Source organism: Xiphophorus maculatus, chromosome 6 (genome assembly GCF_002775205.1).
Source record: "Xiphophorus maculatus strain JP 163 A chromosome 6, X_maculatus-5.0-male, whole genome shotgun sequence".
Classification (NCBI taxonomy): Eukaryota; Metazoa; Chordata; class Actinopteri; order Cyprinodontiformes; family Poeciliidae; genus Xiphophorus; species Xiphophorus maculatus.
In genome coordinates, this window is record NC_036448.1 from 11,945,684 (window position 1) to 12,015,230 (window position 69,547).

The following is a 69,547-nucleotide window of genomic DNA, read 5'->3' on the forward strand; positions in this document are numbered from 1 at the left end:
GTCTTCTAAACCTAATTTCCACTGAGAAATACCAGAAAATGGAAACACCAGAGGGATGGTTTAGGGAGAAGTGACATCCATGGAGGCAACATCCTGTTCTCAACACCACGGCAGTCGACATGGCTGCAGTTAACAGTAGTGGTAGAAATCAGGCCAGTTTTGCCATCTATTCTCATTTTGTCTCATGAATTTTTTAACAGCTGTTTAGTTATTCATCTTGACAAAGAATCTGTGGTTTCGTCATCCCTGACAAGGGACAAAAATGGAGTTTGCATAAATCATCTTAAAGGAACAAGAGAGTTCTCTCTCCTGCAGCAAATTATACCCAGACCATGAATTTGTTCTAATAAAGAGAGCCTTTCTTTTGATCAGAGAGTTGAAACTTTTTCACTGAATGGCTTCCTTAAAACAGGAATATGAAAAAACTGATATTTTGTGCTCACCGGCCTGGTAAGAACCACTCCCTTGTACTGCACTTTGCTTCGTACAGATGGTCTGGACTCTGAGAGGTTCAGAAACGAATTTTTCCTGGAGGCGTGGACTGTGTTGAGGTTTTAAGTTTTACCCAATTGCTAGTGTTTGCTCGTGGCGTATGAGATGCTACGGTGGCCGACAGGTGCAAATGCGCAGCAAAAGAGAAAACATGCAAACAAAAAAGAAGACACCCCCGAATGAAATGCAGCAAATAAAAAGAGAGACGCAAACACCCCCGAATGAAATGCAGCAAATAAAAAGAGAGACGCAAACACCCCCGAATGAAATGCAGCAAATAAAAAGAGAGACGCAAACACCCCCGAATGAAATGCAGCAAACAAAAAGTGTTGAAAACGGAAGTGCTCCAGACCACTAGGGGGAGTCAAAGAAAATAGTATTCATTTCTATGGGACCAGATGCAAGATTCAGAGAAAGAAATTTGAAAGAAAGTAAAGGTATCTCTCTGAATCTTGCATCTGGAAAGTGTGATTATTGTGAGAAGTCTGAAACAATAGAGCATGTTATTTTAGAGTGTTGTAAGTATGAAGAAGAGAGAAGATGCATGCTGAGAGAGTGTGTAGGTATTAAAGAAAGGTTTAATTTAATAGAATTTTTGAGGAGAGATTTCGGGAGTAGACATATTCAAATAATTATTCGGTATCTTAAAAAAACAAAGCTATTTCATAGGATATGAGTAGAGCAAGTTGGGTGTGAATGTGTAAAGAATATCAAAGAGGGGTATATAAAGTTATAAGCAAGTTGGATAATATAAGCAGGTGTGTATGTGTGGGGGTATGTTTAATCAGGAGTTAATGGAGGGAAAAGGTAGAAAGTGAAAGTTTATAGACCATCTCGAACCACACTCCATACTGGTAAGTGGCGGTAATGCTACTGTAAGTTTGTTGCCAACCGCCAATAAATACCAAGAAGAAGAAGAAGAAGAATCTTGCATCTGGTCCCATAGAAATGAATACTATTTTCTTTGACTCCCCCTAGTGGTCTGGAGCACTTCCGTTTTCAACACTTTTTGTTTGCTGCATTTCATTCGGGGGTGTTTGCGTCTCTCTTTTTGTTTGCTGCATTTCATTCGGGGGTGTTTGCGTCTCTCTTTTTGTTTGCTGCATTTCATTCGGGGGTGTTTGCGTCTCTCTTTTTATTTGCTGCATTTCATTCGGGGGTGTCTTCTTTTTTGTTTGCATGTTTTCTCTTTTGCTGCGCATTTGCACCTGTCGGCCACCGTAAGATGCTCCAATTCGACGCTAACTAGCGGAAATGGACCTTACCACAGGGGCCGCTTTTCATTGGCTGATGCCCATTCTACGTGGTCACGTGCGTGGCCGTCTCATAAACACACTTAGCTTCCCGTTAGCTAAGTACAGCATAAAGGCAGAACTGATACAACTTCTACACCTTGAAGCCTGTCTGCTACACAGTCTTACATTAGCTAAACAGATCAATATGCAATGTGTCTGTATCTGACATACACTAAAGATTTTATTTGAGCAGAAAAGGCTTTGGACTAAACTGTTACTCGTGTTAGCCACGCTAGCACCAAATACAGCTAGTCAATCAACCATCGCTGTGTTCAGGGAAGCGCTGATTAATAATCGAGAAATAAATATCAAGCCTGGAAACTTGATATCGTTGTTATGAATGTTATGTTTTTAACGTAATCTTTGCTCGTCTTGCGGGGCGCAGGCGGTTGCCACGGTAACAGGTGTGCTTAAACTACAAAGAGAGAGAGATTAAAAAGGTAGCAGTGGTTTTGAGTTGATCACCTGTTCAGGTTATTTTACCTTTGTTTACCTTTGCTGTGGCGCGTTACAGCCGCTGTAGTTTCTAAACGGTGGACTAATTACCTCGTTCTGTTGTGAGTTTACGTCATTCACAACAAACATCAAATAGAACAAATATATTTCATAAAAATTTAACAAACAAATGGCTTCTACCGCAATAATTATGTGAAATTAAATTAATTATATCCCAACTTCAGCAGATTTGCCTTTACCTTTACAGAGCTCTTTGGTTCCTCCTGTCAGTCTGCAGCTTCTCATATTGACGTCATCAAACCAAATGTCAGATCTACCATAACTGACTGACACCTGCTGGCCTCAGGTTTGCAACCAGCTTGTGACTGAGAAACCAGTAACCTCCTCCCAGATGATGACATGAACTTGTTAGTTCCTCTGTCCATTTAGTAGCTGATATATTGTGAAAATCTGGTAGAAATGTTGCACTAATCGAGTCATGTTTACGTAGAAACAACGCGCTGCGAGGCTGTTTGTGAGACTTGGGGTCACGTGGGTCGGTTGTGGGCGGAGCTTGGTAAGGTCCATTGCCTGCACTGTAAACAACCATCCTCCACTGCAAAGAGAGAGAAGTTCACGATTCTCTTTCTGTTTGCTGATTGGCCAGTTCAAATATTCAATATTGGCCGGTTCAAATATTAACCGGAGACAATCTGAGTCAAGGGGAGAGAGCCCAGATTGTGCTAAACATGAGAACTTTTTTTTAAAGCTTGCACTCAGATTTTGATTCAAAAGCCTTTCATGTCTTTTTGTCACTAGAACACAATTTTCAATTGTCAGTGTATTTTTTCTGTTAACCACATTTAAAACCTTTTCTCAAAAAATATTCTGTCTTTTACTTAGGCAATTTGGATGCCATTTAACAAGCGAATCCTAGCAATACTATTCGACTTGGTTGCATCTATTAATTATTTACTGATCAAGTTTGATGGTTGTTGCAAAGAAAGTCACAGCAGTAGCATACACATGTTTGAAGCCAATATTACATCTATTGAAAGTGGCAAAAGTAAGGCACCATAGAAGATACGTAAATTATCCACCCATGAGACAAATGACCATTACTGCTAACTGGTAAAATAGGAGTGAAGTTAACTGCCTGTGGCAACTGTCACAGACACCTGAGCTCATTATCTTTGGTGCCTTTAATTTGTATTGGTTCAAGTTGAAAAAGTCCTAATGTTGTGACTAAGTTGAAGGGCCCCATCCATCCACTTGAGTTCAAGTCTGATATAAAAGGGAAACGGACTGGAATAAACTGCTCATTTACACTTAGAACATTTCTGTGTTTCATTAACCCAGTTGAAAATATTGAGAAATAGTTTGTTTTGGGCTTGTGATGTTAACAGCATTTAGTCTGTTAAACTAAAGGAAATGTTCCTGGTTTTCTGACTGATTATGTATGACACCATTCTGAGCTTTTAATTTTGGCATCTGTGGCTATAATCAAATCAGGACTAGCAAATCCCACCGGTTTTCAGATCTTCACCTAGAATGTGCTCAACTCAGGTGGTTTAATTTCTGATGAACATGGAATATAGCGTTAATGGTGATTGCATGAGATTGAACGATACGTATTAATGTATTTTGTTCAGTTTGAAAGAAAGTTCAGTGTTCACTGAGCTTTTCACCCGAACAAAACAATTTTGCTTGTTAAAAATAATGAACAATATAAACTTTATGGTTTACTTCCTGGGTGTTGGACTCCAGACCATCAGTACAGACATTCTGCAACTTTTGGATGTCTTCCTGGACCAACGCTCCTGAATTAAATGGCTGAATTGATGCAGTCAAGTTCTACAACATTTTACTATTGGCATAATTATTTGACTCAAATGTGTTGAAGCATAGACACATCTAAAACTTGCAAACAGACCCTTAGTGTCTTGAGTTTAACACCTCTTGCTCAGGTTATCAGAACTACAGTTTTTTTTTTTTTTGCCATCAACAAAAACCATCAGTTTATATTAAGTCAAGTTTCTGACTTGCTCCATTTAGTTCACATTATGAGGTGTTGAGAACAGAATAACGTCTCATGGTGGATGAGGTGCTTTAACACAGTGAACATTCAGAAGCTCACAGACAACAACAACTGAACAGAATAAAAATAAGGGACAAACAAATATGCAACGTAACACTTAAAAAAAAACAACATAACAAAACCTTTTTGTTATTTTTTTGCCATTAAGACCACAGTACTACTCTCCACTATACGATGCACATGGTGTGGGTAGGGTGAACACAACTTCATTTACATTTTAATCCTCAGTCTCCAGCCAGGGACCCCTCCCAAAGGAGGACCCAGTGGGGGTGTGTGGGGGTGGGGTGTGAGGGGGGGATGCACTGGGCTAGGGGGGCAGAGACATTCATGCACCGATCGTTTCAGAGACAGAAAGAGAAGTCAGCATCACAATTATAGACTTGTGTTGTGCTTGTGTGTGCCATGTTGGGTTTGTTTGCTCTTGTGCAACTATGACTGTTGCTCCTTTGTGTTTGTTTGTGTTATTCTGTGGAACGTACTGCAAACCCAGTGACACCGGATAGTCTTGTGAACACCAGGACAGCTTGTAAAATGGCAGTAGTGATAATTATATGACTAAATCATGCACACTCTATATAAAAATTCAACCTACACAAATTATGGCTTTGTTTCTTCAGCCACAAATTTCCAGTATTGGCTATATGGCTATACATACAGTATTGCTGGAATGTTACAATTAGCAAATAAATGTGTTCAATGAAATCTTTTTCTGTTGGTTTGTTACTTCGCTCTTCCTGAGAAAAGGTGCAATATGTTATCTACTGTGTGTCATCCCCAATTTGGAGAAGTGTTTGTCTTGTGAAACTACGTGTCCTGTCTCTGCCTCTGAATATGACCCAACTCTCCAGGCTGCTCCCCCCGGGCAGCACCGGGAAGGTTATGTGGCCACCAATGCAGCAGAGACCAGGGTTCAGGGGTTTGTGTAGAGGAGCGAAACACGGGTCAAAAAGACTTATGTATTCTCGCTCGTACTACTCAGTATACCCTCTGTTCCTGTCAACCTGGACCATTTGCTCTCTCTTGCATTGGTTTATTTGGTTCCTGTGGTGGCCTGTGTTTGGTGTTCATAATTTAATTGTCTGAGTCACAGGCAACCACAGCACCTCTTGACCGGTACACTCGTCCCAAACTCACACAGCTCATGTTTGGGCAGAATCTCACAAAGAAGTGAAGATCAAATGAACGCTTAAATCGATGGCCTCCATGACATTCTTTACCAATTACTAACTTTTTCTTTTTATTTGTTGAAATAACCAAGACAGTGCTGTTCATGTTGCAAATATAACTAATCATTGATGTCTATTTCACACCATTACTGTCAAGCATAACTGATCAATTAAACTCTACTGCTATTATGTACAGTAGCATTCAACACCACAATCTAAAGAAAACCATTGCAAAGTGGAGACATCAAAATAATAAAAATTTCAAGCATAAGTCAAGTTAAATTACAATTCTAGTTTTGAGGTGGGCACCCAATTTGGAGCAGAGCAATAGAGACTAGCTAATATTGTGCTCTCAAACTTCTTTGTGAGTTAGTGGCTGTGTGTGTTTGCGTGTGTCAAACACGTCTTTGGGACGTGCTCATGCCTCCCCTGAGGGACCCCTGGCTGCGTTGTTTCATATCATTTTCATGTTAAACTTCCTGGTCCCTCCTGTAGAGCTCCCTGTGGTGGGTTCAGATTTCCGGAACGAGTACTCCACTGTGAAGTTGTTCCTGCGCTGGCCGCGTCCACGGCTCCACACAAATAACAACAGGAAGCAGAAGAGAACAACTCCGAGAAACGTGATGCAACCCATGGCTGTTGAGACCAAAATGGTGGTCAGGTCCAAGGTGAACTTGAGGAAAACCCGTGTGCTGTTTAGATTTGTGTCGTTGAAGTACTCCCCGCTGTACAGAGAGCGGTTAAGAAAGAAGGCAGAGGCAGAGTCTAGTGGCTGGCCTCTTACTGTGAGAGTGGCAAAGTAGGTGTCATTGCCTCCAGCATTTGTGGCAATGCAGATGTACGTCCCGCTGTCAGTGAGCTGAGCGTAGCGGATCTCCAGAGTACCACTAGGGAGAACAGTGATGCGACCTGAACTCTTTGCTGTGATTCGTCTACGCTGTGGTGAGATCCAGATGATGGCAGGTGTAGGATCTCCGTCAGCTCGACATACAAAGCTCACTGGCTGGCCTTCCCGAGCAACCACCTAGGAAAGATGATGGAGCACACGATTGACTATACATAGAAAATTCAGCATATGCAGTATGAAACATTAACATCTCACAAACATTAGAGAACATTTTAGCTTCTTCAAAAGATTACCTGTTGCATCTTACGGTTGCGGATCTTAGGTTTCTGGCATGTAAAGTGATCGAAGAGGGCAGAGTCAGAGAAGGCGCTGAGGCTGACTCCTTGCACCTCCACCGGGCCTGCACACACTGGCACTCTGCCGTCAAAGTTGAGGGTCTTGCGTCTTTGCAGGATCCACAACAGACGGCAGTCACACAACAAGGGATTCCCGTCCACTCTGAGGGTCTCCAGACTGTTAACAGAGTGGAAGGACCCCTCTTCCAGAGTCTGCAGGTCGTTGGAGGAGAAGTTGAGTACTCGAATCTGTCTGAGACCTCCAAGGGCATGAGACTCCACTGTCAGCAACCCAGTGCTTACCATGATGAGCTCCTTTAGCCTCAGCAAGTCCTTGAAGGCCCAAGGCTCTAGTGTGGTGATGGGATTGTAGGACAAGTTGAGATGGGTGAGGTGCACCAGGTTCTTGAATGAATTTGAAGGGACAGTGGTGATGTTGGTGTTGGTGATGAAGAGCCAGTGAAGATCAAGGCCCTGAAAACTAAGTGGAGAGATATACTCAAGGTATGGCCAGTGATCGATATCCAGACCCCGCAAATTAGACAACTTGCGAAAGTTTTGATCCTCCAGGGCAGTGATGCTAAGGTGCCGAAGGCGAAGAGTGACCAGGCTGTGGAGGTAGGACAGCGTCTGGCCAGAGATGGAAGTGAGGTTACAACGCTCTATTGTGAGATCTTCTAGTCCCAGAAGTCCAGAGAATGCCTGTGGTGAGAAACATTGGGTTAGAGAATAATCATTTCAAAACATACACAAAGACAAGAATGTTTTTTTTGTACATAGGATAGTAGGAGAGCAAAACAAAAAAAAAAACAGAAAGGAGGCACTCAAGCAAATTTGTTAGCATTTTGTTGCACTGTCAGGAAAGCTTACCTTGTGGGAAATATAAACCAGATCATTGTCTCCAACTTCCAGCTGTTTAAGATTCCTCATATCTTGGAAGGTGTAGTCCAATAAAATCACCATCTTATTCTCACTTAGATCCAGGCTGGTGAGATTACCTAGCTTGGCAAATGCCCCCATAGGTACTAACTTCAGCTGATTCCCCCTTAACTTTAGGACTTTAAGATTCTGAAGAGCGGCAAAGGCATTTGGCTCTAATGTGGCGATGAGGTTTTCACTAAGGTCCACTTCCTCCAGCCGGGGGTACGGTGCCAGATCACCGGACTGTACCCAACGGAGCCGGTTCTTGCTGAGGTCCAAGACCCGTGTCTCAGTTGGAATGCCTTCTGGGACGTTTGTGAGCCGCCGCCGCTGACATGACACAGACCTCAGCTGAGCTGAACACTCGCATCGTGGAGGACAGGCCTTACTGCTCTCTGGCAAAGTCAAAGCTATGACAGAGACCAGCGAGGAAGCCAGAACCCATTTCCACACCCTCGGCCATGGCACTAAGGCACGACCACCAGGACCCGGAGAGTCAGTCATGGCGCTGGTCCTCTGACTCCTCGCCTGATACAGGCAGGGTCAGTGCACCAGACACCTGCAATACAGAAGAGAGACAGAAAAGTAGGGAAAATGTGTGAGAAGAAATCCATCAAGGGTAATTGTAAAAGAAAGACAAAGTAATGCACTACAGTGCCATAAAATAGTGCTTCAGCATTTTGGCTTGTGGTCACGTTACAAACACAAACATAAATGTTTTTTACTGCAACATTCTGTGACGTAGAGCACAAAGTAGTGCCTAATTGTGAAGTGAAAGAAAAAGATACATATGTTTTTCCATTTTGTTAATGTAAAAATGTGAATACTGTGGAAAAAAACATATATCCACACGGGGTGTTAATAATCTACTTTACAAGTAGAGCTACGAGCCACATAATGACCCAACAGTAAACTACATCCAGTGAGATCCCATCATAGTTACACTGATAGCTCTAGGATGTTTAAAATAATTTGTTTTTTCACTAATTTATCAGCGGTTCCTGCTTGGAAACTGGGACGCTGAGAGCCATGTGAGAGGGAGATTGTTGCTCCAGCTGAAATCGTGTGTCTTGGATCTACTCTGTCTTCCTTTCAGCACTGAGACCGTCTGCTCCATTTTTGACAAACACAATGCATTTATTATCACCCCACATATGCACATGATGAGATTCTCAACAGGCAAGTTGCACCTTCAAGCTCTGCACGCCAGCACTTTGAAATGAGGGGAGAAAGACATCAGTGTAAAATCATATAACGTGTTTGATAAGGCTGATGGATGGTTGCGTAGGTTTGGCAGTTTGCTGGCTAAGAATTAAATCATTTTAGTCCTCCCAGCACAAAGATAAGATGAATCACTTGTCCTCTAACACTCTTTTAGGCAACCGTTAATTACTCCCACTTACTGTTTTCAACATGGAAACTGTCAAAGAGCACCTGGCATCGGATCTTCAACATATCTCAGTTAGGCGTGCTAAGGCATAAGTACAGCGTGAAGGAGAAAAACCTGTTTCCTTCCAAACACAAACTGTCCTCCTGCAGGGCTACACATTAAACTCTCAACGATTAGCTTGTTAATTTATTTTTCAGAGAGGAAATGAGAAGGAATATTTCATCATAATGAATTAAGATCATGTGTAAAATGCTCTCTGATGCTGGCTTTTGAGGGAGAAAGAGCCAAGCAATGAATAATACATAGGTTAGTTTGTGCTGAATGGGCAGCGTCCAAGGGATAAGTCAGGCAGTTAAAAGAAGCAAAAGTTGCTAGCTTCTCCAGACACTGCAGGCTTTGCTTTGAGTTCCTTCTTCCCCCACATTAGCTACAGAAGAAAAGCTTATTGAATGCCTAATTATATCAAACTGGTTCATAGTGGTGGCATTAATGGCATCAATGTAGATAAAACAAGACTTAAACCAAATTTACGCAATGCCATATAAATTGTGTGTACGTGTGCACATTTCTCTCATATTTTTCATACTTGCTCACACAAAAATCTGGTCTCTGTGTGACAGGATAAGTCCCTCTGTTTTTTTTTTTAGAGGCCACTGAAAGAACCGCTTTCTTTTCACATCCCTATTCTGGAGAATCTGATAGAAATCTGGCACAAGCTTTTCTTTCATTTGGAGACAAAACTCAGACACAGCGAATCCTCTGTGCAGACTTGCACAAACTGACCCACTTCTCATCTGCAACTCAGGCTTGTGCTGTCAGTCGGCTGCAACTCACCATGACCACAACAACTAAGCAGCGAACCTCTTTGTCTCAGTGGGACGGGGCTCAGGAGACAAACAGACAGATCTGAAAAACTAACAACTGTGTACAAACAAAAGAGAAACTGAAAAGAAATAGGGCAAGTGTTTCACTGGTCACCGGCGTTAAGATATCAAGGCTTTAACAAGTTATGACTTTGAAGTTGCAGATGTTTTTTTGTTCTATTGTTCCCCCAGTTTAAAGTCCTTTAAATGAGTCAGTCAGCTTGTTATAGTCATCGTTGTTCAAAGAGTAGAAAGGCGAAGTGAGTGTTTGATCTGAACCCTTGTCTGTGTTCAGATTAAAATGACAATTAATGTTTTGAATAACATTAATATCACTGTACTAAATAATATGTTAGATTATTTAAGCAACTATTTGACTTCTTTGTGCAATGTCTTGAGACATTTGATGTAAAATGGCTGAATATAAATAAACTGAATTTAATCTCTAAGAATAATTATTGCATTTCTATTTCAAATAAAATCACTTTAATCATCTAAACACTGTTCAGTTTAATTAATATAGCCTAAGTTATTTTTGTATATATATATAGCATCAATCCACAACAACTGTCATGTAAAGGTAAGCATGAATCCAATGTACTTCAATTTCATGGATTCAAATTAAGTTATATACTGTATATTCAGGATGGGAATAGTTGTTTCCATGTTTATATATTTTATTATTTTTAGTCATTTGAATTGTAACTGTTCTTGTGCTATCACAGTTTTTTTGCACGTTTTTACTTTTATGTATCATTGTATTAATTAAATAACAGGTCTTTTTAAGTAACACAGGAGGTGTTGCTTTGCTGAAGGGGATGGAGTTGCCAGTTTGCAAAGAAAGTATATTTTTGATGTTGCTAAATATTACCAACAGTCTTGACTATAAATCAGGGTGGATGTTTCCTATGTTTTAGTTTTCGGTTTTGTTAGTAGATGTTAGATTTTGTGTTCATCTCTTGTGTTTGTCTGGCTTCCATTATCTCGAACACTGATTGCTTTATACTGCTAAAGGTTTCCATTTAATTTTCTGTCTCAGTATCATTTTGTTTCTGCCTTTCACTTGACTCACATTGATCAGTGAGTGAACCTGCCACGCATTTATCATTATCTGTTGTTTGTTCAGATTTTTTTTTTTTTTTTTGTTATTTACCCTGGAGTTCTTTGAGGTGCATTTCTAGTTTGTTTCTGTTTGTCCTAATGCAACAAGAGTCCTGCAATGACATCCTGCTTGCCAGCTGCCTTCTTGAATTTGCATCTCTTTCCTCCCATCCACTTTAATGCCTTCATCATGCCTTATTTGTTGTGGGGCTGAGTAGGCTCGAGACACAAATAGTGGCTAAGCAGTTATCTTGAAATATTTGCGAGTAAAATTAAATGTACTTGCTCTCACCGGCTTGGAGGAAATTCAGTAATTTAAATGATTCATTCAACAGGAGCAGGTAGAGACTATTTCAAAAGTCAAAGGGGGGAAAATGGAATATACTCACACGTCACTCAAAGATCTTAAAGATTTCATTTCACTTTTGTGGTCAACTTACAAAATCTTTGTTATCAGCTTTGTTATCAGTAGAGTGTGTTAGTGGACTTGATATGCCACTTTTTTGAAAATAAAGATGTGGAAAATCGTTTTGCACATTCCCATTGGTGTCTGTTCAATGCAGTTGAACTCAAAAATACTTGAGTCATTTCATTTTTTTTAATCCCCACTTTTTTTTTTGCTAGTTTCAAGTGTCAGTTCAAAGAGTTAACAACTGATAGAAAAGACAGATTGTTCTCAAAAACAGAGAAAAACTATCAGTTTAAGAAATTTTTTTCCGCAAAGTAAACCATTAGGGAAAATAAAAAGTGATGGTGTCACCGGTAGCTGCAAACTGAATAGTATTTGTGCATTTATTTTAATGTTCCACATGTTAATATGGGTTTTAAATGGTGTGTTATTACCATGGGCTCATTTTTGTGTTTATTTCCCCCCTTTTTTGAATTGCTACGATTGTAATTTATCATCCATCATGCATTGAAAAAACAAAAAAACAAAACCAAACAGAACAGAAACCTACCAAGGTCTACCATCCAGAGTGGGTGCTAGAAAAAAAAATCAATAGCACAGACTGTTGGGATAAAACATGACAAATATTGCTTTAATGTGTGAATCATTCACAACCTTGCATGAAGACCTCTCAAACAGCTTAATCAACAAATTAACATGCTGTGACAGCTCTGGTTTAAGGTTACCATGAGCATATTCTCTGTTGTTTTGCTAATTTTCAGCTTGTAAAATTATTGCTACAAGCCTGGTGCAAACACTTCCTGACCAGTGAGCATCACTGCAGTATTTAAACATTCTAAATACAGTTTTACTGACCCGTTTTACGCTAGATATGAAACTAAATCCTTCTTTTTAACTGCAGCTAAAGATGGCCCAGTGACATGCACAGCATTACATTGCGATGGGATAATCAATTTTGCACACTTTGCTTTTCAGAGACTTTAATCTAACAACCAATCTGAGTATAAAAGGTTTGTGTGTGCGTGTGTGGGGGCATGGGTGCGGGCGGGTGGGGGTGTGTGTGTGTTTGTGCGCATACACCCTCTTTGCTCTTTGGCCATTTGATGGATGCAACCTGTCTTCACACTCCACCCCCCCTGACAGTCATCCTACGGGTCAGCAGCAGAGCCACGGCATGAATCAGTGAGCTGACATTGTCAAGGCAGACAACGTCCTCAGTGCTTGACTCAAGAACAGGAAGTGATCCTGAACCTTCCTTTTTGCTTCCACACACACATATACACAAACTACTCCAAACACACAGAGCTGGGGGCGTCAGTGCATCATCTACTGAACAGACGCATAAAAAGATACACATTTACTCTTGTTCTCCAAACAAATAGTGACGTTTTTCTCCTATTTATCACACTATGTAGATTCTTGGTTTCTTTAAGAGTAAAACCTGTAATATTTTCATCTTCTGTTCTCATCACTTACCTTCCTTTCAAGTGACTATTTTGCAGGATTCTGGAACAGTCTTGTGTTTTTTATCATTTCAATTAGGTTTTAAACAAGACCTTCTTTCTGAGTGGTCTCTCAGAGTATTAAATGATCTTTTGTTGACTGACTGCAGAATCTACTGTCACTGTTTAGCTATCTTCTGTCTGCCTTTTACACCCAAAAATATAAAAAAATATTCAGCATATTTCATGAAATCCCTCAGAGCTCTGTTTTAAGAAGAATACTCTACCTGCTTCATGTTCGTCAACTGGGACTGATTGAAAATAAGTTTTATTTTTCAAAAATCTTCACGCAAAAGATAACCAGCTGGAATGATCATTTTTATTCTTTTCATAAATTATTCTTTGATAATTACCTTCAAACTAAACAATGCACAATATTTGGTCATTGCACATGGCAGCATGATGTTGCAAAATAGTCAAATGACCATCTTACTATATTTTAATCATTTAATTGGAAAGTACTTTCTAAACTTATCAGTGAAAATGCAATAAAAAAACATATTCTCATCCATCTTCAAAGCATTAACCTTTCATCTCTGGTCCTGCACCTGAGCAATAGACACACTAGAAACCTTCTTATCTGTGCTACAAGCTGCAAATTACCATGGGCCAGATGTTAAAGCTTCATCAGGGGCAAATCTAACAGCCATCCAGACAGAGATGAAGGCACAGTCTGCCATGAGTCAGCTGTGCAGGAGGAAAGCATAAGAAATGTAAGGGAAATCAGCCCAAAATCTAAAAATAACTCAATTTTAGTTAGCTGACCTAATGAGCAGATGTGTGCAGTAAGATTCCTGCCACTCCTTGTATACATCAGCAGCCTGCACAGGTGAAAACACTGACAGATGTTTTGCACAACAGCTGTTTCACCTGCTACCTCACCTGGATTAAAACATCCCATTGTTCAGAATGCACTATATGTCAGTCAAATAGTTGGAGAGCATTATATTTGGCCAACAAAGCAACTAAATACCTTTTTTCTGTTGGAACCACTTCCTGAGTTTTATCTGTCTGTCTTTGGCAGTCTCATACAAATGCTGTGTGATTCACACAGAGGCATAAGCGCAATATAAAGCTCTCCTGAAATCACGGACAGTTTTAAGCAGCCAACCAGTCAGCAGGTTATTACAGAATGCTTTACATTATTGCAAACCTGACAGGTTTTAACATTTCACAGAAAAGCTGACAGCTTGTACTTTCCATTGCTAAGTAGCTGTAAGTCCTATATTGAATATGTGCTTAGTCACTGCCTTTAAGCTCAAGTCAAGTGTGGAATATGGCTTAGCAGCACTATGGAGGTGCAAGGCAGGATGAAATGGACAAACATCTGTATTAAAAAACAAGGAGCAGATCTAAACCAGATATTTTCATACATTGTATAAAACCCCACAATGTTTTATCTTTCTGTTTGGCTTTAAATCAAAAGAAAGACTTTGTGTTTTAGATGTGTTGGGATTATCGAAGTCATTTCTACTTGCTAGAAGCCAGTCATTTTTTTCCCTTTGTATGCAGACAACTGTGTCTTTAAATAAATTGGGGAAGGCCAAATGAGGATGTCATGACTTTGTAAGCTTTTGATATAATAAATTACCTGACAGCATTTCAAATATACAGAGGCAAGTATAAACACTAAGGAAACATAAACCTATCTGACATGTTCTCCTAAATTACAATGTTTTGGTGCAAAATTTGTGAATCAACCCCGAGAACAACAGCACAAGATCTTGTGGTGTGAGTGTGTCATTATCCACAGTGAGTCCCAACACGGGCAAGTAAGAGGCCACTTCTATAAAATCAGAATAAAAAATTTAATCACAATGCAACCCTCATAAAACCAGATGGCATCACAGGATCATAAGGAAAAACGATTATTTGGAAACACTAAAACAACATCTCAAGATATGAGCTGAGAAGTTAAAACTTGGGAAAGAATGATGAATGGTTTGATATAACCTTAGTTACATCAAATTAGACACAAACTTTCTGAAAAACAACAAAGCCAATGCTTTTGGGTTTGTCTGTGTTCACCTCAATTCACTTACTGTGGCATGGCAGCTAAAATTCAGTCTTCAAGACTGAAGAAAACTCACCAAACACACATGGCCTGCCTTTAAAACCTTATTTGCTTTCATGGTGGAAGCCACTGCAGCAAACTCATGTGACAGACTACAACTGATGTGACCCTTATTTCAGTGGGTTGCATTTAGTGATGAGATGCTTTTCACAGAGAGAAGATGCCCATGTTGAAATCCTACTGTAGCAGCTCAGTCTTCCTAGTGTAAGTAATCTGAGTCACTGAAGCAGTAAGAGCAAAATGATTAAGACTGACATGCTGCTTTGTTTGACCTTCAGCTGATAGGAGCCAAAAAAAAAAAAAACCCACAAACCTTTTTCTTGAATACGGCAGTAATGTTCTACTGACAGCATAAGGCCAAATTTAAAGTCAAGCTGTGACTGCTGCAGGGAACAGCTTGTTTATTTTCAGGAATTTTTCAGAAAAAGTTTGAATAGTGTGTTGGGTATTTTAACCTGTTCATATAAAGAACCACACAGCTCGTCTCCATTCTTTCCAAAGGGGGAAAGTCTCAGTGGTGCCTCAGGACAACTCCAACTTGTTCCCCTGCAGCAGCCTGGTTTCATTGAAAGCGAGGTGGGGGTCGGTCATAAAACAGAAACTTAAAGATAAGGAGTAGAGGTGTCTCTCTGAACCAGCTGAAACCGGTTTCTCCAAGAACAGCTTGGTCCACCTTGTCTCCAGCTTAGAGTAGAGAGACAAACTTATTCATGAGAAAACTATTTGCAAAACTCTGACAAGTGTCCACAGAAAAAGCAAAATAATTAATAGGGAATTCATAACTTGGGATTAAACAGTCAACCGAGCAGTTTCCAATAATATGACAAATGTTAAAAGGATGATCTTCAATTTCAGTTCAATATAAGAGGAGTTTTACACAAAATAAAGGACTTATTTTAGCAGTGGTGGAAGCCCAATGTGATGTTGGACTCCTGTTGTAGTGCCCTGTAGCTGTACTTGATGAGCTTTTTCTAGTTTTGTCTTATTACAACCACAAACTGCAACATGTTTTAATAATATTTGATGTGAAATAGCAAAATAAAATAAAAAATTGGGAAATGGGTTTGTCTTTAGTTCCCTACCTTTATGTCTCAGTACTTTGCAGAACAACATTTCACAGCAAATGAAACTGTCTTTTCACTGTATGGACCCCCATTTTTTTTTTTTCAGATTCTTCTTGACAAAATAACTCAAGTTCTGTCAGACTGGATCGAGACTGTCTAGGCCGGGGCATCGTTTTTCAAGAGTTGCACCCGTAATACAAATTAAGTTAATGTGAACTGTATTTACAGAACAAAGGAAAAGTTAAAAGGCAAATGATACTATTTAGTGTCACACATGCTTTCATCTCGCATGTTTGGCTTCAGGGAAACGTAAAACAGGAAGTTAAATTAGAAGGGGGCTTAAGAGGATTGGTCAAAATTGCAAATATTGATCAGGAAAGAAGGAAATACAGAAAACATTAAGGTGATTGGTCAAATTTAAGGAAAAGTTGTGATTGCCACATCACAATACTACACATGTTTTGTGCAAGCCTCAACTTACTAGAGCACATTCTTCCATGTTTGTTGTGTTGCCTACATGGCTTATGGCAAACCACAACATAAAGGTCTTTATCTTGTTCCTACATAAAGACCTTGCAGTATTTCTGCAGTGCACCACTAATTGATCAAATGAGCAAGATAACAGGTGCTTCTAAAAACTGTAAAATTACTAATAAATCTATTAATGAAGTTTATTCAGACAAAATTAAAATTTTTGGCATGCCTATATATGGCCTCTAAGTCGCCTGGGGGTTGAGCGCTTCCTGTCTGTCAATACTAGTGACATTGTTGCTCCCGCACATGGTCACACACTTCAACTCTCACAGTTTGCATGTACACTTAGTAGACAGGCTGTTGAGCTGAGGATGCAAGCTACCACATCGACTTTGTCAGTTTCAAAGCTCACACACAGTGTCAACAACACGAAACTCCAGTACAGTGAGAGATGAGCGGCACACACTTTACTGAACACCTCTTACAGTCTCGTTGGGAAATACCTTTGCAACAGAGAGGATGCTTCACGAAACAAAAGAATCGTTCCAACTCAAAGCAAGCCACTGTTCTCCTTCCTTTACAACTAGCTGATCTCCAAAATGTCTCAGACTTCAAAGATTTAACAGTTCGTTTTTCTTACATGCCGTTTCCCACAAACTGCTGATGCCAAGATCTGGCCTCGGTTTTCAACCGGATCAAAGTCAGCCAAGAATCCAGCAGAAACCGAACAAACACGGTGCAACGAATACAGTTCCTGACAGTCACAGAGAAAGAACAACGCACGCAGCAGAGCTGAAACAAACAGTGATAAAAAAAAACCCCTAAGAGACAATAACATAAATAAGAACATATGTGCAGCTTATTTACCAAAGAATGTCCTCCAAGCCTCGCAGAACGTTTTAAACCAACCTTAAAACCATTTACTGCTACAATACTATAAATAATTTAAACGGTGAAAGAGGTTCACACTGTTGTGCCCACACTATAAATGTTCCTGGATTCAGACATGAGCTGTCTGGGTCAGTGTGTAGGCAGAAAGTAGACAATGGTAAGTGGGTTAGATGGGGAGATTAGTCCAAAAGGTCGTTTCTTCTCTGTGTGGGTGTGCGCATCCATGAATATGTGTCACTTCTTCACTTTGAACTTCGCTGACACTAGAACCTCAGTGAGGGGCTTCAGGCACAGCAGGGAGTCAGACTGGATAATCCTGCCACACTGATAGCTTTAATCTGTATCTGTTTCACCCAGCTCAGCAGAAGGTGCTCACACAGCTAATCCAGAAAATATTTTGCCATTAGAGTAATGAACAGCCACACCAGCGCACATGTGCCACGTGTGCTAAAAATCTTAATGCCAAAGTAAGCACTTGAATGAGCCCAAGTCCCCTCATGCAGAGTGCAGACTCAGGATAAGAAGAGATCAAAACAAATAAAGCACATGCACAAAATGAAACGTGACAGAGGATCTGACAAAGCATACACACACACATATACTGTATATAGAGGTGATTACAGATTGGAAACAGGTGAGGTGCACATGAAGCAGCTGATGAAACGCAGAGCAAAAAATGAGGTAACTAAGGAAATGTAATTTCTTTGTCAAAGGACAATTCGGTGGCAAGAAAGAGGAAAGAAGAACCCATAAAGAAGGATTCTGTTTTTACTTTCTTGTCAAACTTTCAGCTAAAAACCACTACACATTTCCTGGTTTGGGTCAGATAGGGTTTCCTGTGTTTTTCTGTTTGTGAAATGCCAGACTGTTAACACAAATGTATATTTTTTTTCTGTAATTCTTTAGATCCCAAAGTTTAAATACATGACGTGTGTTCTTCTGACCAAACAATTATGTATGTTTAAACAGAAGACGGTGAAAGAGAGGGTGAAATGACATGATTTATCACATATGGCGATTATTCTTCACAGACGGCCAAGTTGTTTTCAGTAACTTCATCCCCTCATTGAGTTAAATCATAACTTGAACAGTGCATTTGTATTTATACAGCTTAACTTGATAGACAGTATAAACAGAACAAATCTCCAAAAGTGCAAAAACATTTTCATCCAGCACTTTCCAAAGATCCATTGTTGTTTATTTTTTCAGAAATTTGCTTTCACTTCACCTTTTAATGGAACCTCAGAAGAGAAAAGACTCTGTGCAATAAAGCAAGGCAAGATAACTTTCTAACGGTTTTGAATGCCTTTAGCGTTTTGAGTTTGTCCTCTCTTGCTAAGATGGGATTTGTCGACGTTCTGTTAGTTTAGCTTACCCTGCACAAATATGTCCCTCTAAACATATCATTAAAGGAATACTGTTTTCTTCTGCTTCAAATCTTGGATGTTTTTTGTTACTCTGTTCAGAGTCTCGCTGTCTTCCAACGCAGCAGTGGCTTAGCTGTTTTCTTCTTCATCATAATGAGCAGCAGAGCAGCTCGCATCATCAAAATCATTACACACATCAATGAGGTGCATGTGTTTGTGAAGGTAGAAGAGACGATGAGTAGTGCTTCTGTCCTCTGAAGTATTTTCCTTAGTGCATCAGCGTTTTCTGCTGCTATGTTTCGCTCTTCGCATTCGCTGCAAATAAAATGTGAAAGAAAAACTCTGGTTTCTCTAGGTCTGTTTTTCATTTCCATCACGTTCCTTGAAAGAGCTAGGTTTCTGCCGTATCTGCCGGAACAAAAGTTAAAAGAACATTAAGCACGCCTTAATGCTTGTATCTAAAAACAAAGGCAAAACATGCTTGTTTTAGCTGAGAAATTTACTGAAGATTGTATCAGCAGTAGGCATATTTATGGTGAAAAGTTATTTTGTTATTTTGTTGCATGGTAAAGTTAATACATTTTTCAAACATCTACATGATGTTGGAAAATTACGGCTTGTGAGATTGTTGATGATGATCAGCTAGAGCATGTACTGAATGAGTCGAATTGGAAATGGTGAAAAAAAAGAAGGCTCCTATTGGTATAAAACACATCCTTAAACTGGTTTTAGTCATATCTCTATGACCACACTGATGGTCATAATCAAGTGCTTGCATTCAAAGCCATTTCCAGTTATATATAGTGAACCGCATGAGTCGTCTTGGGTTATATTTTATTTATAGTCTTAATGATCCTCTGCAAAGACAGTGCAAGATGACAGATGAATATTTGTGCCAAACTTTTCTCATTCTTTTTCACACTTCCCTTTGTAATGGATTATACAAAGCCAATTCCCGGTTTTCCACCAATTTCTTCCAAACTTAGCTGCAACAAAAAAGTCATTCTCATTGGCAGTGATTCATTCATTTTTAGCTTATTCAGAAATTTGCTGCTATACACTTTCAATATACTACAAATCCCTACATTTATCGCGTCACTCTTGCCGTCCAACATCTCCATTGGCTACCAGTTAAGTTTCATACTGATTTACAAAATTCATCTTGTCATTTTAAAGGATATTGTTTACATTGCTACTGTGTAACTTTGTGACTCCCTGCTCATCAGTGCACCCATCTGCACTCTTAAATCTTCTTTCTCAGATGATCACACTTCTCCTGTTTCCATCTGGTCACCATGAGGGCCGGAGCTTTCAGCCACTCTGCCATCTTAGATTCCCTTCCTCCTGATACTCAGTACTCTGACTCTCTTTCCACTTTAATCCACTTCAAATTTTACTTTGAACCACAAGTGGTTTTGAGTATATTTGTAATTGTTAATAACACTTTAATAAGGCAACTTATGCAATTACAATACAAATCATAATGCACTACAAGATTACATCATTACTTATCAATTTTTAACAATACAAAATGCTGAAAAAAAAAACTTAGAGCCTCAAAAATGCCTTTCAGTGTCAGCCTGGAGTGAAATCCTCCTCCCAAAATAGCTTATGCTGGAATCCTACATGTAAACCTATATACAGACACACACTCTGTTTCCATCTCCTTTTCTGCCTGTGTTTGTTTCCTCCTCTTCTCTGCGGCTGTGAGCTGACAGCTGAAGACAGTCCTGTCTGACAGTTCTGATAAATATACACAGAGGGATGATAGAATTAAAGAGAAAAATAAAAATAAAACGTAACGGCATGCGGTGACTCACTTCAGCTGCTGTTTGTTCCTTTCAGAAGTGGAACAAACGATGAATTCCTCTGTAAACCTGTTGTGTCCCATCTGTTGCATTTCTGAGTGCAAAAACAAAATATTTGGACCTGACCCACATTTATAGAACATTTGCAACATGCGAGGTATTTATTATTCAAGGACAAGTTTATAAGTAGACACCCAGATTTGAGCCCATCATGATGTTTATGTCATGTTAATCTATCTGGACACTTGTGTCCATTGTGAATCCCCTCCCAACATTTTAGTGACTAGCAAAGATTAAAACAACTTTGAATATTACTTTCCATTCATGGCGGCTACTTAAAGTCTGTTGCATGATTCTGGTACACCAGCTGGCCTGTGTTTCTTTTTAAATGAACACCAGATACCATATGAAGGCGGCCGGTCATTTGACCGCTGTAACGCCAATAAATATTTTTCAACTTATTGATGAGAATAGCATAAATCAATAAGAAGCTAAAATGTGAAAGCAGATACCAGAAACCTTTACATTGCCATCTTATCTTTTTAAAAAATGCCTGTTTAATTTTCTTCAAAAACAAACTACACTTCTCACGTTATCCATTTATATTTGACTTAATCCCACATTAAACTCTTTCTAATCTTTTTAAATAAATGAATGTGTTCATTTCTCACAGCAGAATCACATTATAGAAGACAATAGGAGGCAACTTGAGAGATAAATGAATGATATACAGTATTTGATCAAAAAAAAGAAAAAGGTAAGACGTTTATTTGTAAGCAAAATACAAATAAATTTGTATTTTCTCAAAGTAAAAAATGAATATTTTTTTTTGTTTGGATTACCTTTTTGTAAATGTAATATAAACTGTAATAAAAACAAAACAATAGATCGTTTTTTTTTCCTTTTTTGTGTTTGTCAGTAATTACAGATCATTCAGATGTGTTATACATCACACAGCCAGTCTTGTCCCTGCATGAAAAAAAACAACATATTTTAACAAATTCCCAAGTCAGTCTTCACTGAAAGCAGTTTATTAATTTTTAATGCTGAGAAGAGGATTTGATGCTCAGAATCTGTCTGAGACGAGTAAGTATTCATGCTCTGAGTCAGTCGCTGTCGGTAGAGTAGCCAGCTGGTCCCACTGCAGACATTATTGCCTTGAAAGGTTTAGAAAACGAAGCACATTTTTATCAGTACCCACTTTCGATGAACAAGTTTTTTTTTTTTTTTTTTCTTTTTCCTTAAAGCCACGACAGGTTTAATTAGTTGCAGCCATTTTGACGATTCTCGCACCCCACGGTGTTTTGACCTGCTTTTTTTCTGGCTCTGATACGAGCCCATAGTTCTGCATACTGAGCGCACAGACACATAAAATAACAGACACAGCATGCTCTCATGCACATGCAAACAGACACACCGGTGGATACGCTCTGTACCGTATTGTGTGGTAAACAAACAACAGAGGGCAGCCCGGGAGTCTGTCTGATTAGGTTGTAACCTTGCCCAGATCCACACAATCTCTACTCAGGTGCTGCATCTTCAGGTTTCCAGTCCATTCAAATTAAGTCAGACATGCTCTCACACTGTAGACTATTTTCATTGTATAACATCAGACTTCCCGCTGTTTCTAGTCCTAATGAAGTCACACAAAGTTCAGGGACCACAGCGCAATCAGAAGTCCTGAGGGCAGAGGCTATTTCATCTCTTTCAAGACGTTATTAGCAGCAGGTCAGAGCTATAAAGGGAGCAGATTGGTTTACATCCTAATCAGTCGCTGAAAAAAAATTGCTCAGCTCACTGCTTAAGCTCCTTATGTTCACGGCAAATATTGCTCATGTGCTCAGAGAATATATCCAAAAAACCTGCTGCACTTGTTCCAGTTTCACCTTGAAAGGGAGAACTAATGGAATAATTGACTGGTTAAATGATTGTTTTAAGAAAATGATGACTGCGAACTTCAGTAAATTTCACTGGAATCTTATAATATCGCAGAGACCTGAAACCCTGGAATACATGGTGGCTCCTGCTTTTGCTCCCCCAGTTTTTGACTCAAAAAAAATCTGATCACTTCCTGTAGTCTGAGAAGATTTATAACATTTCTGTTAATTCCTACTTGAAAACTGCAATAGAAAATTTCGTTTTTAGCCTTATTTAACTTTTGATGGAATTGATGATACTTTTTACCATTTATTTACTGATTATATCTGCTGTGTTTTTGTATTTCTGCAAGATGTGGGTTTTTTTTTCCATTAAAAAAGTTTCCAGATAATGTTTAGATGTTTTCCACAGCTGTGATAGCAGAAGAGACCTGAAGACATCTTGGGTAAAATGCTTCACCTGGAAATTGTCTTAAAGGACTGACATGTGTGGAGTGCAGTTTGTACCCTTGTTTGACCCTGCACCCATGAGTAACTAACAAAGAAGAATTAAAAGTTTCTCTTGGAATCCTTTTCGGTTCTCTGCCATAAAATCGTCCCGTCCAAGAGGTGAGGGATAGTTCATGAGGTGGGGGTAAGGATTGTCTCTGTGGTCCATCTGGCAGTAGAGCTAAGATCAGACTTTGGGTGGGATTTTTTCCTTGCTGTGACTATATAACGATGTGATGTGTGTTGTTCAGGGCTCTTCTCCTGACTGCGTTCAGTGAAACGGATCTTCGAACGCTTTTGCCTTTGAATAAAGAAACATAGAGACAAAGATGAATCTTTCTCTTATTATTGAAACAGCTTCTCATTCTTTGATAAATGAAATTTCCATAACAAAGCTAAAATACATAACTGTAAATTTTGCACCTATACACTCATCTCTGAATATGATAAATCTCATATTCTTTTTTCCACTTGGTTTCATCAAGATAAGACAATTAAAGCACCCATGGATATTGTGCATTTGTATTGAACCCATCTGGGAGGAACCATTGTACAGCTGTAAATTTTAGGAGTCTGTCTCTACCAATTTTGTGCATCTAGACACTTGTTTCTTTGTGCAAAAAAAAGCCAAAACCCAGTTGGATTAGATGGAAAGCATCAGTGAATTATATATACTATAAGTCTTTACACAGAATTTTATTTGGATTTTGATTAGGCCAATTTCAGATCATTCCGATGTTGTTTTAAGCATTTATTTATGGCCGGAAGGCGAATCTCCATTCATGTCTCCATCCTTTTTCGGTCTTTAGCGCCTATCTAACCGTCTTCATTTTCCGAACAACTTTGACTAACTTCCCTGTTCCCTCTGGAGAATAGTGTGATGTTGCTATGACTGTTTTCACAGTGAGTACAGTTTCCATTTAGTCCAAGAGCCTAAATTCTGGTCCCATCTGTCTATCGCAGATTCTTCTCCCTCAATAACGATAAATCTTGTTAGAATGAATGGAAACATATGAAATACAAATCGCGAAAAGTCTAATGAATTTAAATACTTTTTTCCCCTTTGCAGCAGATTTGTCACAAAAAAAGTTGTTTCCTCATTAGTGAGACAGTTCTAGCTCAGGCAGAGCTGACCTTCTGCTGACGGATGCATGAGTTCACCTGTTTCTTCTGTTATCGGACCCCAGCAGGATCGCTGTGATGTGCTGAAGAGGTGCATGTGCCAGTCTGCGACACTGAGCTGCATGTGAACCTCTGCAGTTTTTCTGTTGTTTTTTTTATGCAGGATAGATGAAGAGCTCGCTCTGCAGATCAGAGGTCTGGCCACATGCCAGACACAAGTCATTAAGTCTGGTATGTGCGCTGCGAAAGCTACAGCGAGCTGCACAATTTATGGCTGTTAAGCCAGTGTTTACTTAATTTTTTTTTTTTGTTGTTTGTTTAGTGTATTGCGAAAAAGGATTTAGTGAAGCAATTGTTTCTTCTTGGATGTAATTAATTAGCAAATTCAGAGATTAATGCACTGTTAGCAAAGCAGCCATTTGAAGATAAAATTTTAAGAATTGCAGCGAGATAAAATCATTTATTAAAACTTGACCTTACGTATATAGACACTGATCATTCTGAATGACACCCATTGTGACAACTGTCTACACTGCTTTGAATTAGCCATAGCCTCTGGGGATCTGTGGCCTTATTACTGCTGTGCATCGAAATGAGTCATTAATTATCTCAAACAAGCTCCAAAAGAGCTTTGTCACTACCATCAAGCTCGTTTGATGTTTTCCGTAGGTTTAAAGACAATGTTTGGTTTTGAAGGAAACTTAACAGTTCCTCAAAAAAGTATTCACACCCTTACTTTTTGCAGCTTGTTATGTTACAATCAAGAACTTCAGTGCATATTCCTTTTAGAAAAACAAGACAAAATGTTGTGTGTTTATGTTTTTAACCAAGTTCCTTCAGACGTCACTTAAATCATAACTAGAGTCTGTTTGATTTAATCTCAGTAAAATTCCAGTGGTTTTGTGAAGACTTCATAAAGAAAAGTTATCATCAAATAGCACCATGAGGGCCATTAGACATCAGACATTAGACAGGTCAGAGGTAGCGTTAGGTTATGAAGCAATGGTTTAAGCAATAAACACTTCCTGGGGGATTGCTGAATCAATTGTAAGAATGAGTAAAAATACGCCACCATTGCAACCTATGAGACATGGCCATTCGACAGAAGGGAGTTAATCAGAGGAACAGCCAAGAAGCGCATGGTAACTCTGGAGCAGCTGCAGAGGTCCACAGTTCAGGGGGGAAAATCTGGTAACAGGTCACTGTTATGAATCTTGTGGTTGCGTTGGATTTTTATCTCTCCTTTGCAACACTGATTATTCATTTGGGGAACCTGATTTTACCCATAATGCTCTCCTCCACTGGCTTGTCACTGCCTTTCGCTTTGTAGATCATTTTGAGAGCACGTAATATTTCCACATACAACCCTTCTCAGGCACAACAGACACCAGTGATTTCATTGACTTTCACACTTCATATTATAAAGTTTGACTTTACATTTGTGTTAAATAAATGTATATTTAGTAACTCGTATTCGTGTTGTGTCTCCCTGTTGGTGTGACCTTTGAGCTCTGTCGTAGCAGTCACCTATTAGACAACAGGATGAAGAAAGCCAGTCAAAATGTAGATAAACATGCATAGTTTTTCTTTCATTTTACACGTTTTGCAGTTTGTATGTTGGTTTATAACATAAGATGACCCCAAAAATACACTGAAGTTTGTGTTTCTAACATGTAAAAAAAAAAAATCCAGTTCACTATCTGAAACAGTGAACATCTTTCATTGTTTGCTAATGGAAACCTCTACCATGCAAACAGGAGACTCTATCATCAGAGCTCTGATTACTCCAGTCTAGATGGGATGTAAAGGGAGTTCATTTCTTCTGCCATTTCCTTTCAAAAGGCTAATTAGCTTCCTGATAAGAAACCGGTAAGGTTATCCTGTGGATTGGTCATTGGGAAATGAAATCACGTCTTTCTCTGTGCAACAGCGGAGCAGTTAGAGATTGAGATGATAACCAGGCGACTTAAAGCATTTCCCTGGAGACATTTCCCCTGAAATGCACAATACGGTGTGTGTGCAAGTGTGTGTGTTTTAGAGTGTCTGCGAGGTTTGTCATTAAATGCCTTTGGTCTAAAAAAAAAAAGAAAGAAAGAAAAAAAGAAATTAATTCAGTTCTCTAGCTTTTTAAATAGGCAGACAGAGAATTAAGAATTAAGGCAGCTAAAACCTTGAAATGCCTCTGCAAATGTGATAATTGCACAAAGAGCTGCGAACAGATTGGAGGAGACTGAAACGATGTAGTTAAGTAAAGAGCTGTGCAACCGGCGCACAATGAGAAGACAAGGCGGCAGAGTTGGGCATCAGAGGAAGGAGATGACAGACACTGAGAACAGGAAAGAGGCGAATGTGATGAATGAAAGAGAAGGTGGAAAAATTGGAGGGAGGGAGGTAAGAGGGATGCTGCCTCTGTGTCGCTGAGGATGAAGGAAGGTCAACAGCGAGAATCTAATGATGCAAATTAGGGCTGATGCTGCGCCGAATGCCACAAGAGAGGCCAAACATGAAGCATGTTACACCACAACATGAACGGCAATTTAGCATATTAAACATCTCAACGTCAAGAAAAATGGCTACAAATTCTGCTAGAGGAAGTGACCCAAAACGCCCGACTAACTGGTACGTGGTCAAAGTAGAAGCACGTCTACGTGGCAGGCAAATAAGCAAGTTAGAAGGAGAAAGATTGGGGAGAGGAGAGCAGTGTGACAGTTTTCCTTCTGCAGCCGTTGAACAGCAGCATGATGCTGGATTCATATGAGGAGAGAATCTAAGATGGAAATATTTGTGGCTTTGACATGCATGCATAAACCGATCGGAGAAGACTTCAATTTTATTCGATTGTTGACGCATCGTCTTGTTTTTAAAATGTGCAAAAAAATAAAAAATAAAGTTAAAGCATCATTGACTTGAGATCTTCCAACATAAAGAAAATGACCTTCCCCTTTTTCAGTCAAGGTGTGGTAAATAAACCATGCACCCAAAAAGGATGTTCATGCACTGTGCAAGTGTGCATGGATGTGGAAAGCATTGCATATGCATACATAGCAGGGATGCAGACAGCAGAGTAATTGCACGGCTTCATGGATAACAGTGACCCTGTTAGCCCAAAAGCTTATTGGCTGCCTGTTTCTCTGATTCGGCTGCTGCAACCAATGGGAGCTGTCACCACCGTTTCAGATGTGGGGATGAAAGAACAGAACGAAGCGGGCGAGAAGGACGGTGAAATAGAGGTGAAGGTTAAAAAAAAAGGAAGACATAGTTGGATGATGTTGGGAGGTGGGGAGGGAAGACAGAAAATGGAGAGTGACAAGGATGGAGACGTGGGATGAAAGAAAGCAGGCGATGTGGAGGAGAGAGCCGAACCCTCCGCTGTACGGAAACAAAGACAGCAATCCCTGAGCACTGGCAAAGCTGTTTGGCTTGTGGTTGCACACCAACAAAGCACGTGTGTGTTTTGTGCAGGAGAGTTGTCTGTGTGTGTGTGAAGGCAGTGCTTCGCAAAAACAGTAGGTGATCATCACACTTTCTGGCCCCTCTTCTCACCGGAGATCCCACAGGAAAATCTACAATAGTCCTGAGTGCACACATCTCTATACACACATCTGTGTGTGAGGGCTTTGTAAACGCTGCAGAGCAAGGTAGTGTAAAGAAACAGATCACTGCCAGGGAGAAGAAGGGAATTCGCAGGGGATGAAGCGTCTGGAAAGGTCAGAAAAGTGGCTGAGCAAATAAAAGACGCTGAAGGCACAAGTGCAAAGCAGGGCCTGAAGCTTGGGAAAGGTTTAAGGTATCACAGGGTCTGATTATGTGTATCTGTAAAGTCAAAAAATATATCTACGTGCAAAATTAAAAAGATTGTATGTATCCCATTTCTACAGGTTAGGCCAAGCATATAACTCCTGATAACAATGGTACAATGAACAATGAACAGAAAGAATCACTAAGTTTCAAAAAGGTTATCGAAGTGAAATATAAATTCACTCATTTCCTACACACTGTTTATACTCACACTGGAACATTTTAACCAAAACCAACCGTGCCATGTACTTAAACTATTGCAACTGTATTAGACCATTTTTCAACTTGTGTTGGTTCTGATCCCCATTTGAACCAATTTACTGTCAGAAAATATGTGTTCTTGTGACGCCCGATCCAGATAGCAAAACTCCAAGCAACTTAATTGTGGTAGATTTAAGTAATAAAACATTTATTAAGGATTAGAATATGCAGACTTATTTAAAAGTGTCTGTTATCTAAGTCACTAGTGTTTGTCAGTAAAAAAATTTTGATTTATGAAATTGATGCAAGCGATTCAAAAGGTCAATGCAATTCTGTCCACAGACAGTGATTTATCAACTTGGTAAAAGCTTTCTCAACTCATTAGCTGTGCTTCTGAAATATTTGAAGAAAAGCTCCTGCTGTATTCATAATCTGAAAACTAAAACTTTTGTTACAGAAAGTTTCATAAAAAGAAATCTCTCAGCACCAGAAGGTTGACGTTGTTGAAACCCAGATCACATTCCTGATAGGCGATAGTGACATTTACCCCGTGGAGAACTTAGTTCCTGCTGGAGGAAGAGTCATTATCCTTTGCTGAAAACAGATAACATAAATCATTTGCTGCTAATTAATCAAATGATTTCTCTCCAAAAAATAAAGAGAGACTCCTCCTGGACAGAATACTGAAGCCATCGGGGCCCTTGGGCTGCAAGAGGAAGCAAAGGAGACACAAAGAAATGTTTGGAGTCCTCCCCCTGGGAGCATCCAGTTAAAATTCAAGGACTCTCTTCATCTCTCACATTAGCTGCCACTAATGCTCATCTTGCTCCCTCCCCGGCTCTTACCGAGGTCACGGCTGAGATGTCTCAGTGATACCCTGGGAGGCTGGGACGTTTCCAAGCGCACGATTGACCTCGTGCGCATGTGAAGCCAATGTGTTTGTCAATGCACAGATCATCTTTGGACATGGAGAATCTTCACTGTCCTTGCAGGCAAATGACGGAGGTCGACAAAGCGGAGACTAGAGAGGGTCATTCTATCCCCTCGCCATGTGAAGTCCTCACATACAATGTCGTACAAGTGAAAGTGGAAGATAGAGGGACTCGTTTCTGGGTGTTCAAGAACTGCCACCTTAAACGCAGCACATCTCTTGCATTTCAAACTGCGCCGTGGCAAGTGCTTGGTAATGAGATCAGTGGTGCTCTCTGAGGGTGACAGCTGGGGGAATAAACTGTCTGTTGCATTTTACACCATCAAAGTAATGCAGCAGAAATCTGTAAAACAGCATGCATGATCATCATTATCATCGCAACAAACAGCCCTCAGGATCAACACTCGAGGACGCACAAGCTTTGTAAAACAGGAGAACAGAAACATTCCCATCCTTAAACCGTCCTTCCCAAGGACAAAGGAGACAGCGACAGATCTGCTCTCTCTCCATGAGATAGTGAGTGAAACGATGGGAGGACTGACAGGCGGCAAGAAGAGAAAGATAAGGAATCACAAGCACCAAAGAAGAGGTGCTGACAGCTCGCCGCTCCAAACCAACCTGAGAATACTTCAACTTCAATATATATATATATATTTATTTGTTTTTTGAAAACCCTTATCCTAATTTCAACCCCAATGCCTGAATTATTCATTCTAGAGCAATGGCAAGCAGAAAAAGGGATGAAAAGTCATTGCTCTATTTTCTATTCACATAATAAATTCATGACTGGATGTGCAAAAGTAGAAAGAAACAGTGGAGGTGTGGAGAACATCGCGAGAGCCATTTGGAGGAAAACACAACCAAGATGAAAACAAAGCAAAGAGGGAAATACAAGATAAGAAACTCTGCGTAAAATCAGCATCACAGATCATCAACCCGTCATCAGCTGAGTGTGAGGCTTTTACCCTGAGAGGATCCAAACAGAGGAGGCAAAATCTAATATCTGACTGGATTAAATGTTACAAACATCCCTGCTCTTAATTTTCCAAAGATATTCAATGATTGGATTTATACAGACTCTGCTGATACGTTTAAACACACATGTTAAAAATATATATTTGTATATATTTATGCAAAGTTCAGTTTTGTCATTTTGTCAACTTGACCTATTCACAAAAATTTTTTTACATATAGCTTACAGTTTTAGTTTTTAATGTAAAAGAAACAATCCAGATCCATTTCTTTTCACAGATATTAGCAGGTATGTTCATATTCCTCCAGTTTTAGCAGGATTGTACTGGCTGCATTTTCTTAAGGGTTCTTTTATCGTAACGTTGAAAAAAGTTTGAGAAGCAGGCATTTAACCAGGGTGCTCAACTTATATAGCTCCCAAAGGAGCACTTAGGTCATCCAGCCAAGACGTTTTTAGTGCAACTGAGGTCCAAATTAAATCATAGATGCAGTGGGAGTCTCTACGATGCAAACTACCACTCAGTATTGTCACCCTGGAGTCTACAGATTTTATGATCCTACCTCTTCTTTTTTTTTACACTGGCTTTCATTTAAAGTTCAATTTGAGTGTGTATAATTGTTTTATCTCGTTTTATGTTGTTATACTACTGTTTTCATTATATGAATGTAAAATTTTATGCTAACAGTTTAGCCTCTGGGGTCAACCTTTCCGTTTCAAAACTTTCACTCTGCAAGTAATTTCACAAAAGATTGCAATACAAAGGGCTTCACGGAGTAATATCGATGACACATCCAGCAGAAATATCCACATTCAAACATATAAATATACAAGTTACGTCACCGGGAGTACCTGGAATTTTCCCAGTGGATCGTTTTGACGTTTGGGCCAGGTTTCTCTCTCATTTTGTGTTTTTTTAAAATGTTTTTTAATTTGAAGCTGGTATCCTAGGCCGTGTATGACAGGCCATTTTACCATAAAATCAGTCTGTATCTGGAATTTTATTCCAGATATCTAAAATGACTTTTGACTTGACACTACATTTTGACCGTCCTGCATGGTAAAGTAAGATAACCATTGATTTTTAAACCAAGCTTGAAGGCAGCAGGTAGCCTCAGTAGAGCCTTGGTCCTTACGATATGAATCGGGAAATTGTTAACACATTTGCGTGTTTTGAGAAAGAGATTATTTGAGACTTGGGACAGTGGATTAATTGGGTTATAAAACTAAAGTGGTATGTAATTCCTTTTAACAAAAGTAGGAGTTTGAATTCCCAGACTTTGATTTACCCACACATTTCAGATTTCAGATGTCGCCGTGATGAATTCAAAAATAAACGAGGCTCAGAAGAGGAGAATGACAGATGCTTAAAGGTGCTCTGCTTCACTGCTGCATTGTTAATGTGTTCATTAAACAAGAAAAAGCTTTAGAAATATGAAAATCCACTCAGGGAATATTACTATTTTGCCACAAGAAGTTGGTTGAAAGAAAATTACAATGTAAAATCAAACATAGACATATACATCAAAATGAGCAGACAAGTAAAGAAATGTGACCATCTCTCTTGTGAGACATCTCTTCTGTCTGGACCTGATTGCTTTTTATTCAAGCAGTCCTTCTTGTCAGACATTTTCTGTTCAAAAGACCCTGGTTGCTTTGCCACAAGGCAACAAGTATCAGACCAATTTAAAGCTGGTGAAAAACACAAATAGTTCAACCTGCAATGGAGCGCATGATTCAAGGTGGTTTTTATTGTCTGATTGCGAGCAGAGGCCAAGCAGAGCCACGTTTCAACTTAAGGAGGCAGCTAACCTTTAGATCCAGAAGAAGAAAACACACAAACTGCATACAGATTTAGCCACTTCCTTAACTGCTGGCTTCTCTGTCATCTGTGACACATATTAAGGACAAAGCAACACATATGTGCTGGCATTCCCAACTGATTCCCACATGTCTCCATTCCTGCAGGGATGGACACTGCACAAATGTGTGTGTGGGCATGTGTGTGCGTGAGCATCCAATGGTGAAAAGGCCTCCAGCTTCTGCAGGCCTGTTTGTGTGGCAGTGAGGCAGAAGTAATGTCTGAATCTGTGCTTCCTCAGAGCAAAATGCACGCATGTGTGTGTCTGTGTGCAGGCGTCTATGCGGGCATGTGTGTGTGTGTTTGTGTAAAAAACAGGGGGTCACTGCTAAAGGACGGTACAAAGAGTCTGTCTGTCTGTCTATATTCACCCAGAACAAACAGCCCTTAGAGCAGTTTTTATTAATGAGAATGAGAAATTTGGACACCAATTAGAGAAATCTTTGTATTTTAACAATCCGCTTTGCCTGAGGAAATAAAAACATGACGAAACTACAGCTACTGCTAATGTTAAAGTAGAAGATATCAAATCAATAAAGATTTATCTTATGTTTTAAAAAATAGTTGCGTCTTTAACAACAACGAGGAACTAAATAATACAGTTAACCAAGTTTGGAAATCCAACATGCTCTTGTCCTATATGTGAACTCTGATATTGAGATAATGTGTCTCCCCATGAACAGCCAGAGACATTGTATGACACGAAGAGTATGGAAAACCTAAGGGCAGACATGAGCAAGCAGGCAGGGCCAGATTTAGTGGTTTATTAAAGTGCAAATTTTGCTCACAGGCAGGTAGACGGCAAACGGAAGCAGCCCAGAATCACACAACAGGAGCAGGACAACAGAAGGCATGAACCTTTAACGGGCTGACAGGAAGCAATGAAGGCTTGATGGCAGGTATAAGCACCCTGGGACGGCTGCAGGACAGGTGTGAGTCATGTGTGAGGGCCTGGGCAGTCAGTGTGACAGTAGACAGAATGAAAACCAAACAAAGTGGAGACAAGTGTGACACGTACGGAGGGATTGAAACTGCCCCGTCTCAAAATTTTCTAGGACCTGTCAGACATCTAAATGCATCTTACTTGAAGCTGGTGAGCTCTTTTAATGTTACACTGATTCCTACTGGGTGATGATGTTCTTTCAACAATGCTAAATATTTAATATTTGCCCTTACTTTGACCACTAGAAGCACGGTCCCTTTAAAGCCTCTAAAGGTCTCCTCCAATATTCTACACTATGACTGAATCTCATCTCAAAATTTTTGTTTTCATTTTACTAGATTTTGAGAATCCTCTTTATCTTCCTTTAATATCAATAGGTGTTAAATATATTTCAATGCAAAGTAAAACACAAACCCATTTAGGGGGACTATACAAAAATTGTCACAAATTTCTTTTGACCCAGGTGTGTGTTTGTGTTTCTGATGAAGTGTTATCTCAGCGTGCAACAAACCTCAGCATTAAGATGTTTTACTGTTGTGAGTATTAAAAGCTAAAAGATACTTATTTTTACTTACAAATGACTTGCTATGAAAATTCTGATTTTTTTAGCTCAAGGTTGGTTTACTACTTCACCTTTCTCCTGCATTTTAAAGGAAAAGCCCCAATTGGATTTAAATCCAAGGTTATAAATCTACAACTTTATAAAATAGGAAGTAAAATATATTCAGCAGCTGGTTCTATGCTGGCTGTTCTAGAAAATGTTCCCACAAATACAAGGTTGGACCAAAAGTTTCATCTTCGGTCACATCAATCACAGTTTAGCACTTAGATCAGTGAATACATGTGCATAAATCTCAATAGTATTTAACTCAAAGAAAATAAAAGATATTTCTCCAGACTGAGCAGAACACTTTTAACCTCTCTCTAAGCAATGCTTTACACGTTTTTCTCTAATCTCTGTTCTGCTTTGCTAAATAAGTGTAAGTAAGTATCCTCTGGACTTCTGGGATGCTAGATAAGTATAAGTACTTTCTGAGTGTGCTCTAAATTAATGAGTACTCCACAGTTTCTAAATAATAATAATAATAAAAACTAAATGTTCCTGTTCTGGAAGATTTTTTTCTGGATTCTAAGTTTGTTCTAATTCCTTTTCTGGGTTGCAATAATAGGAGTCTCTCTGCGTAGTAATCTAAAAATTAATCTAAGAAGTATAATCTAAATAGTGAGTACTCTACAGTTTCTGAAATATAAGCTAAAGAGTGACTAATAAACTTTAAGTGGACTTTGAGACATGCAATTTTGTGCTGTCCTACTATCTTGTAATCTGTGCATAAATAGTGATTTATATATTATGCTAGGGACGGACTCTGGAGAAAAATTGGCTGGGGAGTTCCTGACACCCTAGCCCACCATCAACTGCTTGATTAAAATTTTAACAAAAAAAGGAAGGAAATAAAAACATATATAGCTGTGCAAAGCTGGCAAAGGTACAGCAGAGACTTGCTTCTACAACTGAAGATAAATATAATATATTTAATGCCACTCTTTCCAGACTTGTATTTGTAAAACATTTTTAAATCACATTATTTTTTTCTTTCACTGATCTTTCATATGAATTCAAAATAAAACGCAATGAGGTTTGTGAAGGTCAAGTACAACATTCTGTGATGTGATTGATTTCATGAAAACAGTAAATGGTAAATGGAAGTGGGATGAAAAAGGGATAAAGAAAGTTTTATTTCTTTCTTGTAGAATGAAAAAAATGCCTTTTTTAAAATATATATCTTAAATGTCTTTATTGACCTCTGTCTTGTCTTTCTATCATAGAAATCATGAGCTTTCATATGACGACTGATATTGAAAACATCACAACACTTTCATCCATGTCTCATGGTGATGAGGACATTGTGTCCAGTTAAGGCTTCGTCTTCTGCCAGTTTGTGGCTAAATCTTCATTGGGTATGAATAATTATTCAAAGTGCTGTATGTAGAAGAATTGTCTCCAAGTAATTTAGTATTCTAGAATATTTAGTGCATACAGAATATGTTTTTATGAATATTAAAAAGCTCTGTATGTTTGAATTTTTAAATCTATGGATAGAGATGGGGTAAACTTTAAAAAAAGCCCCTCAGTATGCCGCCTAGCAGTTTGTGTAGTGAGCTTTGCACCGTGCTCAACCTGAGTCAAAAGAATCCAATTTTGTGAGAAAGTAGCCCAACACTCCATCACGGCTATCAGCCGAGTCCCTTTTCTAAGCAGCAAAATGTGGTTTGTGTTGTGCCAAGACAAACTGAGGGGATCAGGGCAGGAATCGATAGCAATACAACGTTCTTTAAGAGAGTTCTTATGGATCAGAGCGCCGCAGAGCCTCAGAAAATCACTGATGAAACAACAAATGGCATTAGAGAAGAAATAAGAAAACAGAAATGAGAAAAGCGACGTATACAAGTGAGACTCTTCAGCCTTCGGTATGGAACTTGAGTAAAGTACAAGCTCCATACCGGAGCACAAATGCACACACACAGGAGACATTTGTGCCCTGACATCAGAACTAACATTTAACACTGAAGCTAATAGTTTTCAATATACAAAAAAAGCACCAGTCAAACTACATAAAATTACTCCAAAGAGTACTAAATACAAATCTAAACAAAAATAGTCATTTATTGTCTCAATTGCTCTGTCCCTGCCCCTATTCTTCTCTCAGTCAGACACATTCCCAAACACATGAGAGAACGGAGATAGGTGAGAACACAGGGGACCTCCTACATCTTGCAGCTGCTCATTAACTGAGCTGCATAATTAAAAGGTAAAGTGATACTATTTAACCTGCATTAACATCAAATTAACCACAGTACAAATGGTGCACAGATGCCCTAAATAACTGAACTTACAGACATTCAGGAAGCACAGGTGAGCAGACGTCCAAACTCAATAACGCCTAATAAACATTTAATGAAGTGTGAGAAACACAGTGATCTCATTCATGCAGGGCCAATGACACCCTGTTAGTGTAAAATTCAAAATACTGAAAAAAAAAACAAACTTTCCATTGCTCACTCTGATGAATATTTTCAATTCTATATTGCAAGTCAAATTAAAATAAGATATAAAAAAATATATGTATAATTGGCCTTCTTGTTTCACCGCATGTATTTATTTCTGTCTTGGGTTGTTGATGTTCTGCTGTTTCTATTTTGTCTGAGTTTATTTTTCTTATTATTTTAGGGCTGACCCAAATGCCTCAAAGCACAAATGACTTAAAGTAAAAATGATTAGGCAAATAACTTACGTTTATGTACACAGTTCAGCACAAAATATTAGTAAAAATTTGTTTCTTTCAGTGATAACACTATGGACGTCTCTAACAGATAAATGTAAGCAAAGCAGCAATGATTAAGCCAGGAAACCTAATATTATTTTGAAGCTATAATTAGTTGTGTAATATAAATAAAGACATGGTGAACTAGTAATTAAATGGAGCCACGTAAGTCTATACTCCCAACTTTTTTTAAAAAAGATCCTGCAAGGTGATGTGTGAAAATGGGAAATATTAAGTCTGTGAAAGTTTGCCCATGTTTGAAATATGATAATCTATATTATAAATAAAATATATAATTATGTTTTGCTTATGAATTCATTTCTTCATAACCTCTTTTCAAGCAAAAGCATAAAACCAGAAGGAACCCTTCTGGAAACAAATTAGCTGTGAAGTCGGAACATGGAGTCAGAATGAACTGTACATTTAATGCTAATTAAAGTCTTGTTGTGAAGCTAATTGCTTTCTTAAGGGGTTGCTTAGAATCGTCCATTTTAGTCTTTCTTGTAATAACAGCTTTTGTTTCGTATGGTCACAAAAAACCCCAGAGTGTTTTCATATTTAGTGTGAAAACATTGACTGCTGGTGGAGTGTGACATTCATAACAGTGATGTAACCTTGTGGCAAATGGCTGTTGGAATCAAGCACTTTATTTTTCTGCTTTCTGCGTTCAAACAAATCTCCTGGGGAGGACAGAGAGAACGGGGTGCGACTGAAGCATGAAGCTGTCTCCTGAACGAGATACTGGATGTTACAGAAGCGTTGTGGAACACCTCCCAGGAGAAAAGCTTTCTGTAATTAGAAAAGGAAAGATTAAATGATCGCTAAATTCAATTTGAGCATTTCCTTTTAAATACATTAAAAATCACTTAGTGGATATTTGTCAGACCGAATAACGGCGCGGAGCTCAATGCTCGTAGCTCAATAAAAATTCATTAAAAGTGCAAGACAGCAGGTGACCTTAAAACTTTCCCCGGCTGAGATTGAAAGAGACAACGGTGAAGTGCAGCAGGCAGACAGACGGATAGAAACCCGAGTGCGGAGCGGAACAACAGAATTTGAAGCCCTGAGGTCACTTCCGAAAAAAAAAAAAAAAGACTGCAGCGGGAAAGTAAATTAAAGTAAGCGAAATAGAAAGCGGAAAAGGTTGCATGAGGGAAAGGCTGTTTGTGAGAGAATTATTTTTTCATAAAGGAGGCAATGAAAAACAGAGAAGCAGAAGGAGGAAGAGGAGGCGTCGAGGCCAGGAGGCTGTAATAGAGTGAAGGAGGCTGCGGCTGCAGGGAGGCACAGCTCCAAACTCCATGTTAGTTGACCCAAGGAAAAGGCCTGTTTCTTTATTACAGACTGAGATCATGCCCTTTATTTCACACCATATATTTTACACTAAAGCATTATAACCTCTATGGACTCACAAAATAACAGAGTCACAAGCACACTCCCACCCAAGGTGAGTAACACTGAAAACAGGACCATTAAAATCAGCAACACACAACTCTACACCTCAAGCCTCTCTTTAATAATGCCTTGTGCTTCAGCACATTTTCCTTGTTTTGTTGCGTGTGTGTGTGGATTAATACAAAGTGTGCGAGTGTGGTTATCCGCAGATCTCTGGAGTTAGGAGACTTTGTCCTTGTCTGTGAAATCACCTCAATCACACTCCAGTGCGCTAATGGGAGCAATCCTCCATGCAGGACATCTGAAGACCCACGATGCATTGCTCAAGGTTGGTTCATCATCCTTACTTACACACATAAAGCACTTGCTGAGATCAAAAGCACCTTCGACAACCACCTATTCACCTTTCCTTCAAATCTTCTCAGTAAAGCTCTGCTTAGATTGTTTCTTTCTTTTCTCACACCTCCCTACAGTAAAAAAAACGATTATTACTTTTTCATTCTTGGGCACCTGACCCGCTGTGTTCGCTTTATAATCTTCCCATGTTGGCTTCTAAGCCCTGCGCAGAGGTGGCGTACCACGTGAATATAATTTTCTTAGCTTTCCTAATGTGCCGTATTGCTACTGAAACATTGAAACTCCCAGGAGTTTTAATAAATGTGTAGCATACTTAATATATAATTTCATTGGACGAAAAAAGTCCAACATATTATAATGAGCCCCAGATATGATGCTGAGTGTTTAAGGCTTAACACCCCTTGTTCATATCGATCTGGTTGAGACTCTTATTTTGAAATAGAAAAGGAATTAGTGTTGGCTAATTTTGCAGCTCTTGTGTTGCTAACAAACTTTGTTATAGAAATGTTGAAAAAGCTTTCACTAAATCATTTGTGTGGCACCGTTTTAGATAAAAGGTTGGTAAAAACAATATCTGAAAACATCCAATCAGATTAACTATTTCAAAACTTTTTTTAAGAGTCTGTCTCCTATAAGCCAGCCCGAAGGCCCGATGAGTAAAAGCTCTTAGACATTTGTTTTAAATTTCAATTAGGTTAAACATCTAGTAGATCAGTTATAGTGCAAAGAGACCCTGAAAGTTTGTAAACCCAATAAAGACCTAATACTGGATTAGAAAAAGTTGACAAAACTGCACATTATCAGAAAGTCCTACATAGAAGCAGCATCCAGCTTCTATGCACCATAAATCTGGAACAAACTTCCAGAAAACTGTAAAGCAGCGGAAACACTGAGTGCCTTTAAATCTAGATAAGACTCCACCTGTTCAGAGTTGCTTTTGAAACATAATCAATGAAGCATTAATCAACAATCTGATGTGTAATGTTGTTGACTGTGTTCTATGACCTTGTTATTTTTGTGTTTGTATAATGTAAAGCACTTTGAGATGCCTTGTATTGTGCTATATACGAATAAAATTTGATTTGATGATTTTCTCACACATAGATGTTTAATATTAAATTTAATTCAATATTAATACTAAAAATGATGAAAAACATATTATAAACTGACAATAAATTTACTGTAAATTGCAGCAAATAAAATAAAACAAAATAGAAAATAAAAAGATTTTTTTTTTTAAAGTTGTGCTTTGTAGTTTCTGTTTAAAGTGGTTACAATTGAACATAATTACTGCATTTTGACAGTTTTGCTTTGTTTAAATCTCCAACACTGATCTTGTGGGCTCCTGACTCAAACTGAGCGTAATCTCCACGGTCCGTCTATGGATCTGAAACGGTCTGAGGAGGAATTTGAAAATGTCTCAAAGGAATCTGAAATCAGTCATCCCACAGTACGGAGAACAGTCTTCAAGGGGAGAAAATTCAAAGTCACACTGTATGTCAACATCCCCAGATCAGGTCATTTGAACAAGTTCACCCTGAAAGCAGACTGCAAGATGTTAACATAAGTCTGCAAATACCTGAAAACATCATCACCGGACCCACAAGAGCTTTGTTATGGATTCTGTCTTTTCCTCTATATCTTTTAGCCTCTTTTATCTGCTTACACGCTGCAGCTTACATAACCATGTTTATGTGTGACTGCTGACAGTCAGATGTAAACAGACTCCCCTTTAGGGAGGGCACACATGGCAGAGAAGAATAAAAACTAAACTCGCGCTACAATCTTTGCCTCACTTGGTTTCATCCATAAGGTTTGCTAAGTGTGGCCCCAGAGCTGGATGGTGAATGTAGCTCTGTATCTGTTCCATTTGTATGACATGTGTGGCTTGTAACATTTTATAATTTTTCAGCTTTAAAGCCTGTTTTTATATAACCAAATCCCATTATTTCTCAAGGTAATTTACAATGAGGGGTTCTGGTCGGGTTCGGAAACTGGTTAACAAACCTGGGTAGTACACAGAGACAAAAATGAATGAACTCCAACAGGTTCTTGCAACTGTTGATAAGAGGATGTTTGTCTGTACAATCAGACGTCTTCACCCAAAGGAGAGCTGCAGGTATAAAATATCTTCTCTTTAGAAAAAACATGAAGAGACGATAGACAAATATCCAGACTTTTGGAATCTTACTTTCTGAGTATTCTTTCGACTGAAAATGAAAAGTAATTGTTTTATTTTTAAACTAGTGTACGCACAAAACACTAAGCCTGAAACTGCAAGTGATGTAAGCCCAAAACTGGCTTACACCACTTCACTTTCCATGCAGAAGTTGTGATCTATAAAACACAAACTGGAGTGTGCGGTTTCTCACCCGTATATGGAGACAGGGGAAACTTGCAGAGCAGATGGTAAGGTGGGGAACTGAAGCCACACTGCATCATCATTTCTCTCAAACATGTAATTTCACTCCATATGAAACTTTAATAATAGACCAACTTTATCACAAGTATCCAAACAGCAGTGTTATTTATGCTTCCACTGTTGGGCCATAACTATGCATGAGAACCAATCTTAAATGGAAATCCACACAAACATTTCCTCAACGTTTTTTTCTTCTATGATCTCCAGGGTGATGGGTACCACATAGTAACACAAAATTTGACAAGGTGTAAGGTTCATGTCATAGATGTGCAGCCGACAAATCTGGAGCTCCGTGGAAAAGTGTGCAATGCCATCATGTAAGGAAGTACTGGAATCTCTGGGAAATGTTTCTGAAGCTACCAGTGAAAAATAAGACACGTCGAAAGGTAAGGAGGTACGATCACGTACTAGCAAAATGTACCTTACAAATGACTGGTGAAAGTATAATTATATATTGGTCTCTATTAGAACAGATGAAGAATTTAACAAGTTGTAAGTCAAAGGACATTTATGAAAACCTCTGTAGCAAACGATGTATAGAGAGTTGAAAGAATAAGGAGGTTTCAGCTCTGACAAGTCGTTTAGTCAGTGAAGGGAAGTTAGTTTTTTTCGGTTTGCAAACAGGAAGAGAACGCTGTGAACAAAGATAAAGTCAGAAACCCAAACAAGTTCATGATGAGCTGCAAAAAACATCATTACAGGTTCGTTTATTCTGAACCTTTAAATTTGCTGCAGATATTGGGTCATTTGCGGGGAACGAAAATGGTCAGTATTCCTTTTTCTGATAGTTTTTGTTAAAACAGATGGACCTCTAAAATATGACCATCACCTCATTTCTCATCATTTGCTTTCATTGTTGAAGAGGCAGAGAGGAAACTAGACGGGCCTGGTGTCCAAAGGGAAAGATTCAGGTGTAGGTAATTGCTTACAAAGATAATGCAACAGGAGATAGGATCAGAGGGGAGGTGACAGTCTGTAATTGGAAATGGTGAAAGAAGGAAGACTGTGAAAAAGGATTGGCGAAAGAGAGATAGTGGGACTCAGTCCAATGCTGAAACACCCAATGCAGCCTTCTTGGCTTTACAGGCCAGTATAGGTAAGCGGTCATTAGACACTATAAGTCACCTTAAACAGGGTTGTTCATGTCATGTTCCTCCATGTGGCGTCCCGCAGGGCAGAATGTAAGCCACGGCTTTCGTCCGTTTTCTATTTGCCACAGCCCAAAGCTGCACACTGAGTGCCAAACATATAACTCAAAGTTAATGTAATGAGCCAGAAAAAGATTTCTGCCCTGAGACATGAAACATAACAACAATTCCACCAGTGGAGGCTTATTTACATGCATCACTCGAAAACGGCTGAAAAATTCACCCTGGCTTCAAAATTAAGCATTTAGAAAAAAAAGGAACTTGACCATGAATGGACACACACACACACACACACACACACATACACGCAACCCCTCAGCCTCATCATCTTCTTTCCTTTGCTTTGCTGCTAGGACGAGTAAGGAAGTCTTGTCAGTGCTGGTAGTCGTCAGCGTAGAAGATCAGCAAACACGCAGTTTTGTTTCAAGTGTGTCTGAGCTGTATTTGTGAAAATACTCCAACCAATGAGGGTTAAATATTCATGCCCAACTGTGTGCATAGTGTGTGCTGGCATGTGTGTGTGAGTAAACATACCCAGGACGGAAGCGTGGTCCCTGGTGCCTCCTCATCTGTCCAGCTGTGTGTGTATGCAGATCTTATTTCCTCTCCTCTTGGCCCACAAGTGGCCGTCGCCGCTCGCGAAGCTCACCGGTGTGATCTTCTGATCTTTCCCTCAGTCGGTCTCACTCCTCGGCGTTCCAAACATGTCTCTGACTCCTCTCTTCTTCCCAGTTCTCCTTCCTGCCCTCCCTCCGGCCGACAGGCTTATGTGCACACTTCACACCTCCTTCTACTCCTTGTTGCTTAATGTGACCCCGGTAAAAATGAAAGCCTGTTACATTTAAGGAGGCTAACGTGAGACCCTCCTCTCCTTCAGCCAGTGCTGTTCAGGGATCCATCCGTCTCCCAACGACGTGGATGTGGAATTAAGGGAAAGGAGAGGAAGGATGGGGAAGGAGCGAGCTGTTGCTGTAGCTGTTGCCTCTGCCTCCTTCTGTATGAGCACCTCTCTCTCGCTTAGCATTCTTTTCATCTCTCTCTCTCTCTGCTCACTCACTCTTTATCTTGCGCCACCCCCTCTCTTGTTCCCTCAGTCACTGTCTATCTGCTCCCGCTCTGGATGCTGTTGACCGCTTGCTGGAGCGAGTCTCTCTTACGGGGAAAGAAATGAAGAAAACAGGAGCAGGAGAGACAGAAATTTAAAAAAAAAAAAGATGTAAAAAAAAATTCTTGACTAGGAAAAATAAAAACGTAAATGATTTACATTAAAACATTTAGACAGTGCCATAGAAATGATTTTATGTCCCTGAAACTTTTAATAATTTTGTCATATGTAGCCATACATTTTAATGCATTTCATTGGGATTGGGAAAACAACACAAAGCAGCAGATAGTTGTGAAATGGAGGGATAATGACCAATGAGCTTAAAACTCGTTTACATATATGCCCTTAAATACGTGCTGTGTGGAAGTCGATTCCACCCTTGCTGGATCACTGATTTGCAAAATTACCTTTTGCTGCAGCAAGTATTTATTCATGCTCCTTGCAGATAAGGATTGAATGTTATTTTTATTAAACCTAGATCTTTGCTTCTGATTGAAAACCACACAGATATCTTAAGGAAAAAGAGAAAAGTTTCCTTGAAAATATTGTAAAAAATAAAAGATTTCAAAAGGCTCTTACGATTTTGAAACATATTTGTAGTTTTAAGATTTATCTTTGGCAATGAGCTTCATGTCTTTGAGGTTGGAAGGCCTTCTTACCATCACCCTAATCTCTGGCTCCCCCTACAGATTTTTTATTTATTTTATTTTTTTAAATATTTTTATCAAATTCAGATCCGGACTCTAAAACAACAATATTCTCACTATGCGTCCAGTCAGAAGAAACAAGATAGAACAATGAAATTATAACTTTAAACTTAAAACTGACATGGAGTATGAATAATTCTGGTCTCATCTGTATAGAAAAAAGTTTTTTATATATATTTTAACAGAGGGACCAAAACACTAGAAAAATACTGTTTTGCATTTTTCTGCGTATTAAAGATAAAGAGAGGAAATGCTCCAAATGAAAGTCAAAAACGACATAAAGTTAAAGATTTCTCTTTGAAAAGAGAATATTCCAGCATTCTCATCTGCAATAGATTGAAAGAATTGCAAACAGGCTGAAGTACTTTCTCTGTCTATCAGAAAATAAAGTGTTTCAGTCAATAAATGGATTGTAGTTGGCACAGTGCTTTGCCAAAGGGCATCATTATGCAAGGAAAATCATGATTTATGCAGACTATAAATCCCAGACTGTTTTTTCCGCTAGTGAGAGGAACTAAAACAAAATCAATTGCATCATGCAATATTCTGTTAAGCAAAAATAGTAATTTGTGAAAATAATATTCTGGCCTCAGATTTATTGTCTCATCATTCTAAGAAGCTTTTACAGAGAAGGCGACGTATCTTAATGTGGTAACAACAATCTTTAGATGGATTATATCGTTTTAGATTTGATCAAAAATGACTTAGCTTCACAGTACACCTTGTGATTCAGTAGTTGCTTTTGACATGACCTTTCCATTCTCTCACAGCATTGTGGGGAAATGTTGACCCAGTCGTTGTAACAACATTATTAGAGGTCAGTGAAGTTTGTGGGTGTTTGGTTCTGTGCAGCTCTTTTCAGTCCCCAGCGCAGCATTTCAATCAGTTCAGGGTTTGGACTGTGACTCTTAACTATTTTCCTGTGGAGCAATCTGCTGAAGATTTACAATTGTCTATTGATCTTTACATTTTCTATGAGCTTTCATCCATGTGGCCTCAGACTGTACTTCGGTTCACCTACAGCACAGGTGTCAAACTCCAGTCCTCGAGGGCCGCAGTCCTGCAGTTTTTAGATGTGCCACAGCTACAAAACACTGAAATGAAATGTCTTAATCACTTCCTCCTTGTGTAGATCAGTTCTCCCAGTCTTGCTAATGACCTAATTATTCTATTCAGGTGTGGTGCAGCAGAGGCACATCTAAAAGTTGCAGGACAGTGGCCCTCGAGGACTGGAGTTTGACACCCCTGACCTACAGGAACAGCTGGGGCACTATGTTGTCAAGTTTGCATCAGATGAACTTCAAAGTGATTTAAGCATTTTTTTTAATTCTTAATTATGGATGTACCCTTATTTAGACATTTTAAAAAAAACATCCATGTACTGCCTATGCCTGCTTATAATACTTTATTAATCACTGGAAAAATATCCAACCAAATCTCCAGTCAGTTCCATACTTTCAATTTCTTTAAGTTTTTGAACATAATAAAATCATATAAATTTCAGCAATTTATATGATTATATCATTTACTGAACTGATATAATTCAATAATTGGATTATAACATATAACTGAATTATTATTTTTATTTTTTACTAGTTTTTCTTAATTAAAGCATAATGGAAACATGCCGAAACTTCTTTGTACAATTATAACCATACTATTAAGGTGTAATAATTTAACCTGAGCTTAATTTTACTACTCAATTTCATTGGATGCATTTGACGTTTGTATGAGCAAACTTCAAAATATTGTCTAAATATTTATAGTATGACAGAGGGCATTATTTATTACATGTAGAGATTAATAAGTCTCAACTTCTTTTTCCTGATAGGAGGAAAGTGTATTTTTTGCAGCCAGCTTTTGCTTTGGCAGCTTATATTTGGTGTCACAGCTCACAGGCAGACCTCTAAATCTATCTAAACAGTGTTTGGTAATTAATCCAATCTGCAGAATCTGGTTGTTACATATTAATCATTTCCTTTAAGTTTCCTGTTGAGCTCAATTTAAAAATTGGAAATTTACCAACAGTTGTGGTTTAATATGTTTTTTTTATCTTGTTTTGTACAATCAACCTGCCGGTCCCTGAAGATAGAAGTGAGTCTTCAGGTCAAATCTGGCACATTTGCACAATGGACTAATTCACTCATGTTGACTAATGATGAACTGTAAGTAAAGCAGAGAGAAGTCCAGACCATAATACTTGATTATGGATTGGAAAATGTTTGTACTCGACCTCTTTACCAAATGTCTCTGTCCTCTCTACTTTGGTTTTTCTCTTTTTGCTATTTCTCTGAGTTTTGAGGATTTTGAATTTGGGAGGATTTTACTTAGATATCCATTCTAGGATAACTAGACTTTAACTGGAGTGGCCTTATAACCCTTCCTGGATTGACTGGTGGCAACAATTGGCTCCCTGAGACCATTGTGGTAATGAGCTGAAAATAAAATTAACAAAAACTTTAACAAACATCTTCTTGTAGGCTACACGGATTTGTAAGAAAAATAGCTATAAAGTCTGCAACTTTAGATCTCCTTGGAAATATTCTTCTGTAGCAGGATTGTCTAAAGGGTCACAATTGAAGTAATAAAAAGTTAATTAGTAGAATATCTGCAGCTGAAAGACATATTTTTTTCAATGAGCCAAACAACTGTCCCATTCTGAGAAGTTCTGACCCAAACGGATACTTTGGGATCCCTGTAGTTCGCTAATTTTCCACATATTTGTTCACAACTTTGAAGGAAACATATTCTCTTATTACCTGTTAAATGCTGCCATGTTGGCAAGGACTTCAGTACATTTTTTATGAGATATCAGAGATATTTATCCATAGTGAATATCAGAATTAATTTTATTGGCTTCCTTTTTTATCAAACCTCTAAATATTCATAAACCCAGTTGTAAATTTCTTTACACAGTGGTAATTAATAGTTGCTCCTTCATCTGAATATGCATTATTTTTGGCCTATTAGATTATAGTAAATTTATATCCCTCAAATACATCAAGAGTTTCAAAGAGTAAAACGTTGAAATTCAGACTCCTAATCTCATTTGTCCTTTCTTTATGTGAATGGAGAAAAATACAATTCAGCTTGTCAAACATCAAGACCTTTAAAAATAACCTTTAAGTCTTGAAACCCAGTCTTGTGTTTAAAGGTAACCAGTCCATGGACAATACATTTTAAGGTTAAAGCTCTTTCAGTTGCAGTCTTTTGAGACAAACAATATTAAACTTTCATTGATCACAAATGTAAGAAAAACACGTCAAAAGAAAATATAAGGTTCACAAATCTAGCTTTTGATCATTTTAATCCTCCTGTGTTTTTTTTTTCTTTCTGTTTAACCATCTAAACCGTTTTGCCCAAAGCATCCAGAGAGAGAAGGAACGGAGGAGCATGAAGGAAAATAGACATTTTTATTGTTCGGTCCTGTTGCCTTGTCAGAGTAGATCAGATCACAGGCTACTGAGGTTTAATCACACACACGCACACACTGAAAAGCACTGAAAAACTCTGGCCTGACTGGCTGGCCCTAAGGTCAGAAACAGATCATTGCAGGAGAGGAGAAGTCTGTCCTGTGACCCTAAGGCCACGAGGCAAAACCGCCAAGGCAGCTCGTCCAACAAACACCTGCCATGCCAACCTCTTAGCCACTCTGAGCCGGCCGTCGGACACCACTCACCAAATCACATGCTCTGCTCCTAATGCCTGAATGTAGTTTATGCTCAATGGTCAGGTCAGCTGATTTCTTGTTGTTTTAGTCAATGAAATCTTCTTTTTTACATCCGTTATGTGTAACATAATCGCGTTATCTACCTTGCTTTTTAAAAAGTGCCATCTCAGTCAAACATAAGAGCTGCTTATTATGACACTCAATGAGAAGATGCTGGTTTTATCCTGATGTGACTGTTGCTGATGGAGCACTGTGACTATCAAAGAAAGTGGCATTGCCGTTTTATCTCCAAACTCAGCTTTGACTCACTGGATCAAATTTAGAAATAACCAAATGTGCACACGAGCAACTGAGCTGTCAATTAGAGGCAGTTCATCAAAGGAGGATACACCGCAGAGGCAAGTGACGGATTAAAGTCGCTCTTATCTGATGACAGTTAAAAATTGGGGTTTTAATTAAGGCTGGGTGCTCTTCTCATTTAACACGGTGCTCGGGATTCATTGGGTGTCTAATCATTATGTTAAATTAAAGATATATTTAGCAACAGATGAGGTAATTTATAACCTGCATGTATTTATGGTTTGCTAAATATTAACTAACATCTACCAGATGACACAGTGTCCAGTTTATAGAAGCATTTCCTGATATTGTAAAGAAAAAAAAATACTACTTAACCTTCATTTTGAGCAGATTTATTCAAACAAAATCACCAGCTGCACTATTTTTGGTGGCGTAAACACTCACTTTAAATGGGGGGACTTCAAAACCAATTCTTGATGGCTGGTGTTTCCCAACTTTCCGACTGCTTCGACAGGGAAATAGCAGGACTACGTCTTCACTTCAAGCTAATGGCTAATTCAATCATTCGATAGAGGTGTGGTGGACCATGGAAATATCAAAAAGTTGTAGGAAAAAGTAAAAATGACTCAAACTGTTTTAAAAGCTTTTTATTATGTTAACCAGATTCTTCACTTGCTGTTTTGGTAACGCTTTATTTGTAGGGGTGTAGATAAGACTGACATAATACTGTCATAAGAATGATATAACACTTGTTATGAATATGAAGGAGTTTTCTTGAACGGTTATGACTGTTGTCATGAAGTGCCATTCGGTAAATAATGACACTTTTAATGCTTAGTTAACTCTTTCAATTAGAGTTAACTTTTAGTGCAACTTTGCATTAAAAGTGTTGTTATTTACCGAATGGCACTTCATGACAACAGTCATAAACATTCATAAAAACTCTTTCATGTTTATAACAGGTGTTATGTTTATGACAGTGTCATGTCAGTCTCATGCACACCCCTTTAAATAATCCAGTGATTATCTTGCCAACATTTTAAGCTGACTTTGGTAAGGAGAGTAAAAACATGACTCCAAATGTCATTGTTGGAGAACTACTGCAAAGAGCGGTGTCTTGGGGTCACCAAGTCTCTAACAACCATGCTATCTAAAGGCCAGGAAAAGAGATTTTTCTCCTCTCCCACCACAACCTTAAACATGTGGAGCTAAATGCTACTGCATGAGACTAACACTGAGCTTTTCAGCCACGGACGCTCCAGGAGGGTTTGATATGAAAAGACTGAATATGTTGGAAAGCACTTCAGGATCTGTCATGCTGTGGGCCCGTTTCTCTTCTAAGAGCTGTAAGTAACATTGTTTGAGTGCATGGCATTATGAAATACCAGGATATCTTAAATGAAAATCTGGTGAACTGTCAGAAAGCCTGAATAACTGGACAATGGGTCAATAGGACTGAAACCTGTGATGACGTGGATTTAGAAACTGTCATGTTCCGTGTTTTTCCTGTGTATTTATTTCGAGTTTCTGAGTTTCCATGTTGCCCTGTCTTCCCCTTGATTGTCCCCAGGTGTTTCTCGTCCCCGTAATTATCTCCTGTGTATTTAGTGTCACCTGTGTGTCTGTGTCTTTGTCGGGTCCTCGTCTCATTTGGTGCCTAATGTGCTCTTAGTCCTTCGTGTGTCCATTAGTTAAACCAGTTGCTACCGGCGTTTAGCCCTGGCTTTCGCTCAGTCGTGCTGCCTGTGTTTTTGGACTGTTTTTGACATTTACTTATTATTAAAACAACTATCTATCATCTCCCCTGGGTCTCCTGCGTCTGCCTCACCACCTCTCACCACCGCATTACATGACAGAAACGATTCACCAAGCAAAACATGTTTCTTCATCCATGACCATTTGAGTCCTGATATACCTTATTTTTTACAAAGCGTAAAAACAAATTGGTCAGGTTCTGCATTCATGTGTGTATGTAAACATTTGACTGTGAAAAAGTATTTAGACTTCTTCGAAATGAACATATTTTCTCTTAATTGTTAACTGTTTTCATTTCCTCGTAGCCACATCGTCACATCAGCAATGCGGTACTCGATTTTGAAATTGGTTTTGACTCCACGAGATCTTGCATATAAATTGTTGAAAACATTTTACTCCTGATGGGCTTCTTTGTTTTACTTAAAAGATGCCAAGAATAGTTTGGCTGAAACTCCTGAAATGCTTCCTTTTTACACCATGAGCCAAATTTCACAGAAGAAAAAGAAATAAACAGTATTTCATTTTCATAAATAAGTTAAAAACAACATTAATTTTCCTTGTATATTGTTTAATCAGACCTTACCAGCACATTCCTACTGCTAATTCATGCAGAAGGTGGCAGAAATGTCACATTTTTAAAAAAATATTTCATGTCAGTGTCATGAAAAGTTTGTGTAACGCCTCCTGAAAGTATGTAGGTGCATTTATGTAGGCGTAGAGTGACTAAGGATGCATTTTCACAGCAGGTGGAGAGTCTCGGGATTATGTATTCAAATGTAAGAACTGCAGGTCACTAAAAATGACAGGCACCTTTTTTCAGCCAATACTTTTAGTCCGAGGCAGGGGGGACTTTCAATGGAAGTGACATTTAGGACAGAATGGGGTGGCATTTAAGTTCTGAGCGTATGTGGAGTGTCAGACATTCGTGGATGACGTGGATGAGTCTTAGACATGATTTCAATTGTCGCAAAACATAAAATAGAGTCAGATTAAATAGCAATGCCACGTTTTTCAGTCCTTATTAACATTTCTATTAGTTTGGTGTTTTCAAAACATTTGCAGATGATTTCACTCGTGTTTTCTCTGACATGGGTTAGCCTTTGTTTTGTGGTTGCATCACAAAATGTCTGCAGCTTGATCATTGTTATTTATAGAAAACACAATTAAAATGTCATTAATTATTCCTGGTCGCCAACAACGACCATAAGATCATCTGAGTCTCACAGTCACATTCGCCCAGTGTTACTGGTAATTGATGGAGTCATCTTTTATGTGCCTGAGCCAAACAGTTTATCTGTGCCTGACCACAATAACCTGTCCGACCCGACAAACAGCCCGTTTCGGAGAGAGCAGCTTGTCCTGCACTCTCTAAATGAAGCCGGTCAAAACATGTCAGGTAACAGCTCTGTTTTCTGTGCAGACCAAACGAAAGAGACTAACTAATAAGGGGAACTTTTTGTCCTTTCTGTTTCATCCTCCTCTCTCTTTCTTGTGGCTTTGCCACTGTTTCACTGTGTGAGACAGATTGCTGATGACACATTCATTAGCAACAATAAGACAGAAGAGAGAGAACGCAGTTAACTGTGATGATAACTACAGTAGGATGGCAGTGCAACAATGTGTGCGTGTGTGTTTGTGTGTGTGTCGGCGGGTGTGTGTGTGTGCGTGTAAGTGCAGTTCTTATCAGCGAAAACAGACCTGGACGTGAGCAGGATGGCGAACAGAGGGAGGCTGCTGGGGAAGGAAGGCAGCAGCAAAAATGGAGGATAAGAAAACAAAAAAATAAATAGGAGATTTTAAGCAGGCTGAGCTAGCAAGTTGGAAAGATATTCAAAGGGATAATGTGATAAGAATGTGTGGAGAAGAAGACAAGAATGGGGAGAAACTTTGAGTAGAAAATGGAAACAGTTGGGTTTTGTTTAACAAAAAAAAATGACTGTTTGGGTGAAGAGATTTGCTGAGAGGCTCAAAATATGCTAATAATAACAAGTGAGACAGAAATGAGGATGTATGCTGTCAAAGGATCAGCTGCCCCCAGCTCTCCCTGTTGGTACTGCTGTGCAGTGTAATTTCAGATTGGATGGCTATTTCTTAAAAAAAATTGCATATGCAAATCATACTTTGAAATGCCTGTAAATGTATATCACGTTATGAAGAATCATTAATATAAATCCCTTCTGGGTTCTTCTGTTGTTTTAGAAGCACAATGTTCTTCAAATGAATATTTCTGAAAATGGTCTTGATATGATCACATTCATGGCAACTTTTTTCACTTCTTACAAAACTGTGACGTTTTCAAAATTCATAAACTGCCATTAAAAGACCTGGAAATCAGAGTTAAATAAGTCAGTGCAGATTTATGTGGCAAATATATTGGGGTTTTTAGGATTTTTGTAAATAAAGGTTTTGCTAATGCCCAGATAGATCATTAAAAAACATCCCATTTGTGTTTTCACCAGCAGAATAAAAGTTTTGAAAACCTTAAACACAGGAACTAAAGGCTACCTAGTTACACTCTTGGGAATAAGTAATGAGTTTGGTCACTAGGGGCAACTGCAGTTACGTTCCTTTATTACATGTTAACAAACTTGTATATGTAAAATTGGTATTCAATGATGAGAACTTCACTCCAAATTGGCAGCTTTTTACCAGCTGTTTGTGTACACACCTTTGTGTTGGTGACACTAAATTTACTTGGTTCTATAAATTAATGTTTTTATCATCATGCTTGTTACTGTGTCTGTTGTGGTCTGAGTAGCATCATTTTTTATGTGCAATTTACTGTACCGTCTGTGGTAAAAACTGACATATTGAGCAAAAAATAAATAAATAAATAATTATGAAAAGCATACACAACCAAACCTTATAATCATTTGTTCTAATTAAGAGATAATTGCAAAAGTATTATTTGCGAAGTGTTTTGATGAATAAAGTGTCTGTGCAAAACGTTTGATGCATGCAGTGAAAGAATACAAAAATCACTGATCTGCTCTTACATTGAAGCAGATTGAAAAGGTTGCTCTGTTTTCACCACTGTTGTAAATGTCATCTGTTGCTTCTTGGAGATCAGAGACCAGCCAGTCAACTCTGATTATTGATTCTGATAATTAGTCTTCTGTAATCTCTGCTGCGTTGTTTGTATTTCTTCAACGTTTTGTATTTACTAAATGATATTTCAGTGTCTGCCTCACTAATGCCTATGGAACTCTTTCTATGTCACATTTATTCAAAACCGTGCTGTACAAAATAATATTTTATCCATTCTTATTTTCAGATTGAGGAACTGATTAACGCTTTCTGTATTACTTCATTTTTTTTGCCCCAAGTAATGTCGAAGGAAGAGATGAGGACTCGTATGAAACACCTTTCCATTCTACAGATGATGAGTTTCACACAGCTTCTGAAAATCGCACAGTCAATAAAAAGCTGTACCCTTCACTCCCTTTTGTTTTAATGTTATAAATATTTGACAAGCAATGTATTCTGTCATTGTATTTATGCATCCTGCTTGACAGTGACCACAGACATTTGCACCTGTTTTTCAAGGATGCTAAATATTGACACAAAAACACTACGTACAATCCAGTTCTGGTAAGTAGTTACATTTGCATATCCTCTTCCCAGTATTTTGTGCTTTCTAATGATCAACATGTTTTTTTTTTTCACATTCATGAAGGCAGACATGCTAATTTTGTCACCTGCTATTCTCCTAATTTTTTGATGCAATCCTGTAAGTTGTTTGTAGAAAAGGTTGCTATCAAGTTTGCGCCTATGTTTGTATTGGAACCAATTTGAAGATCAGGCCCCTAATGTTGTCAAATTTTGCCCACTCTTAACCACTGGCACCATTACAAAGTCATACTCATGCTGCGTCTGTCTGCCCAGTCTGCTCGGTTACCAGGGTGATGGACTCTGCATAAGGTGTTGGTGACACCACCACCTCTTCCTGGCAAAGCTCACAGGTTCAGTCTGTCTGAGAAGAAGAGGAATTCACCTCTATTGATATTTTCATCTCTTCCCAACAATCCATATATTACTCTCAAACCTGAAGGAAAATAAAATAAATATATTTAAGATATTTTTTTAAATATTTTTTCCTCTATTCAAAATTTAAATAAGAACTAAACTGGACATAACCAGAAACATAAAAAATAACCAACAGAGACCTAGTTGTACTCAAACATTTATTTATATGCCACATCTATTATATTTAAAGACCCTTGCTCCACTCTGAGCTGCAAACTTACAGTAAGTGCTGTTGTTCAGACAAAGACTATATATCAGAGTTGGCCATTGGAGGTAGCCTTCGCAGTGCTATTTTTTCCCTAGACGCTGGCAAAGTGAGAAGACTCAGCAGGGGGCCTGTCACCACTGCCGGCACTTGACTTCAGTTCAGTGTATGAAAACCCATAAAGAGTGGGAGCTGGAACTCAACATTTCAGCACAGAATGAAAAACTGTGGTATCTTTATGTGATGAACACACAGATTTCTGTTGTAGTTTTATATCTTTTAATTTAATTACTTTATTACAGAATATAGGTCCTTTATGCATTAACTGCCTAACTGAGCTGCTGGGATCTGATTGTGTCTGTGTGGATGCCGATGGTTGAATGTGTCCCACACTCTGTCTTATAGGAATAAACCGACGCAGATCCTGATTCCAGTGTGACGTTATTGACCCCTTTTACAACTGTTACATTTACATAAAATTCCCAGCCTGCAAATTACTATCTGTCAGGATGTTTTTATGCTCTGCAATGCGGCAGTGTCACCTGTCATTACGCAGACCCATAAATGTCAGCATAGAAAATTATGAAATGTAGCCTAAAAATTACCCGCTACCATGTTTCACATGGGGTCCCAGTATCGCCTCTTAGCCCTTCAGTCACTTAACGGTATCACACAAACCAGTACAGAAAACTGAGGTTGTGGAACTGAGGCTCCTCTGGAAATAGTTTTCAGTAAGTATATATATTTTTATCTATAGCTTCTGAACTTTGCTGATATTCAAAAATGCTAACATAAATTTACTTTTCAGACTCTGGTTCACCTGAGCGTCAGTGCAGACACAATTATGGTCTGAAGTTTTTCGGCTAGAATATTTACACAATCAAGCAAATCAAAAGGTGCAAATTAAAATTATGGTGAATTTTCTGTGAATTCATTCCTGGTCGAAATTATTCATATCACGTTGTGCTTCGTTCACAGGCTCTGTAATTTTCCTCTCTGGCTATTTGACCACACTCCCTGGCAGAATTAGCAGGGCATATTTAAACTACTTGGCACAGAAGGGGTTTTTAAACATAATTCACCAAAAATTTCAATCATATTGGGAATCAAGACCTTTGTGGAAGCCAATCCACAAAACTGAAAGATGTTGAAAGCCAGAGGTGGTAAATTCAGCTCTTTTTAATAACCCTGTCACTGTATTGTTTATCAGCATTTTGTTCCAAGGGAGTTGGAGGATTTGATTCCATTTGAAAAAGTTTTTATGCTTGTGCTACTTTGGCATCTGACAACTGATCACCAGATATACCAGCCGCAGCTCTTTTATATGATGCAAATGTGCAGCACTGAACAGAAATGAAGCGGTGTGAGTAGTGACTCAGCAATAACATTAACTACTACTTCAATGTACTTTACAGAGGACTTACTGACTTGCAGAACCTGGGATGGAGAAAGCAAAAGTGAAACCTGTGCCACCACATGCTGTATTGTTGACTCAATTAATTATTTAACCTCTTGGAGGCTCTTACTGTAATTTAATTCTCAGCTGATCCTTATCATGAGAAAAAAAAAACAAGATCAGATCAATAATCTGTGGAAAAGAAACTTACACAGCAATGGCTGAGCGGGACACTGTAAGTTTCACCCAAATTGATCTTCATGTAAAATAAGTTTTCACATACTTCAAAGACATCACAGGACTTGATGTTCCAGAAAATCTCCTCAATTTCCTCATGTTTAGACCTACATATCAGAGATTTATTAAACACCAGCATAAGTTGCAAGACAGGACAGAAGGATTAAAATACAGGTGATTCTTCGCTGGTTTAAAAAGTCGTCTACCTGGAAGATGAGATGAACAGACGATCTGAAAAGAAAAGATAAATAGATTTATTCAGCAAATCAGTACAATTTTTGCTTTCCTATTGAGATAAATTATTCAGATGTGAAAACAGAAAAAATCTCCACACTTTGTTTTTTGACAAACAGCCATCATTGCTAAATTCCTTATTCTCTGCGGTTTTCTTTATTTTCTGTGTGTTTGGTGCCACTATTTAACTGAGGGTTTGTATTGTTACTGTTGGCACACACAATCAATGAGAGAGAAAACATTTAACTGAATCATCTAAGTCTAAAATAGAAAAAAATAAAAAGGAAATCATGAAATGATGTTGAGAAACCAAGTTTATGTCAGAGGAATTTTGAAATGAGGCCAGATTGGCTCCAAGATAAATACTATCAGCTTAGATTAACTCAGCAGTGCAGAGCAGACGTGAAAAGAAAACATCTTGAGAAAGTAATGTTTTATAAATGTGCTGAATTGAAAGTCAATAACCTTTTGGACAATTGATTCTATATCTACTGACTGAGGACAGAGATGGATATAATTAAATTTTTTGGGACTCACAGGATGGCTGCTTAAGCAAACTTAAAGAAGAAAGATTTTACTGTTTTAGACAAACACTTTATCTTAAGCTAGCATATAACTAACCAGACACAACTTCTTAACAGTTTTTGCTTTGATGGGAAAGCAAAAACTGCTAGCTCACGTTAGCAGCAAGCAGAGTGAGTGTGGCTAGCACGTTAGCTCGAAACGTGGGCCGTCCTCATCTCTGATCTTAGGCTCAGCACACATCTGCAATACAGCAAAGATCTCAGACAGATTAAAAAAGTTTTTTATTGATAAAATACCCTAAGTACCACCTCAACCCTGACGATGTGCACGTTGTTTTGGCGTGGAGGAACAAAATAAACAGGTTGCAGTTGTAACTTTTTAAGCTCTAACCAAAGCAGGAGTTTCAACTGTGTACTTTACCACTAAGTTTGTTGTAGATCTGTGTTAAACTGACAACCCACATATGTGCCTCTACGCAACTAGACTTCTGACATTACTATACTGATATAGATAGTGTAAAGGAAAATGATTATTTGTTAGTTAAACCATAACTGCATAACTATAGATGCACATGTGGCCTCTGTGTCGTCCCGATGTATTTTTCCTCCACAGTAATTACTCCGTCATACCAGGAAACAGTGTGCATATAAATCTGAACTGCATACAAAATACACATAAAGTGTTTCTTACTGATACTATCGGAAAGAAAAGGGACATTTTCAGCGATTTGCTCTACAATCACTCTGCAGCTATGAAGTGCCCTGAAGGCAGTGCAAACACACATTGCCTCGCTCAGGAGACACAGCAGGCAGTCAAAGACAGAGAGTGTGACTTCAAAAGGAAAGTCATAGCAAAAAGCAGCTCAGATAGATGTAAAAAAAAAAACAAGACAAAAAAGGGTGTCAAATAAATTTCAGGTGTGAGTGGGACAACAGCTTAGTAGGGTGGAGATGCTATTTGTTTTAGAGGACGAGAGGGTTGAAAGAAAGATTTTTAATAATCATGTCATTATCTGGATATACAAGGAGTGCATGAGCTATAATCTGAGATTCCTGGAGACAGGAAAATAATAGAGCATGGAGAATGGAAAAGAAAGCTTTGCAAGGTGTGAGAGAGATGGGACTGCAAGTGAATTACGAGATATGGAGATATGACAATTGAAGCTTTGTGAGAATCAATACGACTCTGACTGGTGGGAGATAAAGTGGATCGAGGAGAACTGGGCCAGGGGAGGAGAGCGGTGACAATAAACCTGGGAGAAGGGCGAAGGAGGGAAAGGGTCGACACAGAGGAGGAGAGAGTGATAAGAAGAGGAGGGCGTGATGAATATACAGTGAGAGATGATGTGAGAAGAGCTGTTGTTTGTCCTTAGGCTGCTCTCTTCGAGGAAGGACAGGAACGTGGGGGTGGTTAGCAACATTTACTGACACAAACTGTGAGCGAACGTGAGCGCGCGCGTGCTTGTGCTCGTTCCTCACAGCAACCAGTCACCAATAACATTATATAAGAATGATCAAAACACATGAAACCATGGCAACTAGGACTCTCAAGTAGCAGTCAGTCACTGCTCATACCTGGGAAGAACAGAGGACATCAGGTGTGGTGGTGAGATTGCAGATATGTTTTTTCAAATGGTAATAATTTACAAAAAAGAAAGAATCTGCACTCAGTGATCCACGCCAATGTTATTTTTACCATTCGCAGGGAGAAAAAGCTTGCAGCCTTGAGCAGAGATGTTTGTTATCGTGCCACAGCAGCCCGCGAGGCTCTTAGTCAGAAAATTCCTGACGGGAGCACAGACAGCGAGGGTGTAGCTTTCGGGCGATGAGCGTATTTTGAGGCCCGAAACGCAGCCGTGACGGACAGAAGATCAGAGCATGTGGGTCACTGTTCTAGATGACTCCCTCACTTCCAAATAACAGGCACGAGCCACCGATGACTGTCTGGATTTTCAGCTTAGATTGAGATGAGAGGGAGTTAGAGAGGAAGCAGTCTCATTTGCTGTTTCACCCCCACAAAGGACTAAACTGGGCCCAAACGACACCTGTTTTTTGGTTTTTTTTTAACCAGTCAGATTCTTGGACTTAGTTTCTTCTAAAATAGATGTGTAGTTATCCACTACAGGATTATCTATACTTTAAAGCTCTGTGCTCATCCCCACCTTGTCTGTGGGCATCAACCAAGTGACTAAATATTTAATCTTCATTTAACAGACTCTTCAGCATTAGCATGCGGAGTCTTGGAGGAACCCACAAGAGGTTGGTAATGAAAGTTTTCCAAGTATACTGACAGATACAGTTTGAGTGGGCTTTGCATGCTGAGGCAGATCTGAGAACGGCTTCTTCATTAAATCTGCATTTAAATAAAACACACCACATAGTAAAGGATGCTTAAATGAAATTTTGAGAACATTAGCTTAATGCGAAGCAATGAATGCATCAACGAAATATAGACCATAAAAGTGATACATGCAGAGAGACAGTGGCAGGACAAAGTATTCACTCCTCCAAATTTGGAGGGGTTTTTTTCTGTTTGGTTGCACTTAAATGTTTCAGATCATCAAACAAATGTTAATATCATACAAAGGTAACTAGAGTACATACAAAAATCTGTTTCAGTTTTTAAAAAATATGCATTTATTCTAAAAAGTTTAAGATGGCAGGTATTTCAATAAAGACTGGATGAGTACCCTGACATGACTCTCCACCAGACAAACGTGGGAGGTAAAAAAGAGGTAAAATATTACTGTTGGATTTCTGAAGGAATTATTTTCAATTAAAAATGACTGCAACAAAATAAATTTGGTTTTAGGTTATTTCACTATCATTAGGGTGCCAGTAATTGTGGAGGGTACTGATGCTTGAAATTTAATGCAACTAAGAGTTACAAGATTATGACTGGACTTCACTTTTACCAAGGAATATTTTTTTTCCCCACAATTAATTCTCAGGTCAAGTACTAAACACCCTGTCTCTGATCAGTTTAGAGCTTGTGGTTCAGATACTAATTTGATCAGTGAGTGTATGTTAGTCCTTGCTGAGGTGTGTCTGGAGGTGTTACTTGCTCGACTGCCTGCTCTGATTTGACTGACAAGCAATTTGAACGAGGCAGACTAGACTGCATTTCACTGGGGCTTAATTTGCATGCACATTTTGTTCAGCTTTTTGTCATGTAATGGCTTCAATCTTCCATACATAAATTTTCTACAGATGGGTTTACTGTGCTGGCTTTTTTTTTTTTTTAGTTCATTTAATGTTCACTGTAATAAGGAAATTCTACTTTGGTTGTGCATAATCTGCAAACTGATGCTTATTCAGCTCCAGTATCAAAGTACCAGCTAGAAGAATGATGACATCCCCAATCCAACTTGACTTGCATTTACCAGCCACTCAGCCAGACCTGCTTATTACTAAGTTTGACCCCTTTTGTCTTCAAAAATGCCTTAATTGTTCCTTTTATATACCCAGTTAGTAGTCAGAAACATTCTTCAAAGATTTTGGTCTACATTAACATGACTGCATAACATGTCGGTGCAGATTTGTTGCCTGGACATTTTTGAAAAGCAGTTTGAGATGATTTGAGCTCTGTGACGTGTTTTATTATGCTGCTTGTAGTCGCTGTCAAAAGATGGATACACTGCTGTCATAAAGAGCATAAATACTCGGCTAGGATATGGTGTTTAGTCTGCTGATCAAGTATCCAGCAAACCGTTGCACCACCAACCCCAGCCTGGATCACTGATACATGGCAGGATGAAGCCATGTCTTGTTTCAGACAAATTAGGACGCAACCATCTGAGCTGGTTGCTGAAGTCAAGACTCATCAGATCAGCCAATGTTTTTCAAATCTGGGATTGTTCAGTTTGGTGAGTCTCTGCCTCTGTTTTTTGTTCTTACCTGGAAAGGGTTTCACCCGTTGAACTTTCAAAGATGTTACTTTGCTTTTCATAGTTATATTGGAGGTGTTATTTATTCATCACAAATCTGGAACAAAGAAAGATGCAAAGCAGCTGAGACAGTGAGTTCGTTTAAGTCCAGAGTGAAAACCCACCTGTTTGCTTTTGAACCAAATAAATGAAACACTAACATTTTGATGTGTAATGATGGCACTTGGCAAAATGCAATGTTTCTTTGATTTCTCAATTGTTGATTGTGACTTCTATGGCTTTGTATTTTTATGACGTAAAACGCCTTGAACTGCTTTGCTGCTTAAATGTGACATACAAATAAACTTGACTGATTGATTTGTGCTTGTATTGACTTCTAATTGTACATATTCTCCTTGATTTCTTAGATCAAGAAGGCATTTTTATTCATACAACTGCAACTCTTGGGGTATTTTCTCTTTTTCCAAACGTCCTCTGTGAGCAAATGATGGTGTTGTCAATAAGTGTATTTAAATGTCACTTGTCTCTCACTTCTCAAATGATTCTCTTTATTTTGTCTTTGTCTTCTTCATTTAACTTTCTTTAATTTTACATCTGTTTGGGTCGTCCACAACAGGTGGCTGTGACCGTCTACTATCCAACATGTGCTGCGGTATTTTAGCAGTTCTGGGCCAGGTTAACTAATGAGCTGGAATTATGGCATCCAAAAAGGGGCCAGGGTAAACTATCTATGACACTGAGTGGAATGCAAGAAGCTGAAACTGACCATTGTTACAGCCACAAATAAGAAATATTTGGATTATGTGATTATTTAGATTATTTGTGCAATGCTTTTTGCCTTTACTTTTTGTCATTTTTAGCAAGTAAGGTTAATATTAGTTCATGTCAGCTTTATTATGAAACTTGGCTTTATTTTGAAAAGCTTACTTCCTGTTGAGCCTTATGTTACTTAGAAAAAAAAGCAAAACAATCCAGTTTTTGACCATGTATATCTTGTATATTTTGGAGGGAAAGAAAATAAACTGTAATGACTGATTTTGGATCGTCATTTTTTGTATTTGCATTTTTTCTAGATTCTAGATTTTTTTTTTTTTTAATTCACAGTTTTGCAGTACGTTCTTTACTTTTAAATGCGTTCTTATCGAATGAGACAGATATCGGTTCTTCAGCCAGAACAACCACTTTAACATTCATTGGAGAACGTGTTTAGCGGTGAGCGAAAGGTTCATTTTTATCTTGCACCTTGCTGGAAAACCATTAAACAGGTTTATGTCAGTGTGGATTTGAAGTGCCGAACAGGAAGCTGTGTCTAAGAATATTTAGACCAAAATGGTGTCAAACATTCAACTCCAGTCCTCCAGGACCGCTGTCCTGCAACATTTAGACATCTTTCTGCTTCAACACACCTGACTCAAACAATGAGGTCATTAACAGGACTTTGCAGAACTTGTCCGAACATAGGAGGCTATTCAGATGTGAAAGTTGCAGAAAATATGAATAATATACTTGTTTACTTATCTTGACAGGGCGGAGGATGCTGGAGAATTTAGTTTCTGAAGGAGGAATTTTGTTATTGTGTAAATCTGGACTGAGTGTGATTAATTGCTGATCATTTAAGTAGAACATTAAATACCACAAGAGCATGTAAGGAGCTTTAAACAATCTGTGGCTCCACTCCTGTCATGAATAATTGCACACAGGAGGGAAGAGCTTTCTGGATTAAACATTTTTATGCAGAAAATGCACAGATTTTCATCTTAAGTATGTCATTATGGAATGCAATTAGTCTAGAACTGCATTTCAAGAAGGGAAACCTTGTGCAGATGATCTCCAATCTCCGCTATACTGTACAGCAGGAGATTGGAAAAACACGCATTTGGAGACTAACTAAGGTGAGGCACATTTTGTGGGGTTTTAAGGAGGAAGGGTCTATTTTGGACTGGCTGGAGGAACTGTGTTGTTCATGTTGAAAGAAAAACATTTTCCCCTGTGAAGTTCTGTACAGCAGTGTGATGGACAGATGGGTTTACTGTGGTGTTGTGTGGTTTGATATTCACCAGCACTTCTGAAATGTGACCGTTAGATACATATAAAAAATATCAACATAAATAGTACTACAGAACATTTGCATTATGAAGAATGTTTCTGGTTTTGCACGTCTTTTAATGTGTCATCCTCTACTGTGATGCTGTCACGTTAAAATCAGAGAAAAGGACATTGGTGTTCTTACCATCTTTTGTTCATTTATGACCAAAACTAAGAATAAACAAAGGAATGTTTGTTTCAGATTTATCAGAACCTTATTCGACATACACTGGGATTGGCCAATTAATTTCTGGTTTCATGGATCTGTATTTGAAACAAATTTTGACAATCAAGGCCCATTAAGTGTAATTTGTGTTTAAATTTGAATTTTTTGAGCTCAAAGTGGTATCACTCACATCCTTTTCCCTTTCTCACTGACAAAGTCACGGTAGAAAGAATGCGGCATATTGGAAGTATTTCAATAAAATCTCAGGACAACTTGAAAAAAGAATTTTCACAATAATTTCATTTCAATTATTCTTTTCATGTAATTTTTTCCCTTAAAGAAACATGCTATCAGGTAAAATTCAGATGTTACACTGGCTCAGTATACCATCATCTACAATGTAGAGAATCAGTGCATACTGATAATGAAAAAGTATTTCCTTGATAGGGGTATCAGCAACTGCCTGCTGCAGAAAGTCCTGATATCAACTCTGTAAATATTGTTGTTATTGCGCTTCAGCCAGAGGTAAGATGTATGTCTTTATGTACTGGTGAAATGTGGTAGGGTGCTTAAATATTTACAACTGAGATATAAACAAATATACTCTTCGGTTCAATCACTTCATTTTGCCTCTAACACAAAAGTTTACAGCCTCTATTAGTTTCAGACCCGAAGAGAACGACGCAGCAGTGTCCCGGCTTTAATGTCGGCCGTAATGGTCAGGACTCCTGCAGAGAACCAAGAGCCGTCTGACTGAGATAAGGACACAGCAGCTCGGAAATCGAGACAGCTCCGGCTCCCACTGAAGGTTTTTATGGGATAATTAAAACTTGGCTATCAAACCGATAACTCTCTCGAGGCCGCAGCAGAAAGAAGTGTTATCTGATACGTTTCCAGATTTCGCCGGCGAGTCGAACTGGTGGAGCCAAAGAGAGAATAGTGTTTGCGTCATGTTTCACCTCGCAAGTCCTGAGAACGAAACAACCTCGGTGACATTTAAAATGTGGGTGTGAAAAACCAAGTTGTAAAGCTATGACTGACTGCCAAGCATCGCCTTCTCATGCATCATCTCTATAAATGAAGCAGGAATAAACAGGAGCCTCACACTATCCAAAAGTTTCAATTCAGAGTGAACAGTGGGACATCTGTCATAGTTTCTTGTGTAGTACTCCATCGCATAATTGCTGTGGAGCATATGGGAGACAGGAGGATCTGGGGTTGTGACAAAGCATTTTACTGCAGTGCATCGGGTCTGAAACAGAAGTAATGGTGCTGGTGGCGCAGTGTTGTGCCTCAGCATTTAAATAAAGTGTAATTATCTGCAAGTAGCTCCTCCACAAAACCACACCCGCCTTTATATTTAAGCAACAATAACGACCCCATATGTGTCGTTTCATATGTATGTTTGTATATATGTTTTGGATTCATGTACAAAACACCCTACCACATCTCACAGTCAATTAAGTTACATAGCAGCAGAGCAGTGAAATAAGAGCAGCTCAGAGAGGCCAGCTCTCTCATAAATAAAGAAAAAGAGGATGTCATCGCTCCCTGAAAAGCTGTAGGAAATAATTCATCATTGTAAGAAGAACATTCTTTAAAATTTTAATCTCGATTTAAAATTAGATCATGGATTCCTCACAGCCCAAAAATGCAAAAAATGGAGCTGCCCGACAATACTGAAACAAGGCGCTAAAACACATAGCCGAAGTGTAAATAACTGACTTTACGTCTTGAATTGGTCGCCAATCAATCAACACAGAAACACACAGGATAAGCAACAGTTTACACACACACACATACACGCCCCCCCACGCACACCCCCACACAGACAGGGAAGGGCAATTGAGAGTAACTCACGTTTTTGAAACAAAAGGAAGCCAGAGTACCCAGAGAGAATCCTCTCATCCATGGTGAGAACACACATGCAGACACACCCCAGGCAGGGATTTGATGTGCGATCAATCTACAGCAAAATTAAATTTATTTTTTTCATGGCTTCTTCTTTTCCACTGGCACCAGTATGTAGAGGGTACTGTCAATAATTATGAGTGAAAATAGGTCATAGAGGTTTGCATTGAGCATAAATTAAGCATTCTTAAAATAAACCTGTGCAATAAGATGGCAAAAAAAGAGAAAAGAACAGAGCTTCATCCATGAATTTACATAAATCCCACTCTTACATTATTCTTTTCAAAGCAGGACTGATTGTGCTGTGTGGGGCTGTGTGGGTGGCCAGGTGCAGGGAGCACCTATTGTGTCTGCTGCTGAATTTTATTTATGAATGTCATCATACTGTGAAGACAATGGAGCACCAGTAAACCAGTCACCTGCTCTCTGCTCCTAAATGGGACACTCTTGCATGTCGTTTGACCAATTTCACCTGGTAAAAAGCTCCTGGCACTCACAGAGCGAGGCTTTTAGTGTTTTTGGTTTTGGATTTGTGAAAGACACGTGCGAGGAACAGTGAGATATGCACATATTTACCCTCATTACTCCCCTGTTTCTGTTCCTTGTTTTGTCCACAGGGCCCGCAGACCAATCTACGCTCACTGACTCAAAGACTAAATGAAGGAAAGATGAGTCAATTAATGAGCGGCAACAAGAATAATATCTTTTGACGTGTGGAATTAACTGTGAGGATCACATATTGTCACTGCAGATGCACAAACATAAAAACAGTCATTATGGCTGTGCATCTCTTGTAGCTTGTTGTTTGGTCGTTTGAGCACATGCGTGTGCGCACGTTTGTGTTGTGTGTGTGAGTGTTTTTGCCTTCGCATCTGATGATCTTCGAAATGGTTCATGACATGTGAAGGCCCAGAGGATAAAACACTGAATCATATTGGTTGCTCCTCATATTAGATGTTCTTGTTTTCCTTTATCTTTTTTTTTCTTTTTACCACATGACAAGCAACATACCTTGGGCTATTCTCACCTTCCTTCTGCTTTGTAGTTTCATTTTCTCTCAGCATTGATCTGATTTGGACGGCTAATGTGCAGGGGGGAAAATGAAAGAATGAAAGTGGCACAGTTGTTCATTTTCTTTGAGCCTGTGAGTGTGGAAGCATTATCTGCTTTTTAGAGGCAATGTTCAGCAGCAGCTGGCTGGAGAGCTTTGCCTGCTGTACTTAATCGAAACTGAGAGCATGACGTCCTGATTAAGAACCCAATGAAAGCTCTCTAACACACCACACACACACACACACCCACACATGGCACACGTGTACTCTGAAAAAACCCCTATATATCCTGGTGTTTCACATAATTTCTGTCCTTAATTTATCCTACAAAAAACACTTGATATTGTAAGTTGAGCTAAAAAGAATGAGGAATAGAAATAAATGCAGAATTAATAAGATATGAATATTTAAGGCTATGCCTCCTTCCTCCCATGATCAATTTTAGGTTAATTGGTTTTTCTAAATTACCCTTAGAAGTGAGTGTGTACCTCCATGGTTGTTTGTCCAGTGATGGAGTGGCAAACTAACCAGGGTGTATCCTGTCCTTTGTCCAATGACCTCAGAAAGTGCCAATTATCTGTGTGTCTGTAGTTCTGCTGTGGGAAGTTAAAAATAGCTTTTTTATGCATTCTGACCATTGATTAGCAATATTTAGAAAGCCCTTTTTTTCTTAAATGAACATGAATATTTTTGTTTGGATTTTTTTTCCCTGGAAAGAAAAGGCAATTTTGGTTTCGTAAAACACAACCGGAATAAAAAAAGGCTCTGGTTTTTTGTCAGCCTGTCCACGTTAGTGGTCTGCAGCATGTATCGAGGATCAAAACACCTGATGATGTGTATTTGCTGGATACAAAAACACTTTGGTGTCTTTGGTGTCGTTACTGGAAGAACTGGATAAAATGCTTTTTGAGTGTTGTGACACACAAGAAAATAGTGTAGTGTTGGCTGTGTATTAACGAATAACACTCACCAAACAAAACATAAAATTCATATCAGACCTCAATAAAATGTTGATATTATTCAAAAGGGAAATTAGAAATAAATGACCAAATGCTAATTAGCTAATTAGCATATTGTTTTTTTGTTTCTCTTTCGAAATAATGCAGTATTTTTGAATTGACTAAAATACATACCATTTAGAGTAATGTGGTCTGGCAAAGGGGTGGTTGCTGGTTGATTGCTCATACTGCTTCAATTAAATAAATTTGGCCCTGATTTGCAAAAACGTTTGTTTGTTTTCACATTACATGTGATTTAGGATGATCTGTGGCATCGGGTGTTTCAAGCCTCTCCAAAATGCAACACTTTTCATGTTATCCGAAGCAACATTTCTATTTTGAACCTGGCCACAAAACCTGCTTTTACTGCCTGCGTGTTTTTCCCCCCAAGCCGTGTTCAGTGTTGGACTTCTTCCCTTCCTTTCTTCTGGATGCTGGTTCGGATCAGATGGAGGTTCCACGGTTATTAACCTGCCTGCGTGCACTCGCAGCCAGAGACAGAGATGCTCTGCTGCAGTTGAGTGATCACATTACTTTGTCTGCAAAGCAAGGATAATTTCATTTGCCACAAAAGGATTCAGTGGCTGTATGAGCTCATAATTCATTTTTCTGATTGTAAATCAAGATCAAGTGCTGGAAAACAAACACACGTCCATGTCTCTTATAAAAACCATGTCTAATAATTAGGAAAAATGATCTCCAATTTTCTCCTTAAAATATAGCCACAGCTTGCGTATCCTCCATATATGCACAAACACTCACAGCTTTGTAAAATATAGCTTTTTAGGGCAGACCGATGTCATTACTATCGTTTCTCCCAAATTCTCTTTCGTAGCTTCTCATGGTCTGCTCTCCTCTCAGGTGGCTGACTTTCAACCCTGTGGTCACAAGCACAGAGTTGCATCAAAAGACAAAGGAAGAGGAGAGGGAATTTTAATTCATTTCCATATCCATATCTCTCTGTGTCCACCTGCTCCCCAATTCAAGCAGACAGGATGTACCCTGGAGTCAAACACAAGCTTTCATTACAGGACAGATGCAATTACCTCCTCAGTGGCCCTTTCTAAGACCATATCCAGCCGTTCACAGTCTGCTCCTTTTATAGTCTTCTACTAAAAAATGATGATCGGACATACTTGATGTTTTCAGTCAAACCCTCAAATTCTGCAAGGAAATCTTTTCACTCCTCACTATATGTGAGAAAATGATCTGCATCTCAACACACAGCTTGACTTTTTTTTTTTTACACTTATTTAATGCATCTAGTGCATTATTTTTGTAGTAGAAGAAAGAAAACCACACCTCAAATGGAGCAAGTATGTGGAAGTTGGAGCTATGGTCGCAGATGACACCAAAACTAAACTTTTTAGCCTATATGCAAGACAATGCATGGCTGTGAACGAGAGAAGCACAATATCAAATTGCAATTATTGTTGCCCTTTCAATTAGCTGCCAAGTCAGCTAATTGGGTGCACTGTCGGTGAGAATATTAAACCACGTGACCAAACCTGACATGTTGGAAGGACTCAAACTTCCCTTGATTCCTACAGCAAATATACATAGTTCCAGTGGGTGAGATACTAAAGCTAAAACAAAAAGGCGAGGACGTCGTAAAAGAAAAAGAAAAAAAAGTCCTACAATGTGCGTTAATCATAATAGTATCATCACCCCAATGTTTAGCAGTATTATCAGAGTTATATATTTTTTCTGATATCATGCAGCCCTACTGTAAACTAACTCCTTGATTATACCCTCCTGATGTCCAGAGCTACAATTAAATGGTTTGATTCAAAGCATAGTAGCGAGTTAGAATGGCCCAGTCAAAGCAGAGACCTGAATCTAGTTGAGATATCTGTGGAAGGACTTCTCAGGTGATCAGTGTTTATTCCTAATGAGCCTATCAGGTTGTAAAGTGTTTAAAGTGGATAAAACAGCAGATATGTCTTGATGTAACATAACCAAATGTGAAAGTTTAGTCTGTAATTCCCAGTATTTTCCTCTCATTGTCATGAAGTGGTGGTGGTGTAGGTGGTGAGGCAGACGCAGCAGACCCAGGCAAGAATGAATAATAGATTTTAATGATGAAGACACAGTCCAGCAAACGGGCAGCACGGCCGAGCGGAAGCCAGGGCTCGACGCCGGTAGCAACCGTTAAAACGACTGGATGACACGGAGGACAGAACGCACATTAGACAAGGACCCGACAGAGACGCAGACTCACAGGTGGCATTAAATACACGGGAGGGTAATCACAGAAACGAGACACACCTGGGAACAATCAAGGGGAGGACAGGACAACGAAGAGACGCAAGGACACAGAAAACAATAAATAAATACACAGAAAAACTCAGAACATGACACTCATTTAAGAAATTCCAGAAAGATGCCTGAACTGGGTTACTGTAAAGCTACAAATGCTTTCTTGCAAACATGGTTTAAAGTGTGAAATTCAAAGTTATTCTAATTTGAATTAGCATGACACTTTTTTCTTTAACTTTAACAAGATAAACAAGCTTGGTTTGTTCTTTATAAATGTGATTGTGTGTTGTGCTTGTGATGCTGGCATGCCTTGTGGTAACGATCAAAGTGAGGTGCAGGAAGGATTTATCAGTGATTCATCCTCACCATCCTTATCTAAAATTTGCAGAATTAATTCTGCTATATCTTACTTTCTCCTCCCTGCTGTCCCACTTCCCACAGCCCCACGATCAATACTCCTCCCAACCCAGCCAGACAGTCTCTGAAATGCAAACAAAAATGGGAGTACTAAACCTCACACACCCTGAAGCTCTGCCAGCCCTCTGATAAGCGCTACAGTTCTTTGCTGTTCGAGCACTTGTGGCAAGTCTCGGGGTTTACTGAAGGAAGGCTTAGAGGCAAGTTCAAATGGGATAGGAAGAAGGGCAAGGAGGGATGATGAGAGAAGAGGAGGAGTGTGGAAATAAAACATAGATTGGTACAGGGGAGGAAGAGATTAACTGCTCTGAAAGAGGGAGGGCGAAATAGGAACATATAAAGTGAGAAATAGAAGAGGATTGACAAGTGAGTGGGTAGAAGTGATGAGAAAATGGAGGCTTTGGGAGAGATGCGGTATGAAATTGGTGTGGAACAGAGTAAAGGTAGAAACATTATGTTTGCAAAGCCAGAAACTGAAAGAAATGTGCAAAAATGACAAGGTCACAATGAGCAACAAAGGACGTTTTATGGTTACCATTATTGTTCTTTAGATTAGAAGAAATAAATGTCCTTGCTGTCAACCCGTGGGTGTTCTCTTTGTTTTGTGCTTTTTCTTTATGTTTCCGTAAGCAACAACAGAAGTGTTTTAGCTCTCGATTGCAGCATGAAGTCTGTGGCATCACTCTTTGCCTCTGTGTCTTTGACTAACCCCTGTCCTCCCTCTTTAGCTGAAGTGAAATCAGGCCTGAAAAATAGAGAGATTATTCCACCACAGTGCAGTTTATTATACCAGAGCCACGCTCTGCTGCAGATACTTATGATGAATGGTTCATTCAGTGCACTTCACAGGCCCTCAACACTTGTCCTCCTGTTTGGTAATGATTTTATTTAAAGATTTTAGAGAAGAAAACTAATCCTGCGGTACACTGCTGGGGCGCTCGGCCAAGTGAAGCCAGGAAGCCTACTGGCTGCAGGCTTTTCTGTAAATGACTGCACTTTAATCAGGTGTTATTATTCTTGTTTCTTTGCACTTCAACTCCTGCACTACGTTATAGCTATATGTCATGCACAAGCTCTAAAATAGCATATAATATGACCCTGATATAGTAATAACCTCTAGGAGCAACCAAGCTTTGTTACTGTGATCTCTTCATGATTTGAAAGATTCAGGTACATTTGTAATAGAAATTAATGTGAAACCAAAGCAGGAGATGAAAAATCCCCAAATAAAAGGAAGGATAATG

The 69,547-nt window shown here is 38.9% G+C and overlaps 1 protein-coding gene across 1 annotated transcript; it reads right to left on the reverse strand.

The window, feature by feature from the left end:
• Positions 1–2,658: 2,658 nt before the first annotated feature.
• On the reverse strand, positions 2,659–42,352 carry LOC102217831 (leucine-rich repeat and immunoglobulin-like domain-containing nogo receptor-interacting protein 3). The gene is made up of 4 exons (XM_005797164.2): positions 41,904–42,352; positions 7,539–8,148; positions 6,627–7,370; positions 2,659–6,510 (listed from the first exon to the last, which is right to left on the reverse strand). Exons 2-4 carry the CDS (start codon positions 8,091–8,093, stop codon positions 5,941–5,943), a joined length of 1,869 nt encoding a protein of 622 aa, XP_005797221.1. The 5' UTR covers positions 8,094–8,148; positions 41,904–42,352; the 3' UTR covers positions 2,659–5,940.
• Between the last annotated feature and the right edge of the window lie 27,195 nt (positions 42,353–69,547).

What these genes read in the sequence shown, in the direction of transcription:
- LOC102217831 (XM_005797164.2), bottom strand. Translation starts at nt 8,093, where the DNA reads ATGACTGACTCTCCGGGTCCTGGTGGTCGTGCCTTAGTGCCATGGCCG. An exon ending in TGGTTTATATTTCCCACAAG is followed by an intron (nt 7,371 to 7,538) that starts GTAAGCTTTCCT and finishes TTCTCACCACAG; the next exon opens with GCATTCTCTGGACTTCTGGG. An exon ending in GCAACCGTAAGATGCAACAG is followed by an intron (nt 6,511 to 6,626) that starts GTAATCTTTTGA and finishes CATCTTTCCTAG; the next exon opens with GTGGTTGCTCGGGAAGGCCA.